The sequence below is a fragment of the Syzygium oleosum genome, unplaced genomic scaffold, assembly GCF_021117445.2.
Source record: "Syzygium oleosum isolate NSW1041296 unplaced genomic scaffold, Sole_v2.1 Sole_v2.53, whole genome shotgun sequence".
Taxonomy (NCBI): Eukaryota; Viridiplantae; Streptophyta; class Magnoliopsida; order Myrtales; family Myrtaceae; genus Syzygium; species Syzygium oleosum.
Genome location: NW_026607537.1, coordinates 1,410,752 through 1,482,840, shown reverse-complemented (window position 1 = coordinate 1,482,840; position 72,089 = coordinate 1,410,752). Strand labels below are relative to the sequence as shown.

At 40.4% G+C, this 72,089-nt stretch overlaps 3 pseudogenes; 2 read left to right on the top strand and 1 right to left on the bottom strand.

The window, feature by feature from the left end:
• Positions 1 to 6,554: 6,554 nt before the first annotated feature.
• Positions 6,555 to 23,816, bottom strand: LOC115694536 (transcription factor TCP20-like; annotated as a pseudogene).
• Positions 23,817 to 39,787: 15,971 nt separating this feature from the next.
• Positions 39,788 to 49,686, top strand: LOC115694537 (uncharacterized; annotated as a pseudogene).
• A 1,020-nt stretch (positions 49,687 to 50,706) lies between these two features.
• LOC115694535 (disease resistance protein At4g27190-like) lies at positions 50,707 to 54,157 on the top strand (annotated as a pseudogene).
• The last annotated feature ends 17,932 nt before the right edge of the window (positions 54,158 to 72,089 follow it).

The following is a 72,089-nucleotide window of genomic DNA, read 5'->3' as shown; positions in this document are numbered from 1 at the left end:
AAAAATGAGTCACTATTGTACCTGCCTAGGAACATCCGCAGCCCAATAATATAGTAAACATTCTGAACGAAGTCCATCTCTTCCAGCCCGCCACTTTCCTGAAGTAAAGGGTGTTCGTTAGAGACAGAGAGGGAATTTTATCGAAACGGTTCAATCAAACATCGCGCGAGAATTTCTGCTCAATCGATGCTCCAATTGTATGTGAAAAGCACCGATTGTGCTTGCTGCTATTATGACACGGACCAAATATTACCTCTTGCAAGTCAACAAGCAAGTCTCTGCTAATTGGGTTACCAAAAGAAGATAAAAGAAAAGAGAGAAGAAACAGAATACTGCTAATTTCATGCACCAGCAGCCACAATCCCTATTCTAATGACTGCTCCAAACTTGGTTTGTGCAATAATCGACGGGCCCGTTTGGTTCGGCTTTTCAAATGCAACTTGGGAGAATGTAAATACCTTTAGGTGAAAGCCACTTGGAGAAATATAAGTGGTGTTTGGTAAAAAAAAATTTGTGAAGCTACTTTGGCCTAAATAGTGTTTGGTAAATTTTTTTTTGCAAAGAGCTTTGGTAATTTTTAGTTTTAATATTCCAATTTTGCCCCTATTACTGTTCATCTTCTTCACCGGCGAGGGCAGATCTGGCCAGCTAGGGTGGCCGGCGAGGTCGCGCGATGCAGGCGACGGCCGCCTGGGGTCGCGCGACCCAGGCGGCCGCCGCCCGGGGTCACGCGACCTCAAACGGCTGACGCCTGGGTCGCGCGACCCAGTGACGACGGCGCTGGGCTGCCGCTCCCCGACCCCACGCGGTCGTCGCCTGGGTCGGGCGACCTCGCCGGCCCTTCGCCGGCCAGATCCGCCCTCGTCGGCCATTCGCTGGCCACCCTCACCAGCCACCCTCGCGGTAAAAAAGATGAACAGTAACATGGGCAAAACCGGAATAAAGAAATTTGAGTAAGGGCAATTTGGGAAGGGAAAAATAGGCTTCAGTATTTGTGGAATGCTGAAAGCCCAAAGCTGGTTCGGACCAGCTTTGGGCTTTCAGCATCCCAAATGCTAATTTTCGGCTTTCCGTTCCCCAAATGCTGAACCAAACGGGGCCGACGTAGATTCTTGCCTGGCCAAAGAGTGATTTACTTGTCTTGTCATCAAATCTGCCTCTACAAGGCCATTGCAAAACACATCTTTTCTCTCATTGGATCATGTAAGTGGAGATATATTAAATTACCAATTTTATGGAATGCTTTTCACATCTCATTGAAATATTGAACTCATAACAAAAGTTTCCTTTTTTTTGTATATTAAACATATTTAATAAAAAAAATGATCTTTTGGAATATTGATTGCATGTGAATTAGTCGCCTAATTTAGAACTCACCTAAAAAAAAAAGAATTCATCGCTCTTCAACATAAAACAAAAACAAGTTTTCACGAAAAAAGAAAAAAAAGTGAAAAGAAGTGGAGGAATGGAGCACGTGTCAATCACGTGATCATTCCAATGTCCGAACCAATTCTAGGTTTGTTGAACCCTATCGTTGTGTGTACTTGTGGCATCAAGAGACGGGCAAAACAAATTTTAGGAATGGGTTATGACAATAGGATGAATAAAAAAGAATGCAACTATAGGGTCTGCGATTGAATAATGGTAGACACGGTCATTAGATGCTCTTGTTTCGAGATCTGGGTTAGTTCGAAATCACCATAAGATATTGTGTTTACCTGTTGGGAATATGGTGTGGGTTGAGGTGCAACTATACGTTGAGTCAGTAGGTCAGGTAGCGTGAAATTGGATATGTTAAATGGCATGAAGTTTCAATTTGCTAAATTACATGGTAAAAATGATGACGATTGCATATTGATCCAACAACTATGCATTCTCCAAAGCATGCTTCTAATGTGTATATGCATCATGTAATTAATTTTAATAGAAATCAATTGATGACACTGATGAGGTATCTACCCATTAACCCATTAATCTAGAGTAGAAGTAATTTCATAGTTTGCGGGTGAAGTCTATCAAACGTTCGCTTGAAATGACATATCCGTCGAGTTATTATGACTATTATTGTTGGTTGTCTACATTTTTCTGTAATACTTTGTCTCATGATGATAGAGATCTCATGAGAAAACCATCGTTAGGGTACTAAATTTCCTCATCGGTTTACTAAATCATAGAAAAGAAATAAACAAAGTGCATTAAGCTTTCATGAGATGATGAACTAAATCCAAGTTCTGCATTTGCATCTTGTTTCTTTCTATTTTATTGGAATACGCATGCTGCTTGATTGCAACTTCATAGAGGAATCACTTGACCTCATTTGAAGAGGTCGAAACTTAATTGATTGTTCTCAAATCGCTGATATCACTGTCCGCATGGTTTTTACCTTTCGATTTGACCTCCAACTTTGGGCTTTGTAACTGCTCTTTCGTGATATTTTTGCCCGGTTTTCTCGCTTGCTTGGACTTGAGTGCATCACTTTGTGGGTCTTTTGTGGTAAAATAAATTCCTCTGGGTCCTACTCACTTTTCTGAATTTCTCATAATGCTGTTCCAGAAGTAAATCCTTGAGATTTTAAGTTTGAGATAGAGGTTTTTGGCTATGTTTAGAATATGAGAAAAGGAGAGAGAAATGGTCTGTCCAGTTTGAAGAAAATACAAAAAGGTCAACTCTTTGGTTAGTAATTTAAAAAGTTAGTGTTGTTTTTGGTTTGCTGGGGGTTAAGTTTGGGTTTGGCTTTAATTTGTGAAATTTTTTAGCAAGTTCAGTGACCAGTCTTAATTTCTGGGTCAAAAGCTGGAAAGGCTTAATTAATGTTGCTCAGTGTGGAAAACGAAACCTTTACGTTGTAGGTGATCACGAACTATGCTCACGAATCAGAATGTCTCGGTGTAACTTTTGCTTCGTGTTGGTTGTGTGGTTAAGATACAAGAGTCCAAATCTACGATTTTTTCTAGATTGAAGGCATTTGCATTTGTCTATTTTTGTTTTGCTCCTGTTTTGCAATAGCATGCAAAAGCAGGGACTAGATTCTTTAACTAATTTATCTTTGAGTTAATGTTACGAGTGATAAATTTACCTCAAACTAATTTTTTGACCACCGAAAACCCCAAACTGGTACATATGTGATAATTTTACTCCCAAACTAATTTTTTTATCATAAAAAAACCCCAAATTGATACATTTGTGATAAATTTACCCTTCATTAAATTAAATTAATACCACAAAAAATCACAAATTGGTACACATATGACAAACGGAGGATAAAAGCTCAAATTGGTGCACTCATCCATTGCTATGTGTCATTTAATTTAGAAATATGACGGTAAAATTTAACGGAAATTAGCATATGATAAAATTATCACAAAAGTATCAATTTAAGATTTTTTGTGATCAAAAAATTAATTTAAAATAAATTTATCATAAATATATCGATTTGAAATTTTTCGTGATATGAACTCTCTATCTTTTTGCAGTCACGTCTATTAGGCAAGTCATTTCTGGCCAATACCACATGCCGATGTTCATATATGACAGGCTTTGAAAACTTACCGTCTCGTACGGCAAGTGGACTGTCAGAGAATTGTCCTCTGAAGTTCTTCATCGTCTTAATTTTCTGTATAGGGTGCTAGTTTACGTTTTACTGAAAAAATGTAAAGGTGAACCATCTTTCAGGAAGCGTCATGAAACAGAATAAACGTTAATTGAGAAAATAAGTGCAGATTGAGACCTGCTTATCCATGTATACCTGGACCTCGAAACACGGAAATAAGTAGATAAACCATATTTTGTGAATTTCAAGCTAGTGATTGATGCTCTCATTGTCTTTTCTTTTGTGATATTTTGATTACTCATATACCGGAGGAAATTTATTCACTAGTTTTCAGATGCAAAAAAGGAAGTTCGATGAGTTGGTTGAAGACTAGGGCGTTAAGATTTTGGCTGAACCGAAGGCTCAGATGCATATTATTGGAACCAAGATGGACTTTGTAGATGACAAGCTCAGGTAAATGCTGTGCATTTCATCTTTTCCCCTATCATGTACAGGAATTATTTCTTCTCCATAGTCCATATATGAATTGAGCATCCAAAATTTAATAGACTCACCGTAATTTACAACTTATATTCCAGTCTAGATTCAACGTTATCTGGCGAAATGGAAATTAGTTTAGCAGCAAACTTAATTTGCACATTATGTCTGTCGTAGTTGTTTCTAGGTTCTAGTCCTGACACAAATATATACGTTTGATGGAAGAAACATTGAACAAGTCTTAGTCGATATGTGTCCAGATACTTGTGCAAAAATCAAACTGAATGTGTAGTCGGTTAAGTCAGAGAAGGCTTGCAAAATGCAGGGCTTTAGTCCCTAGGTTGACTGATGATATGATAGTTTAGTTCTTAAGAGAAAGTTTTGGTTACAGTTCTGTCTGTAATGATTATTTTGGATTATATGCTCCTGTACTTCGCCTCCCAGCGTTGACTAGCTTCTCTGGAGGTCCGAATTCATCTTCATCAATCCAAATACTACAGGGCAATGCTGTTGTGGAGTCCTTCATGACGACGATTAGCTTAGACCGAATCATATAGTAGGACATGGAGAAAACCTATTGTCCTTGTCAACGGAAAATGTTCAGCTGATCACTGTTTGTTAGATCATGGCACAAATAAATAGCATTGCTTCCTCTATGTGACAAAGCTGATTAGAGAATATGCAGTAAATAGACAAGAGAGAAGATGGAAAAGAGGAGAAAGAGAGGAGAAGAAAAGTAGAAGAAATAGATCGTAAAAGCCAACAAGGGGCTCATGGCTTGTGTTATTGAAGCCCTACTCCTATCGCAATATATTTATATTGAATATAACTTGTATATGACCAAAATGCCCTTATGTAGGTAAAAAGAAATAAAACCCAGAAAAAAAAAACTGAAGCCACTCGAGTAACATAACACATCCCCTCAAGCTGGAGCATACCACTCGAGTAACGTAACACTCCCCCTCAAGCTGGAGCATATAGGCTACCCATGCACAGCTTGGAACAACCAGCAACAAAGGCAAGACAAAACAACACTTTAGTGAACATATCAACAAACTAATCTCTAAAGGCAACGTAAGGAATAGCAACCAACTTCCGCTTCACAGCATCACGAACAAAGTGAGAGTCAACTTCTATATGCTTAGTTCACTCATGAAAAATAGGATTCCTAGCTATATAAATAGCTGCCTGACTATCATACATCATATCAATAGGTTGATTAATAGAAAATCCAAGCTCCTGGAGAAGGGATTTCAACCACAACAATTCAGCCACATTATGTGTCATAGCACGATATTCAGCCTCTGCACTATACCTGACAATGGTAGTTTGTTTCTTGCTTCTCCAAGTAACCAAATTACCACTAAGAAAAGTGTAATACCTAGTAGTAGGCCGATCACACGCTGACCCAGCCCAATCAGCATCAAAATAGCCAACCATAGTGGAAGAGCAATTTGGTTTATAAATTAGTCCCTTACCAGGAGAGCCTTTACAGTACCAAAGAATGCGACAAATGGCATCTCAATGAGCCTTCTTGGGTGACTCCATGAACTAACTCACCACACCAACAACAAAGGAAATACCGGGACGTGTAACAGTAAGATAAATTAGTTTCCCAACTAGACTTCGATATCAATGCTTATCTTCAATATCATCTCCATCAACTCCAAACTTTTGATTTGGATCCATAGGAGTATCAAGTGGCTTGTAAGCTAATGTATCAATCTCAGATAAAAGATCAAAAACATACTTTTGCCGAGACAATTAATACCTTTCCTACTTCGTAAAACTTCAATACCCAGAAAATACCTAAGAGCTCTCAAGTCTTTAATCTGAAACTGCTACTGAAGAAAAGACTTGACCTCAGAAATGCTAGTCACATCATTGCTAGAGACAATTATATCATCCACATATACAACAAGAATGATCACCCCCGACTCCTTCTTTCAAACAAAAACAGAATGATTAGAATAACACTAGTGGAAACCACACTTGGAAATCACTTAATTGAATTTCTCAAACCATGCTCTTGGAGACTATTTCAACCCATAAATGGCCTTATAAAGCCAGCATACTTTACTACGATTCTCCCCTTGAGCAGCATACCTAAGAGGTTGCTCCATATATACTTCCTCAGATAAATCACCATAAAGAAAAGCATTCTTCACATCCAGTTGATATATTGGCCAATCAAAATTCACAGCAAGAGAAATAATTACACGAACAGAATTGAGACGTGCCACAAGGGGAAAATGTCTCAAAATAGTCCACCCCATAAGTTTGAGTAAAACTTTTAGCAACAAACCGAGCCTTAAGACGTTTAACTGAGCCATCTGGGTTGTACTTGATGGTGTACACGCACCGACACTTCACCACATCTTTCCTGAGAGGAAGATCAACCAAAGACCATGTCTGGCGGGACACCAGAGCTTCCATTTCCATAGCCATAGCTCTCTTCTACTCAAGACGAGACAAGGCCTCAGTGATAGAGGTATGAATTGTGTGAGTATGTATTGATAGAGCAAAGTCATGTAATGGGGAAGGAAGCTGTGAAAGAGACACATAGCACTCAATAGGGTAAGCAAAAGAGGATTTTTGTGTACAAGAACGAGTACCTTTGCTAAGGGCAATCGGAAGATTGTTCGGACCAGGAGACAAGGAGGGAGACTGGACGGAGGGCGTGGAAGAGCTAGAGATTAGTGGTGCCGCAGACTGCTTTCGCCGCTGATACACCTACAAGGGAGGAGACACAGGAGAAGGATTAATAGAGTCTAAGAAGAAAATTTGCGGAATAGGAGGATCGGCAACATTGTCAGTTGAAAACTCTTTACCCTCAGTGGAATAGTATGGTATGCCTTCGAAAAAAGTAGCAAAGCACATATTGGGTACAAGTCATAGGATCAGAACATCGATATCCTTTTTGAGTTCATGAATACCTGAGAAAAACACATTTGAAGGCACGAGGGGATAGTTTATCAACATAGGGACGTAAGTTATGGACAAAACAAACACACCCAATGATGCGAGGGGTAAGAGGGAATGCCGGCTTGTCAGGAAACACAACACTAATCAGTGACTGATTATTGAGGACAAGTAGTAAGGACAGCATCACTCCAAAATGATTTTGGGACATGCATACAAAACAAGAGTGAACGAACAACTTCTAGAAGATGACGATTCTTTTTCTCGGCCACACCATTCTGCTGAGGGTATAAGTACAACTTGTTTGATGTATAATGCCAAGATTAGAACAAAACAAAGAAACTAATTTCTTTGAGTATTCTAGAGCATTATCAGTTCACAAAATTTTAGGGGATGTATTAAACCGATTAGTAACTGCACGATGAAAGAATTGAAAAACAGATAAAAATTCAGAACAGTCATGAAGCATATAAAGCCATGTTAGATGAGAATAATCATCCACCAAAGTAACAAAGTACTTAAAACCATTTATACTATCAATATGCAAAGGTCCCTAAATGTCCAAATGAACAAGTTCAAGTAAAGTAGATGCACGAGAATCACTAGGACTAGGAAAAGAACTACGATGATGTTTCCCAAGTTCACACGCCTCACACTCAAGAGTAGAAATTGATTTACACTCGGGAATTATTTGTTGTAACTTAAATAAGGATAAATGTCCTAAACGGGAATGTCATAATAGGGGGTAGTAGAACTAACAGCTAGACCATTGGCATCAACAATAGAGACACCATCCAGATAGTAGAGTCCATCACGTTCATGCCTTCCACCAATCGTCTTCTTTGTCTAAAGGTCCTGGAAGATGCAAGAAAAGGGGTAAAATGTAACAGAACAACCAAGAACTTTAGTTAACTGACTAATAGACAACAAATTCAAAGGAAGTTGGGGAACATGTAAGATAGAGGACAAAGAAAGGAGTGTGTGAGTGAAACACCCCTTGATCCAACCCCCTGAGTAGAGGAACCATTAGCTAAAATAACTTCAGATGAAGAACTATGGTGGGAAGAGAATAGTTCTTGCTTACCCGTTGTGACATTCCGAATTTCGGCCCATTTTTGGGATTTATAAAACATGTATTTCGTCAGTGCGCTTATAATAAAATCTCGCCCGGAACTAATCACTCTTGGGTTATTATTTTTAAATTAGAGATTTCACTAGAATCGCACTCGATCGAATTTGGCCGTTATTTAGAGCCCAAACTTTGGTATAGAATTTCTCGGAGTTCCGGGACGAATTTAATTGGACGGTGTCGATATTATTGTGGCCAGCCTCGATATTGCCCGGGATATGTGAAAAGTGGATTTTTGATCGGGTGCGAATTTGGACTAGTAGACCTCCCTCGTAGTGTGTTTTGGGTTATTTTCTTTTGGCCCTTTTTCCTAAATTATAATTAGGATTATTGTGGACCATTAGATCAATTTCGGATTCAAACGTGAGCCGTTGGAACGAGATCATTGCGTTGACTCTCTCTCTCTCTCTCTCTCCCCTCTGCCGCACCGTCCCCTCCCCCATTGCGCCCGTCCACTCTCTCTCTCTCTCTCTGCCCCATGTAATGTCCACTCTCCCTCTCTCTCCTCATTTTCTTCTTTCCTTCTTTCTTCTTCTCTTCCTTCTCTCCTTGGCCGTGGCTTCTGCTTCTTCTTCTTCAACTTTTGCATCTAATTCATTTCGCTCGCTCGACCGCCGACCACCTCGTCGTCCGCCTTGCGCCGCTGCGAGCCCCGCCGTTGCCGTCGTTGTAGCCGCCCAGCAGCAGCTCGCCGCCACGAGTCTCGCCCAGCCGCTCGTCGCTGCGAGCTCAGCTCGCTGCTCGCTTGGTAGCTCACCAGACCGAGCTCGTCCGTTCCGTGCCGCTCGTCACGCCCGATCGCCGCCGCGCCGTCAGCCCTGCTCACTGCTCGACCGTCGCCCCAGCTCAGCCACCGCCACCCTGCTCCACCCAGCCGAGCCGTATCGTCGCCCGTCGCCCCTGTCCACCAGCTCACGACCGCGCCTGTATCTCGCCGGTGCTGCTCAACCGCTCGCCGGCCGGCCCTGCATCGCCAGTCGCCGCCTCGTGCCACCCCGTCTCCGCCGACTCAACCCCCCTCAGCCCCCATCTCCCTCTCTCTCTATCTCTCTCATCATCACCACCCCCGGCTGACTTCCCCCTCCCCTCCGCGCCATCGCCGCCACGTCACCATCGCTGTCGCCGTCGCCACCGCGTCACCATCGCTGTCGCCGTCGCCGCCGCAACTCGCCGTCCAGCCAGCTCGCCAACCAGCCAGCCCAGCCCGCAGCCAAGTCGCCCCGGGCCGTGGCCAAGCCATTGCCCGCTCAGCCCAGGCCACTGCATGTCGCCTAGCCCGTCGCCCAGGCCGCTGCCCAGCAGCGCCCAACCGCGCCTAGCCGTGTGCCCAGTTGTGGCCAAGTCGCCGGACCGTGCCCCGAGCCGTGGCCGTGCCCCGCGCCCTCGCCAGTGCCGAGCCCATGACTGTTCACCCTAGCCATTTTAGGCCCGTGCCAATTTTTCCCGGGCCAAAACCTAGTAAGTGACTTCCTAAACCCTACTTAGTATAATGGGTATTTTTAGACTTGTTTAGGGTGTGATTAGTACCGGATTAGTGGGTAAATTTGGGTTAGGGCCAATTTATAAATGTGATTAATTGGTGGATTGAATTGTGGTGATTATGTGGCATGTTTAGTGGCTAATTTATGTGGGTGCGATAGTCGAATTGTCGTGGCATTTGTAGATGAAATTGATGTTTAAATGTGGTCAACTTGAGTGTCGGATTTGTGGGCTAGTGTGGTGAGCTCGTGATTAAATTGTGTGACTTGTATGCCTGTGAGAACGGATTTGAGACGTGTTGACGGTGGTCCGTGAAAGGAAAGTTTGACCTGAGATGTGTTGACGGCGGTCATTGGAATTGATTGAATTGTGTGGCTTGGGTGCCTGTGAGAACGGACTTGAAACGTGTTGACGATGGTCCGTGAGAGGAAAATTTGACCTGAGGCATGTTTACGCGGGCTGTGAGAAAGGACCTGAGGCGCGTTGTCGCGGGTCGTGAGAAAGTTGGTTGGATACGTGTGCGTATTGTGACCAGTTGGATTGGCTGAATGCACGCGTGGGTGTTTGGTTGGATTGGTCGAATGCAAGTGGGTTTGGTGCCCGAGTGATTGTGATATGGTCGTGAACTATTATTGCATTATTATGTTTGGACTAATATGCAGGATTGGCATGTAGTTCGAGAAGAGGTAAGTTTGTTGTGTGGGATTGATTGTGTTGGCTGGTGGATTGCATGTTAGACTCGTCTAGGTACGCATTGGCCTAGGTGGGGTATAGGTCGTCTGCTTATTGAGATTTATTCTCATTGCTGTAGTGCAAATATTTTCAGATCCCCGACCTTGAATATGTCGCCACCTAGGCGTTTTGGGATTCCTATGCATACGGTGCATGAGGAGACCGAATACCCGGGACTGAGCCCGGATGAGATGTACATTAGGCATCGTACCACTATTTGGGTAGATGTGGGATTAGAGGAACTGCAACACAATACCTATTTGGCTTGGTCCCACCGTGTCGGGTTGGTGACTACTGGGCCAATCCGGGGTTTTGAGGGGTTGCAGCATGCTAATGAGGGTGCGGTGAATTGGGAGCCCTGGGACAAGTTTACTCCCGATGGTGAGGTGATGGATCCTGACAATCCACCGGAGAACCCTGTTCCAGAGCCTGAACCCGAGCCCGTTCCAAAGCCTGAATCCGAGCTCGAGCTCGAGCCCAAAGAGGAGCCTATGGTGTCCGAGCATGAAGAGGAGCCGATCGAGATCGACACGGAGTCAAAGCCTTCGAGGTCCAATTCGGATTGGGCGCCGTAAGGATGTATAGGTGTTAGGCCTGGAAGCCATTTTGGTAGAGTCCCTTTTTGTGCAGTCAGTAGTCTACCTGGCCACATGTTCCTTTTTTACGACGAAGGTGGATATTAACCCTAGAGGCCTAATGTATGAATTTTTGGGATTTCCAGCTAATGTTATATGTTTATTGATTTGCGTTTGTTCTACCTCGTTGTCATTATTTATTGTCTGGAATGTTTAAATTTCGCTTCCGCCTGCGTACGACTTTGGGTGATTCGTTTGGGGTCGGCGACGCGTCCTGGGACGTCGCGATCAATACGACCTTCGGAGGGGTGTCGCGAGCCCGTCGGTGTTCGGGCCATGACACCCGTCATATGACTAGAATCTCCCCAAGTGAATGACTCAGGTGCTAGAAGACAAAGTAGAGAAAAAGGCCACGTTACCTGTGCGTGCAAGAGTTGCAGTGGATGAGAAAATGGAAGCCTTTAGTTGCTGGACACGCTTGATAAGTTGTGTAATCATATCATCCCAAGCCGTAGACTCAGAAGAATTACCCCCAATTGGGATAGATGGATATGTGTCACAAGAAGACACATTTCCAGCACTCCCTTCAGACACAACAACATTTGCAATAATTAATCATTGAGCCCACTCAGGCTTGCCATGCTTGGCCCAACAAGTATCAACATTATGACCAGATTTGCCATAATATGTACACTGATGGCTGTCTCGATCAGAACTATATTTACTACATGCACTACCACGGTCACGGCCTCCCCTGAACCACAACCTCTATTAGAAAATCCATCACGACCACAACCACCACTACTAGCCAAAAGTGTTGAACTCTCTTTAGATGATGTAGAAGATGAAGGAACAATGCGCTCAATTCGACAAAATACTTCATTCATAGAGACAACTTTATCTCCAACAAGAAGCTAGCTCTTCACAGGTTGTGAGTCGGTATTCAATCCAAATAAAAACTTAGCCACTTGAAATTTAGCCCATTGTGTCTTTAGTCTCTCAAGATCAGTAGTGATGGGCTGATAAAGATTGAGTTCTTCCCACATGCCTTTCAAAACACGTTGACTAAAGCCTAGACAGCTGAGGAAGCGTAGAATAGAAGAGATGTGAAGCATAAGGGGAGCAGGCAGTCGGCAACCAATAATAGAGGGCCATTCTCGAGAGATCTAGAGAGAGATTGAGCGAGCCGAGGGGGGACGTCGAAGAAGACAAGGTCTCCAGCGACCACCGCATTGGAACCGCGACCGGCAAGCCGCCACCGCGCCCCTTTCACGACGTCAAAGCCACGCGTGCTAGGTGTTTGTGAAATGCCCAAGTGAGAACAGAGGGGGTTCAGTTTGGTAAGAGAGCAATAACCATTAACTCGTGCCCCATTGGAGGAAAACTTAGTCCAAAACATGATAAATACGTAAGAGGAAGAAAGAAAGGTATGGTTACCTCAAGAAGTAGCTGCATCTAAACCTCAACAAGTTGTTGTTCATCCGACTTTCTGCGGTGAAAAGGTTCCTGCAACTATTGTAATCTACGAAATTCCTGGAGCAAAGAACATCACCAACCTTGTTAACCCCGAAATAATTGCAGTAAGTCGAAAAAAAAAACAAAGAAAAATGAATCATTCTGAGACCTATTGCTTAATCATATACGTACCTTCGGGAAATACTTTAACTCGAGTGATGGTGGCTGAATAATTTCGACCACCAAGGAGGATAACAGAAATCACCGGAACAAAAGAGAAACCAATTACTTGCCACGGATTGAGGGAGTAGAATGTGATTAGTTTCTTGAGAGAGAGAAAAGATTATGCAAGAATAGTAAATACATAGATGGTATAATAAATTTGGACAATATTTTTCTCCAATCATATCTTTTATAGGTAGAGTTTTTTTTTTTACCACATTTTGATTGGTGGGTTACAAGGTGTGATGAATATCACCCACTTTTAATATATGTAACCACCAATAAGAGGCGTAATTGGAGGACATCTTTTCTTAGAGATGGAAAGACACATGACCTATTTCTTCCAATCTAATTATGAGGTGAAAAACTAAACTCGTTTACTTTGTTTGTAGTAACTAAAAATCCAATTAAAGGACCTTTTTTTTTTATAAGTAATGAAATAGGGACAAAGGCCCAGAATTCAATTGGAGGACTTAGATCTTGCTGACTACCATATAGGTTAACTACATTTATGCATTATAGAACATAATTTAATGATTTGATTTCTTCTTTTTGATAGACTATTGTCATTAGCAGATCTAATTGAGTCATACTTTTGTCCATCCCCAATTGGAGCTAAGTTTTGAATTGATGGATTACAAATGTGGATATCGGTGATATCCATGTTCATCATTCACCAATTAAAGACCTGAATAGAGGAATTCTTTTCAACATGGTCCTAACCAATAAATTTTTTTAAAAATTTCAAGGGCACGAATGCAAAGGCTTAGCTACTTGGAGGCCCATAAAACATCATGTAAGCCCCATGATGGATTAATTTTAGGCCTTTGGCCTATGTAGGTGGTCCTGCCGAAAACAGCTCACATGTAGTCAGTGAAATTTAAACAAATGATATCTGATTTTTGAACTGGAAATCCCCTAATGCCCAAACCCAACTTTGTCAATCATGGGTTAATTTATTTTTTCTAAAATAATTATATTTAATTTTGGTGACTTTGTAAAAGGTCATTGACAACAGTAAAAGTCATGGTGCGTAGTTGTGTGATACATAGATAGTTCATCAATGAAGCGACTAGACAAATGTCGCGATGCAGGGTTCGGTGGTGTGGGACAGGTACAAGATGTTTTCTTGGGATGCACAATTCAAAAACAAAAAAACAAAAAAATAAAAATAAAAGAATTGTAAGATTTTGTGTTTTTCTTTTCAAATTGTTGCCATCTATAAAAGTTAATTTTTCAGTCAATTAAAGAAACATTTCCAATAATCGAATAGCACGCATGTCTTTAAACCAGCTTTGAGGAATTATAAATTATAATGTGATAAACATATCAACAGATTATTATATATATCATAGATGATAAAGAAAACAATAATTTTTGTTATCAATTAATATGCTACGCTATCAATTTTGTGACTCAAGTCATGGTATTGAAAATAATATACCCGACTCAGCAATTTCAAGTGATTTGGAAGGAAAGTAAGCTGCAAGAATCCAGCTCCACAAGGGTTGACGTGGCCTTCATTTTCATCGCCATAGCCGAGACCTTTTTCCCTTTTTCCCACCGAGACCGCCTCGCCCCCTCCGCTCTGCCCCATCTGCTGGCAAATCTAGCTCAAGGATGACTGAGAATTCAAGACCCCACCATGGCCATCCTGTGATAGCCCCACCTCCAATCCCGGAATCCTCTGGTTGAACCCAGTCAAGAGATTAGGGAAGCTCATCAGCCCCACATTTAGGGGTGAGCGGTTCCCGGTCCGGTCCGGTTCGGTCCAACCCAAGATTCGGAAACCAGATCGGGAGGACCAGTTCCCAGTTTCTAGGATCGGAGACCAGACCGGCTAGTCTTGGGACCGTGGACTGGACCGGAACAATGGTCCGGTCCAGTTCCAATGGGACTAGTGATCCAGTCTGGTTCCAATGGGACCAGTGGTCCGGTCCAGTTCCAATGGAACTAATCACTTATTGATAAAGGCAAGAGAGAATTGAGGAAATTAGATTAGACTTTCTATTTTTTTCAAAAATTTTAAAAGTAAATAAATATATATAAAAATTAGAAAAATATATATTTATCGGTCCGGTCTAGTCCGGTTCCTACCCTAGAATCAGGAACCGGACTGCCCAGAAACCGGTTCCACTTTTAGGAACCGGGAACTGGACCGATACTCCCGAGAACCGGACCAAATCGGTCGGCGCGGTCTAGTCCGGTCCAGTCCCGATTTGGGCGGTCCATCTTGCTCACCCCTGTCCACATTCATGTGTGGAAACTAGACCCCTTGAAACCCAAAATTTGACACATAATCCGAGCTCTCGCCCCGATGCTTGCCGCCACAGCCGCAGACTGATCAGGGCAATGAACGAACCCCGGACTGACACATCTCTCTGAGGGCCACACCCCGCGGTCTGCAACCTGTGATTTACTGAGATATACATTCGAAATCGCCAAATTATCCCCGCCTCTGAACCCAATAAGCGGCCCTACATCCCCCAACCCTTCCATCTTGGCCGCAACAGAGCTGCCCTGTTCTGAAACAGAGGAACCTGCCAGGGTGAGGGCTGAGGTCGGGACCGTCCCGGTCCCAGTGGAGGCAATGATCGACGGCAACAGCCACTGAATCGTCTCTCCATCGGTCTTGTGACCCAATTCTCTGGTCAATTGGAAAATACTAGCCGCACACAGAGATGGCATCCTGATTCTCCTTCCTCTGCCATCGACCTTCTGGAGCCTGACCTTGTTGGAGCTTCTCTTGGGCGCCAATTGCTTCCTTGAGTCGTCCTTGCTCGCAATCACAATCTGGAAGTCTTTGATCTCAGAAGGGTTCTTTTCTTTTGGGTGTTGCTGCTGATTGGAGACATTGCACTCCACGAGAGTGATGAAGCAGAGAGAGCGAGAGAGAGAGAGAGAGAGAGAGGTGAATGAATGGTGCCAAACAAAGACGATCTTCTTCCAAATAGAAAACCCTGGATATTTCCTATGACTTTTCAGTGCAATTTGTGACTTTGAGTCTTTTTTTTTCAAGTTTAATGTCGCCCCACCACTCCACTATCTTTCTTTTTTCTTTTTACCGCCACACAAAATTCCAAACCATTGACTTAACACTGCTCAACAGGAAATTTTGTCAAGTTTCACTGTTTTGCTCTGATGGAGAGAAAACAGAAGCCTTTTATCTGGTCCATAATCCATCCATACGATGGATGAGTGTGGCAATGAGAATGGAACGATCAGAATACAGAAAATAGGAGGAGTTGGAAGATGCTGCCTTCAAGAATTCTTGCAGACAACATAATTGATGACAATCATGAACTAGTTACAGACTTTTCCGCACCAAGCGATATCAGAAGAAGTTATTTCTTCTCTCTTTTGGCATTTTCACACTCGCAAATATCAGAAATTGCTGGTCTTAAGGGCAAAGAAGGGGTCTTGGTTTTTCACTGTGTTCCTTTTTTTACTCATTATGATAATCGGAGGGCTGGACGTTGAAAATTCAAGCATTCATGCGTCAAACTGTGACTGGGGAATCAAACAAAAGTTGGTTTGTCAGGGCATTGATGTCCCCGTCTCCAACGTGATTGGACCAGTCGGTTCTTTGTTTCTCTTCCTATGTGTCGGAGTAAATGGGGGATGCTCCGTGCGGAAAACAGGGTCTTGCCCCAGAGCATCCTCTCTCCTTTCGACAGGATAACGAAGGGTGAGAACTAAGAAGCATTGACTTGTGTCGATAATCTCTCTCTATATATATTAAATGAATGACTAATTTGAGCCACAATTACTCTCTTTTGATGACTTAATTCCCTTGAAAAACAGTGACTTTAGCTTGAATCTTAATTCTCAATTCTTGTCCAAATTTTCTTTTTATCTTGTAAAAAGGTGCCACTTTTAGATCGTGTCTCAATTTTGATCTCAATTTTTTTATCTCATAAAAAAAAAGCATCAACTTCAACATATGTCCCAATTGTAGCCTAAACTTTTTTTGTCTTGTAAAAAAATACAAACTTTTAGCTGGTACTTTAATCTAGTCCTTTTCAAGTATCTGTTGAGTTCACATGGAATAACACGTCGGTTTTTTAACAACGGAAACTTGACGAAGCCTAGATTTGGGTACCCACTGAAAGTTGACGCTTTTTTCATGAGATAAAAAAAAATTCGACCAAAATTGGAACCCAACCCAAAGTTGGTGATTTTTTACAAGACAAAAAATAAGTTTAGGCCGGAATTGAGACACAAGTTAAAGTTTGTGTATTTTTTTTTAGACCAAAAAAAGCTTGGACCATATTGGGTCTCGAGCTAAAATTGATACTTTTTAAGGGAAATGGACTCTCGTTTGATTTGGAGCCCTTATAATAATAAGCTCGAATTCTTTTGTTGCTTCTCAATTTCTAAAGATCATAACTCAGCTGCAATGATGCTAAGGGCCCGCTTGGCAACTTGCCAAATAGTAAAAATTTCTGTTTTTTTGTTTCTAGAATCAGGTTGGGAATAGAAATCTATTTGTTAAATTTTTTGTGCCCAAGCACAATTTTGCAAAAAATTATTTCCAGAATCAGTTTTGGAATAGAATCAAGAAGCAAAAAAAAGTAGCTTCTTAATTTTGGAACAATTTTTTCATTTCTGAGTCTTCTTGATTTTCTTCTTTTTTTTGGTTTGTTGTTATTCTTTGGCATTTTGCCCGCCATCCGCCGGCCATCGGCCACAGGCCGCCGGCGATCGGCCACAGGCTAGGGCCGGCGAGGGCGTCGCGGCCCTCACCGGTAGCTGGCGAGGGTCCCCCTCGCCGCCTGGGCGAGGGCGGCTCGCGAGTGCGACAGCGAGGCCTCGTCTAGCCAAGGCGAGGTCGAGCCTCGCCCAGCCAAGGCAAGGCCGACCTCACTGTCGCCACCGGCGAGGGCCGCGACGCCCTCGCTGGCCCTGGCCTGTGGCCGGTCGCCGGGCCAAGGAAGGGAAGGAAAAGAAAGAAAAAAAAGAATTAAATATTATAAAATTCAAAATATTATTAAAATATTATTAATAAAATGAAATTTTATGTAGTTACTAAATGCATTTTTGTTCTTTTTCTATTCTAAGAATAGAAATTTTGGACAGTTACCAAATGCCTTCAAATGCTTAGAAATTATTTCCGAGCACGGAATCAAAAAGAATCATGAGCAAAATATATTTCTGGGCATAGAATGATTGCTATGCGCAGCCTAAATATCTTTTGTGGCTCAAGTTAGACATTCATTAACAGGTTGAATTATGATTTTTAGAAATCGAGGAGCAGAAGAAATCGTGCTTATTATCAGATGGGCTCCGAGAGTAATCTCTACCCCGATGGACCGACCACCGCACTTATAAACGTTTTCTCTTTCTTCCCATGCTACAAAGTATGTAGTTACGTTATTACCACTACAAAAAAACATGTAATTTGCGATGGAAATTTGCGACGGATTATATTTTCCGTCGCAAATTTGCGACGGAATTTTTATATGTCGCAAATTTGCGACGGAAATAAAAAACCGTCGCTAATTCCGTCGCAAATTTGCGACGGAAAAAAGTTCGTCGCAAATTTGCGATTGAAAAAAAAACCGTCGCAAATTTGCGACGGAAATAAGTTCGTCGCAAATTTGCAACGGAAAATAAATCCGTCGCAAAATTTTCATCGCAAATTTCCGACGGAAAAAAAAACCGTCGCCAAATCCGTTGCAAATTTGCGACGAAAACGCACGTCCGTCGCAAATTTGTAGTTTATTAGCCCGTGATATTCCAGCCCTATCTCTCTCTCTCTCTCGCTCTCTCTCGCTCTCTCTCGCTTTTCTCCCTCTTTCATATGTCTGAAATCAGTAAAATTCGCGCACCCACATATTAATCTCGGTGAAGCTTTTGTACCGGTAAGTATCATTAGCTAGCTTCGTGACTATTCATCGTTGCATTGTAATTTCTTTTATTTTATATATGTTTATGTTTGTTTTTTTTTCGTATATGCATCACCGGTTGAACGACCGGCGACACCTCGCCGGCCTTTGGATGAGGCACAACGACCATTTCCGTCGCAAATTTGAGACGAATAAGTGAAAATTCCGTCGCAAATTTGCGACGGAATCAAGGATCCGTCGCAAATTTGCGACGGAATAAAGGATCCGTCGCAAATTTGCGACGGATCCTTGATTCCGTCGCAAATTTGCGACGGATGAATTCCATTTCCATCGCACATTAAAAATTATTAAAAAATGATTATTCTTTTTGGGTATGTGTCTAATTGAAGGTCTCACAATCCAAGTGGACGTTGCAATTCTCATCAAATTGACCACTTTCTCCTACCAATATTTCAGTCAAATATTTGGGTAAATCTTCTTTACATGGTAATTTTTTTTTTCTATTTTTGCAATTTTATATTAATTGTTGCGTGAATAACAAAAATTATAATTTTCAAAATTTTATGGTTTTAATTAAGAACAATAGATATGATATTTTAAATATTTTACCAGAATTTTTTATTTTAATACAGACACAATGCAAAGAGAAAGGGCTCGGATGTATAATAAGAACTTACCTGGACGTCAAGGATTGACAGATGAGTTTCGTACTGGGTTGGAACTATTTTTAGACTTTGCTAGTAGTAAATATGAGTTCATGGATGGAAATAAGTTAAGGTGTCAGTGTAAAAAGTGCGGTAATGGGAAATTTCTTGTGTGTGATCAAGTTAGAGAACACCTTACTAGATTTGGGTTTAGTCCGAACTATTATAATTGGACTTCCCATGGTGAATCATTTATATCTGATGAAGGATATGGAAGAAGTGACCAATTTTCAGTTAGGGAAGAATGTGGCTATTATGAGCAATTGAACCCATACGAGAGGATGGTGATTGATGCAGCTAGTTATAATTTTGTCACAGAATCAAATCATGCAAGTACTAGTTTTACTTCTATACGTGAACAAGTGGGTACTAGTCATGCTTCACAATTGGAAGATATAGGAGTAACGGGTTTTGATGAGAATGTCTATAATGAAACTTTTCAATCTAATCAGTTTCGGGATGTGTTGAAAGCAGCAGATGAACCTTTATGGACAGGTTGTGAGGACCACACTAAGTTATCGGTGACAGCCCGACTATTAAATATTAAGGCAGAGCATAATGTGTCTGCGGATTGCTTCAACTCTTTTGTTGAAGTAATGCGGGAATTATTGCCTCGTGATAACATCATGCCAAGTGATTTTTATGATATGAAAAAGCTAGTGGATAACTTAGGTCTTCCGGTGGTAAGGATTGATGTATGTAGTAGGGGTTGTATGATATATTGGAGAGATGATGAAAATGCAGAATCTTGCAAATTCTATAGCCAACCTAGGTACAAGATTAACAGGAGGCCGGGTCGTAATCAGAAGCGTAGACCATGCAAGCAAATGTTTTATCTGCCCTTAATCCACAGATTACAAAGGCTTTATGCGTCTAAAGCCACTGCTGAACACATGACTTGGCATGCAAATCATGAAACAGAAGAGGGTCTAATGTGTCATCCTTTAGATGCGGAGGCATGGCAACATTTTGATAGAACATACCCTGAGTTTGCGATGGAGCCTCGGAACATCAGGTTAGGTCTCTGTGCCGATGGATTTGCTCCATTTAGGAAAACAGGAAAAAGTTATTCATGTTGGCCAGTTATCTTAACGCCGTACAATCTTCCACCTGGTATGTGCATGAAGACACCTTATATGTTTTTGACATTGATCGTGACAGGGCCACAAAATCCGAAAAAGTTGATAGATGTTTATATGCAACCATTGATTGAGGAGTTACAACGGCTATGGGTTGAAGGTGTCCCTACGTATGACGTTTCTACCGATCAAACATTTGTAATGAAGGCTGCCCTTCTTTGGACGATAAATGACTTTCCAGCTTACGGAATGTTATCTGGATGGAGTACAGCTGGGATCTTAGGATGTCCGATATGTTTGGAGAGGTCAAAGTCATTTAGATTAAAACATGGAAAAAAGCCCAGTTATTTTTGACTGTCACAGACAATTTTTACCACCAAGTCATCCTTTCAGAAGGAATAAGAAAGAGTTCACCAAGAATAGGACTGAAAGAACGCGTCCACCAGTGAGGTTGACCGGCGATCAAATTTGGGAGCGTGTGTAGGACTTTCCAACTATTGTTGAGAACCCGCATGGCACGACTTTTGCGTACGGAAGTACACATAAGTGGATAAAACGCAGTATATTTTAGGATCTACCATATTGGAAGGCTCATCTTATTCATCATAATCTTGACGTTATGCACATAGAAAAGAATGTTTTCGACAATGTCATAAATACTGTGATGGATGTCGCCGGAAAAACAAAAGACAACTTGAACGCAAGAAAAGATATGAGAGATATTTGCGATCGGCCAATACTAGCTGTGGATGCAAGCGACGGGGGACCAAAATCGAAAGCGGTTTATACATTGGATAAGGAGCGGAGGCGAGTTGTTTGTCAATGGTTGAAATCTGTGCGGTTTCCTGATGGATATGCTTCGAACCTCGGGAGATGTGTTGATTTGAACGAATGCAAGTTCACAGGTTTGAAGAGTCATGATTGTCACATCCTGATAGAAAGACTAATTCCAATAGCTTTGAAGGAAGTTCTACCGAACTTTGTATGGGGCGCCATTACAGAGTTAAGCAATTTCCTCCATGATATTTGCTCGGCAGTGTTAAAAGCATCGCACATGGAAAAACTAGAGAGAGATATTCCAATTATTCTTTGCAACTTAGAAAGGATATTTCCTCCAGCGTTTTTTGATTCGATGGAGCATCTCTTAGTTCACTTGCCTTATGAAGCCAAAGTTGCAGGTCCCGTCCAATTTCGATGGATGTATCCATTTGAGAGGTAATTTTTTTAAAAAAATACAGTTCAAATTATTTTATCATATAATATGTTCCGATAAGCTTCTTTCTATTTCAACTAGATTCTTATATCATTTGAAAAAAAAAGTGAAGAATAAGGCACGTGTTGAAGCTTCAATTTGTAATGCATATATTGTGGAAGAAATGACAACATTTGCATCATACTATTTTGAGCCGCACGTTCAGTGCAAGAGGCGGAGAGCAGGCAGAAATGATGAGGGCCCCATTGATCCCAATTGCACAGCGTTCTCTATTTTCAATTATCTGGATCGACCAAGTGGCGCATGTCAGTTTCGTTACTTATCAGGCGAAGAATTCCATGCAGCCCGTACTTATATTTTACTGAACTACCCAGAAGTCGAGCCATACTTCAAGTAAGTGTAAATTTGCAAATATATGTTTTGTGTGTCAAATATTTGCTAATATTTATATGGTTTTTAATATTAGGATTTTCCAAACTGAAATGTTTGGACTACAACCAACTGAGTTTGACCGTTTGTGCGATGAACAATTTGCAGCATGGTTCAAGACATATGTAAGTTGCCTATGGACCAAAACAAGTTATTAAAATTATATACATCATTTAGTATAATATATATTATTGACTTTGCATGTGTAACCTTAGGTTCACAGTAATTATGATGAAATTGGAGGGCAAGGATTGCTATATCATCTGTCATGGGGTCCACAGTTAAGAGTTCGAAGTTGGCCAGCATATTTCATAAATGGATATAATTTTCATACTCAAGAATATGGAATGGGAAAATCCACAATGAATAGTGGTGTGTCTGTTCGGTCATCCAATGGTAGCAGTTCAGAAGATGATTTTTATGGCTTGTTGGATGAAATCATAGAGATAGAGTACCCTGGACCATTAATGATGCGGGTTGTGTTATTTAAATGCACGTGGTTCGACCCGGTCAAAGGAATGAAGGTGCATACGAAGTTCAATTTGGTTGAAATAAATCACAAGAAAAGGTATATGAAGTATGAACCATTTGTCTTGGCACAACAAGCAATTCAAGTATGTTATGCATCATATCCTAGTTTGAAACGTGACAAAGCTGATTGGTGGGCTGTATGTAAAATCAAAGCACGGAGGAAAATCGAGGAACACTGGAAGGATAGAGCCTACAAACAAGAGGAAGTGTGTAACACGGTTGAAATTGAGGAATATAACATACTAACTTTACAAGATCCGTGTGGAGTAATGATAGATGTGGATCCACCTGAAATTTGCGAATTAAATGTACAAGAATATTCAAAATTTGATTTTCAGACAGATGACGAAGACGAAGACGAAGATTAAAATTTTTGTCACAAAACACTATAGATGTGTAATTATTAACGCTACAAGTACTATTTTGGTTGTTATCATTATTGTTCTTGTTATATTGTTATTGTGCTTTTTTATTATTGTTATTGTCGATTATTCTTTTTATTTTAATTGATCATCCAAAATTTTGTCCCTAAATGCCGACAAGTTAAATATTATTAACGTGCCCTAACATTTTCGATATTCTAATTTCCATTGCAAAATTTGAGATGCCAAAATTTTGGACTGACAAAAAGACGTGGCAAATTTAGGACCCAAATAAATGAGATGCTAAATTTTTGACCGAAAAAAAGACGTCACAAATTTACAACGACATGTAGTTTGTCCATATTTGCGACAGACCAGTATATTCCGTCGCAAATTTGCGACGGACTCAAGCTGTCCGTCAAGCTGTCCGTCGCAAATTTGAGACGGAAAGTGGAGTTCCGTCGCAAATTTGCGACAGACAAATTGAGTTCGTCGCAAATTTGCGACGGAATATACTGGTCCGTCGGAAATTTTCACAAATTTTGGGAGGGAAATTTTACAGTTCGAAATTTGCGACGGATTTTTATTTCCATCGCAAATTTACCACGGATTTTTTTTTACGTCGTAAATTTTTTGTCGTTTGAAAATTTGCGACGGACATAATTTAATCCGTCGCAAATTAGCGACGGAAAGTGGAGTTCCGTCGCAAATTTGCGACGGATCAGTATAGTCCGTCGCAAATTTGCAACGGATTAAATTATGTCCGTCGCAAATTTTGCGACGGAACTCAACCTGTCCATCGCAAATTTTGCGACGGACTATATTGATCCGTTGCAAATTTGCGACGGACTATTCTGGTCCGTCGCAAATTTTGCGAGGGAATTTGCGCGGTTCGAAATTTACGAACGGATTTTTTTTACGTTGCTTGCGACGGATTTTTTTTTCCGTCGGAAATTTTTTGTCGATGGAAAATTTGCGATGGACATTGAAAGTCCATCACAAATTTGCGACGGAAGGAGGAGTTCCGTCGCAAATTTGCGATATTATTACCCCCTTCCCCGACTCCGCCCAAGCCCGATCTGCGCTGCTCCCCCGCCGCCGTTGCCATCGCAGCCGTCGCCGTCGATGCCCAGCCTCGCAGCCGCCCCGTAGCTCCCACGCCCGTCGCCGGTCGGCCCCGCTTACTGCCGTCGCCCGGTCGCCCCGCAGGCCCCGCCCGTCGGCGTTCGCCGCCCAGTTTCTTGCCGCCGGTCGCCGTTTATCCCCGCAAGCTCCGCAGCCCTCGCCCGTCCCGCCGTCGCGGGCCGGCCGCCCGCGAATAAACATCGAGCCAAAAAAAAACAAAAAAAAACGGGGTAGAACAACGAGAACAATCCGGCAACCACATATTCATACAACACCAAATATACAAACATCATATTACGAGACATAAATACGGACTAACATCCTCGGTCACCGTTTAAACAAAAGTTCGGGGTTTGGTTATCTTAACTTCACTATCGGATAACCCAAGTTATACAACCCTAAAACACCCTAGGGAAAAACCTAGGGTCGCCCTCCTCGATGCAGCCTTCAATCTCGGCTTGAATCTCGGAACTCACTGTAGCTCCACTGGGCACCAACAGTAGCTCCGGACTTCCAAAAGAAAAGGCGCACTTCACGGGTTTAGAGGCGTAGGAGTGCGAAAGTGGCGGTTATACAACCGTGAGACGAATCTCAATAAGTGTACAACCCCAAACCCCACGTAGGCACTCACGTACGCGCCGGGGCACAACACACATAACACACGCGATCGGCCAAACTAACAATCACATGCGACCCTACACCTGGAATCCATCACGCACGTTCTACGCACGTTAGAACAATAACCTGACCAACACATCACAAGAAGGAATCACGACGGCGCGTGTGCCTCAATTATAAGACGAAACCACTTGGGCACGTCCCATGCCGTGCCTAGCGGTTTCTACCCCATAATTAAGCATCACATTGCGCGATACAAACACACTCGCACGCTACTCACACCATGCGTCACTTTCCACAATCCTCTCGCTTGTCTTGCCAAATCCCACTCATTCTCAACCTTTCCACCACTACTGCGCCGCGTAAACGCATCGGCCAACGGTCTTCCGACCTCGTCGGGCATCGTCACCCCGTCGGGCCGGGCATCGTCACCTCGTCGGGGGGGCGGCATCATCCCGCGTAAACATACACGCCTCGGGACGGAATCCTACACACACTTTCCTTCTACCGCGCCGCGTAAAAGCGCATCGAGGCCAACGGTCTTCGACCACGTCGGCATCGACACCCGTCGGGCCCGGGCATCGTCACCTCGTCGGGGCGGCATCGTCCCGCGTAAACGTACACGCCTGGGGCGGACCTCTCCAACCAATCTCACATTTCCGTACCCTCGTTCCCTCAAACCACACTTGCCACGCCACCACACAAATACACGCCAAACATACACACTTCACACACATTTCACATTTAAACAACCTCGTCACACAAACACCGCACGAACACCCAATCACACATTGTTGGCACGCGAATGCACTACCACACCACCACACTTCACGGCCACACACACGCGACACATGGCCGGTCCACAATCGGCCCAAGCACAATCCCAAATCGCCACAACCACACAGTCATATCACAACACACACGATCAACACACAACCGGCATTTCTCCACTCCCAAACGTTATCAAATCGATTCGAGGCCCTTCACGACAATTTCACAAAATCTCGGGCCGGACCTATGATACCAACCACACGACAAACGACCCCACGGCACCTAAAACCACACATCACGCCCATCAATCGGTCTTTTTCGCCCTCAAAATCACCATATCTCACTCCCGGCTCTTCCACGGCACTTTCATAAAATTACGAGCCGGTCCTAATGGTACTAAATGCGTATCGAACAGCCACTCACAGCACATCACATGGTTGACCAGACCGAGTTAAGCCTAACTCACCTTGGTTAATCCCAAAATTAATCCAAATTTCGGAATTAATTAAAATGGCCTAGGGTATTTTCTAATTTTCCGATCCCGAACCGAAATTCAATTTTCGCACATACGTGTTCCATATGTGCGTGGCCAACATAATGTGGTGTCGGAATCGCGAAATTCATCGCGCAAGCCCTCGAAAATCCACATCAAAGTCTCGGGAATAAAATAATATTATTTTTCCAATTTTGCCGAAATTCCAATTTTGGCCAAACGACTCTGGTATGCGTGGCCACCCCAAAATGACCTTGGCCGCGAAAAATAACCTCAAACGGCCTCAAAATCCAACATCGGTGTCCACAGGGGCAAAATCGTAATTTTCCCAGGTCCGGACCGAAATCCATTTTTTGCGAAATGGGTGGCCCCAAGGTTGGCCAAGCCAAAAACGTCATCGGCCGATCCAAAATTGTCACTTTCAAAATTCTCGATTCCGGGCCCGAATTCCAAGAAATGACTAAAATCGAACAATCGCACTTTAGCTTATCTCGCTAACGGGTGGCTCATTGGGATTACGCGCCTCGACCCATGACCGACACTAAGTCAAATCACGTTTAAGTTTGCTCGAACCAAGACGACCTCGATTGTCATATAATTACGAAGTGCAATCCATTTAGTCTAGTGCCTTCGGACACGATCAATCAAAGTGAGGCCGGTCTCGGTTGGCTCAAAACATTCCTCGTCAATCCATATGGTCGAAGATCGAACCCGGGTCGAGTTCTTTGGTCGTGCGAACTCAATCCATGTAACCCTACCCCTAAGGTTAGCATCCCGAGAATGCGCATTTCGGGTGAGATCTCACTATAAGTGCATTGATCAAATTCATTTCCTAAATCCGAAAAGGATCGAAAATTCAGATTACAATTCTTCCCCCTAATAAAATTTCGTCCTCGAAATTTACAACTTCTCATACTGTATCCAAACAAATGGGGGTGATGACGTCTCATTATTCCTTTCTCCCAAGTGGTACCTTCTCGTCCCGTAATAATCTCAAACATCTTTGATCAATGGGAACGTCTTATTCCTTAAAACTTATTCCTTCCCATTTTGCCCCCAAAATCCAATATACATGCCCCCAACATATCCTCTACACCCAGTATAGTCTTTCCAAACTGGTCATCCAATAAAATCTCTTACTTAAATCCTGTCAACAGCGCAACTATCGAGGTTCCTTCTCGACTCCTTACAACCTCAAATCTAATGTGTCCAGTAGGACTAAAGCTGAATCAACACGATCTTTGCATTCCATTACTGACGATGCATTTGACTAACCAATTCAAGCCCACGATCAAACCGAAATCACACATAACTAACTAAGCCAAATCTATCCCGCTTTCTACACCACCAAACACCATTTCACGGCTGAACATCCCAACGGCATGCACATCTTATTCATCAATGGCATAATCACACACGTTAATACTTACGAAAACCATTCAATCTAGCCCGATAACAAATCAAACAAACGCAACCAAGTGCAACGCCCCGAATCTATAAAACAAATGCCACCTAATTATACCAAGAACCATACAGGGTTACGCACGGCGCATCCTCAACTCCTCTCGCGTCAAGGCGCACAGCGTCCTTGTGCCCCGTGATGCTGCTTTCGAATTAGCCGGGAGGGAAGCACACTGTAGTCGGATTCCCAATCCGAGGGTGCACTCTGCAGGCCGTGGGGTGGTCGAACTTGAAAGATCGGGCAATTCCTTATGTGGTGTCCCATTCCACCGCACCCAAAACATGCCCCGATCACACTTGGCGCAGGACCATTCCCATGGTATCTCCCACACCGTCTACAAAGGCGGAACTAGACGCATATGCCGACTTTCCAATATTTCTTCTTGCGAGGGACAAAAGCGTCGGTTTTCCATCATCGGCCTTTTCCCCAGTGACGATCGTCCCATTTGAGATATGTGGTGATCCCAGGCGTGGTTCTTTCCATCATATCTGCTTTCAATAATTTGAGCCCTGCCTATACATTTCTCCATAATCCTTAATGTCATGCGATAATATCGACTCAGAAGATCGGCTTGATCCATCCCGAATCTTCGCGCTCTATCTCTCGGGTTCTCCACCATGGTCGGTGCAAACTTAGCCAATCTCGCGAACTCGGCTTCATGCGATCCACGATCATTTGTCCTGGCGCGCGCATAAATTCCATCAACTTCTTCTCTTGCGCATTTTAAAAATATTTTCATAAAAATTCTCCAAACACGGCAAGTCGGGGCCGTTCTGCAGGAAACACTCTACATTCCACGGACATTCCACCAATCATTTGCACCCTCTTGTAATTGATAAACCGCTAATGTCACTTTCTCCTCCTCGATGCACCCCAAAACCTTAAAAGTTTTCTCCGAGTTCTTCTACCCACCTTGGCGCGGCCTCGGGTCACCACGACCATGAAATTTAGGCGGCTTCAATTTCATAAATTGCTCTACTAACTGGGGCATTTGCCTAACCCAGACTAGATTGAACACTGCCCTTCTTTGGGCTTGATTCCTCAATACCGGCATTTTCATTAAGCTGCCGGCAGTGCGGCCTCGGCCCGGCAGGCGGTCGCATTATCTCGCTCTTGGGCTTGCTTAGATCAACATATTCCCACTCCTTCTAATACCACGAGAACTCCTTCCATTCGGGGATCTTCCGCCGGAGCACAGCATCGGCTCAGGGGTCCCTTGCGGCTCTAACACCCACTCCCGGGAGTTCCTACTACCCTAGCATCCATACCCGGATCCTCTACGGCTCTAGCTCTACAGCACGACCGACCCCGTACTCCTCTTCCTGCACCCCCTTCCTTGGCTGCTCATTATATCGACTTCTACTACTCTCTTACCCGCTATAAGTCCGCACGGTATCGAGGTCTAGGCCAACTACACTAGTCTAAACCTAGGCGCAACACTCGACAACTAGCATTCGACAACCAACAACCCACCATCAAACCAATCACCCAACATCAAATCAACACTACCAAGCACTCAGGGGTTCTAAGTACTCACCTCAAGTCCGCCGCACCTTCGTCTCAACCATCAATATAACTACAACAAACACTTCAAACCAATCACGAGTGCGCAAGTACTCCAAAACACGCACAATTAACATAAACACGCATCTACAAGGGCTCCTAGCTAACCGGCTACCACAAGTCGTCGCTCCTTATCACTCCCGGTCTCGACCTTACTAATATCGAGCTAACCTTGCTCGATACCAATTCTAACGGGGATGTCACGCCCCGAACCCCAACGAGCTCGCGACATCCCCCTCACCTCCGGTCGAAATATTGCGACGTCCCGAGAAGCGTCGCCGCGCGCACGTTCACGCACGTTAGACAATAACACGACCAACACATCACGTGCAGGAATCACCAGAGGCGCGCGTGTGCCTCAATTATAAGACAGAAACCACTTGGGCACGTCCCATGCAGTGCCTAGTTTCTACCCCATAATTAAGCATCACATTGCGCGATACAAACACACTGTGCACGCTACTGCACACCATGCGTCACTTTCCTGATCCTCTCGCTTGTCTTGCCAAATCCCACTCATTCTCAACCTTTCCCACCACTACAGCGCCCGTCGCGCATCAGGCCAACGGTCTTCGACCTCGTCGGGCATCGTCACCCCGTCGGGCGGGCATCGTCACCTCGTCGGGGGCAGCATCATCCGCGTAAGCGTACACGCCTCGGACGGAATCCTACACACACTTTCCTTCTACCGCGCGCCGCGTAAACGCATCGGGCCAACGGTGCTTCGACCACGTCCGAGGCATCGACACCCGTCGGGCGGGCATCGTCACCTCGTCGGGGACGGCATCGTCCGCGTAAGCGTACACGCCTCGGGACGGACCTCTCCAACCAATCTCACATTTCCGTACCCCCTCGTTCCACTCAAACCACACTTGCCACGCCACCACACAAATACACTGCCAAACATACACACTTCACACACATTTCACATTTAAACAACCTCGTCACACAAACACCGCACGAACACCCAATCACACATTGTTGGCACGCGAATGCACTACCACACCACCACACTTCACGGCCACACACACGCGACACATGGCCAGTCCACAATCAGCCCAAGCACAATCCCAAATCGGCCACAACCACACAGTCATATCACAACACACGATCAACACAATAACCTGGCATTTCTCCACTCCCAAACGTTATCAAATCGATTCGGGCCCTTCACGACAATTTCACAAAATCTCGGGCCGGACCTAACGGTACCAACCACACGACAAACAGCACCCCACAGCACCTAAAACCACACATCACAGCCATCAATCAGTCTTTTTCGCCCTCAAAATCACCATATCTCACTCCCGGCTCTTCACGGCACTTTTATAAAATTACGAGCCGGTCCTAATGGTACTAAATGCGTATCGAACAGCCACTCACAGCACATCACACGGCATATCACAGCCAGCAAACAGTCCCTAAAATCACTTAAACCGAACTTCAAACGAGTCTAGAAATACCCGAGGTCCTAAATGACATTTGGGGAAAACACTTTGGGGCGGTGGAACAGTATCGTACGGACCAGATGTACGGATCGCTACTTTGGATGACTAGGCGACGTACGGGCGAGGTCGGGCAGGCCTGGAGTGTCACGGAAACGGCGATCGGAGCTCGGCGAAGCTCTACAGATGCTTGTTTACTTGAGGCCAAGGAAAGAGAAAAAGAGAAACAAAGGCATTTTGGACAAGAACCGGGCGTGGTGGCTGAACAGTGAGAGGAGAGGTCCAAGGGTCTTTGGGCGACGGCAGTGGGCGACGGCCCGCCTCCGGGTACTATTCCCACGTGAACGATGCGGAAATGGCGTAAACGTAAAACTGCGAATAGAAAACAGAGAAAGGAGAGAAAACTTGCATGGGAGAAATGGCCGAATAGTACTGGCTGGAGAGAGAGAATAACCTGGTCAAATATGGGTCAACAAGTGTGGGTGGATTCCAAGTGTCAAGATCTAGTAGCCTTAGTGACAATTTTGCCCCTAATCCAAGGGCCCAAATTTGATCCAATCCAATAATTTAGGGGTAGAATGGTCATTTGCTCTTAACCATGGTTGACCAGACCTGAGTTAAGCCTAACTCACCTTGGTTAATCCCAAAATTAATCCAAATTTCGGAATTAATTAAAAATGGCCTAGGGTATTTTCGTAATTTTCCGATCCCGAACCGAAATTCTAATTTTCGCACATACGTGTTCCATATGTGCGTGGCCAACATAATGTGATGTCGGAATCGCGAAATTCATCGCGCAAGCCCTCGAAAATCCACATCAAAGTCTCGGGAATAAAATAATATTATTTTTCCAATTTTTGCCGAAATTCCAATTTTTGGCCAAAACGACTCCTGGTATGCGTGGCCACCCCAAAATGACCTTGGCCGCGAAAAATAACCTCAAACGGCCTCAAAATCCAACATCGGTGTCCACAGGGGCAAAATCGTAATTTTCCCTTGGTCCGGACCAAATCCATTTTTTGCGAAATGGGTGGCCCCAAGGTTGGCCAAAGCTAAAACGTCATCGGCCGTCCAAAATTGTCACTTTCAAAATTCTCGATTCGCCCGAATTCCAAGAAATGACTAAAATCGAACAATCGCGACTTTAGCTTATCTCTCGCTAACGGGTGGCTCATTGGGATTACGCGCCCGCCCATGACCGACACTAAGTCAAATCACGTTTAAGTTTGCTCGAACCAAGACGACCTCGATTGTCATATAATTGCGAGTGTCATCACTAGTGCCCTTCGGACACGATCAATCAAGTAGACCGGTCTCGGTTGGCTCAAAACATTCCAAATCCATATGGTCGAAGATCGAACCCAGTCGAGTTCTTTGGTCGTGCGAACTCAATCCCGTAACGCCCTACCCCAAGGTTAGCATCCCGAGAATGCGCATTTCCGGTGAGATCTCACTATAAGTGCATTGATCAAATTCATTTCCTAAATCCCGGGAAAAGGATCGAAAATGACCGCCATGTGCCCGCCCACCATCGCCCGTTCGAGGCCTCCCCGAGCCCCCGCCGTTCCGCCCTCGCCGGAGCACGCACTGCAGCACGGCCCGATATCGCCACTGTTGTACGTCCTCGGCCACGCTGCCCACTGCGCCGCTGATGCTACGTCGCCACCGACACCGTCGCCGCCAAGTTCCGCCGTGTTTGCCCGGTCGTGGCCGAGCACCCGGCCGACTAGTCACCATTTGGGCCCACGCCGCGCCGGATCGCCACTGTTCGATCGGCCGGTTTTTGTTGTCCTTGAACCAAGAAAGCAACTCCCTAAACCCTAGTTAGTATAATTAGGTAATTAGTCGGACTTGTTTATGGATTATTTATGATCACTTTTTGTTGGCTAAGTTACGGGTCGATTTCAGGATTGCATGTGGCTTTGATCGATGGTCGACTGGTTAATTTGTCTATTATGTGGATGATTAAGCGTTAAATGACGATAGGGTGATTGATTAAGCGTTTTCACAGAAAATGCTTGAAAATTGAACAATTCTATAAAAAATCATGTAAAATTACGGAAAATTAAAAAAACGGTATATGTTGACAACAAATATGAAATTTGACTGTAAAATTTTTTTAAAATTTTTAAAAAACTAAAATTTCATAATATCACAAAATGGAAAAAATTAATAGTGACTACCCATTTTGAGTGAAATTTAGAGTTTCTAACGTTCCAGGAAAAAAATATTAAAATATTAAAAATTTTCATAACCGTATAAAATGGCTTAAAAAAAATGTGGTCACCCATTGTGAGGGAAATTTTTATTTTTTTTGGGTGAAAAAAAATTTTAAAAATATAAAATTTCAAAACTGCATAGAATTGCCTAGAAAACATGTGGTCATCAACTTGTAGTGAAATTTAAATTTTTTTAGGTGGCCAAAAAAAATTAGAATTTAAAAATTTTCAAAACTTCACGGAATGGCTTATAATACCTGTGGCCACCCACTTTTAGTTATATTTAATTTTTTTAACGTGCCTTAAAAATTATTAAACTAAAGAAGGACAAAAATTTTGGAAACTTACCATCGCTCGCAATGCGCCGGGCTTGCGCTCTCATCCCCCACGAAGGGATCGAGTTCGAACCCCGCGTAGTCGTTAGGGATTCTTAAGTGTGGCGTCGTGGTGGTGGGTCTGCTAGCCACCCCAGTTTACCCCTCCAATCAAAAAAAAATAAAAAAAATTTGGAAACTTTACCTAATAGCTTATACTACCTCGTGGCACCAATTTTAGTATGAAATTTTTTTTTATTTCACGGGAAAAATTTATATTAAAAAATAATAATTTAAAAATTCTACAAATTTTTAAATTTCAAAACTTTACAGAATGTCTTAGAATATTGGTGGCCACCAACTTTTAGTGAAATTTAATTTTTTTAGGTCCCAAAAAAAATTTAACAATAATAACAATTTTTCTCTTACAAAACTTTACAGAATGATTTAGAATACCTGTGGCCACCCACTTTCAGTGAAATTTAAATTTTTGTACGTGGTCAAAAAAAATTTAATCAAAATGAATGCGATTCATATAGTGATGTTTGATACCTGTGGCCACCCATATCGTGCTCATATATTGATGTTTCATATCAAAATGAATGAGATTCATAGTATATTTGTTCGTAGGAAATTGCACGTCATAAGCACTCGACATTGGCTCATTTCAAGGAAACATTTTCTCAGTCTTTCCATCAAAATGGTAAGCTTCGTCATGTACATAATTATGTGTCCGTAATACGTGTCAATAGTTATTTACATATTCGCATAACCTTCCTACTTGTCAGTATAAACGTGGAGGTCATTCGTATAGAAGACAAGCATCTTCCTCGTCCTCATCCCCGGCCCTTTCCTCTGTCCCTGTCCCGTCATCTAACCCTCAACCACAATATGGTCCATCACAATATGGACACGTTGGCCCTTCCTCCAACACTCAACAACATGTTACGGGACTTGGCCACATGCGAACTGAATCTCCTCCAGTTCAATCTCCTTTAGCTCCCTCTCCTTCCGTTCCACCCCATTATTCGGCGGAACAATCGAATATTGACTGAAACACAGGTCAAGAAGATAATCGATTCTTCATATGCCCATTTGGAGATTCGTAAGTACTTCATTTTTATTTTAGTATATGTAATATTTAGGGCTTTAGATATTGATGTCAACTGAATTGTTGATATTGCACAATATCCGTATGATTGCAGATTCACGGATGCTCCGTCTGTTGTGAGGGAATTAAACAAAATAGTAAGAAACTTTTGGATGGGAGAGTATATTACTTACAGAAGTGTTCCACAAGAAGTGAAAGAAATGTGGTGGAATGAGTTCAAGGTAAGTTTTACATATTATATTTTCTCACCAATTAAGTTTGGTGTAGTATATTGATGGTCAAGAATGATGTAAAGGGACCGGAACAACTCTGTAGTTTTCAATACCTAAAGGACCAGATATTTTCCCCGACATGAACTTTACAAAATCTGTCTATATTTGTCTGGTGCATGGTTATGGATATGTGATCATCATAATAACTTTCAATTTGTGTTTTTATTCATTGTAGTGGAAGTTCAAGTGGGAGGAAGCGGAAGACAATGAAGTGAGAAGAATTTTCGATAAGAAAAACAATGATTTTATGCGAAATGTCATGAATAGAGCGAATATCAAGCAAGTGAAGCCGTCTTTCTTTACAGCTGACAATTGGACGGCAATTAATAGATTTTGAGCATCTGAACAGAGTCGGCAACTCTGTGAGCAGAATAAGAAGAATCGATCTTCTAGCTCTAGTGATGGGTCAGCCACATATGCTGGGGGTTCTATCAACATTGCGGAGCATCGCAAACGACTGGTAAGTCTGTTAAATGAGTTATAAGTTAATTTAATTCAATTACTCATGTTTACATTTTGTAGGCACAAGAATTGGGGACGGAACCCACATTTGCAGCTACATTTGAACGCACATTTCAAAAGAAAGATAAGACATGGACTGGCGATCGAGCAAAAGCTGTTAAGGTATGTAAGGTTATACTTTGGCTTATATGTAAACTATAATGAAAACCGTGAATGCTTTCAATATTTATGGTAGATATATGTATATATATATATAGTGATTTTATTTTCATCTACATTGTTAATGTAGGAAAAATATGATAAACTTTTAATGAGCAGTGCTAGTGGTAGTGATGATTGTCCTGAGTCTGGGCCACCAGTTGATAATATGGCATTATGGATGGAGGCAACGGGTGGGGTGAAAAAAGGGAAAATATTTGGGATGGGATCGTTGTCAAGGATGTACATGCCGAATAATCCTGGAAGTTCATCATCCACTGCGACTGGTCGAAGGAGGCCACGACAAGACGAGCAATTGACCCAAGAAGTGCATCGTCTGAATAATTTACTTGTTCAGAAGGACGAACAAATAAATAACTTAGAACAACAAATGAGACTCGTTATGCAACACCTTGACCTCAATCGCTATGACGATCCTCCTGTACCTCCAGCCAATCCAGTAGGTGATGGACACAATGATGACCAAAACATTGATGCCGAAAATGCTGATGATGATGATTTTCTCCAGTCTTTCTAGTTAAAATTCTCAAAATCAGGGGTAAGCTTGCTTCATAATCTTGGTTTTTCATAATTTCACTCATATTCATAAGTAAGAACATTTATGTTCGTCCTCAAACGTATTTTTGTTAACCCTCTTGTTATTTTACACCTAGTTCCACATCCATGCATAAACGCTTCTTTTATATTCTGGACTGATTTATGTATCAATATTTCCTCAGGTCTCGACAAAAGTGACTACTTTTGGTGTCCTGCCATCGTACCAAAGCTGCGTCTTCTTGTGTATGGTTTTTCTGCGTCTTCTATGGTTGTCCTGTCTCTTAGTTCATGTTTTGAATGTATTGTAAGATTGAATATCAAATAGCATCATGTCAGACTCTGTAACTTTCCTTCAGTTATTTGTTTCAATTATATGTCATTGTAGCTTGTTTGTCAGAATTTATGGTTTGTTCATTTTTCTGTTTCAATTATATGTCATTGTCTCCTTTGTTTGATATGGACAAGAATTTATGGCCGAAATGATGTAAACATAGCGACGAATATTTTAAGCCGAATTTTGCGATCATTACAGTTCGTCGCTAATTTGCGACGAATACATTTTTCAACGAATTTTTGCGACAAACCTTGCGACGAATTTTGCGACGAAATTTGCGATGTAATTTGCGACGAATTTTGCGACGGTCGTCGCAAATTTGCGACGAACTATTTGCGACGAATTTTGCGACGGATTGTATTCGTCGCTAATTTTGCGACGAAATTTGCGACGGAATTTGCGACGAATTTTGCGACGAATTTTGCGACGAAATTTACGACGAATTTTGCGACGACTTTTGCGATGAATTTTGCGATGATTTTGCGACGAGATTTTGCGACGAATTTCCGATGAAATTTGCGACGAATTTTGCGACGGATAGAGTTCGTCGCAAATTTGCGACGAAATATTTGCGACGAAATTTGCGACAGATTGTATTCGTGGCTAATTTGCGACTAATTTTGCGACTTTAAATTTTCTGTCGCAAAATTTGCTAGTAGCGACGGAATTTTTTCCGTCGCAAATTCGATTTGCGACGGATTTTCCAAAAGTTTCGTCGCAAATTTTGTCGCTAATCCGGTGTTTTTTTGTAGTGTACATTTATAGACATGACATTTACTTTGACTTGATGGAGTTATTTCTTCGTGCTAAGCTTTTTCCTTTTACAAGAAAGTTTATCTTAGGTCAACAAAGTTCAAGTCCGTTAATAACTCCCATTTATTTTGGAGGTAAATAAGATAGATATGCTATAATTAAGTTGAATTTCACGTGTCAATAAAAGATACTTATATATCACTTTTGCTTACAAAATGTGTTGTAAAATTAACGAACCGTATCTTGCAATTAAGTCAATGCGAAATCACCAAAGAAATAAACAAGGAACGACAAAAGACACCAAAGTTTTACGTGGTTCAATTTGAATGTCAGTACCTACATTTACGGGAAGAGTCGGTAATAAATAATCTACTAATAATCGGATAATCAAAGTTTACAATTGCTTACACGCTCGAGTATTTTTCACACCTAGATTATACCCAAATCCAAAATATTTACAAATAAAATGTCACTTGAATAGAAAGCACAAGCACAAATCATGTATTTGGCTGTCTTCACGCGTCCTCCAAGAGTCTTCTGTTCGGCCTCTTTTCTTTTCCCTACGAGCTGCTACAGTAGGCTTGTCTTGTTTTGTGTCTGCGGCTTGTCTCTAAAAAACACTCCTCTTACATGAGACGTCCACTCAAGTGTTTTATGAAGAAGTCCAACTGTGCTACTGAGAAACAGTGGATAGAAGCTCACCCTTTTGAACTCTTGTTGACTACCACAAGGAAAGCAACGCCCACATGAAATAGTCTAAGGGGGTGTTTGGTTAGGCTTTGCCAAGGAGCTTTGAGCCTCCAAAGCCCTTTGGGGGAAACATATCTTGAAACCTAAAACCTACCATATCACGGATTTCAAGATCAGTTCCAGGATCTACCCAAGTTCCACCCGTATTATTAATTGAACAATTGCAGTGGATCATCATCTTTAATAATCACCACTTACTTATACGATCTATTGACCACAACTTATATTTAGATACACGAAAAATATGAAACATTAACAAGTCATAAAATAGAAGTTCAGACTAGTGATTCCAGATTATACATTCATCATCTAATGCTATGGAACATTGCAAGATCACGCAAAGATATAGACCAAGAAAAACACTAAAAACTTGTTTAAAGTGTAAGGTTTCAGGTTCCAGGTTCTAGGTTTCAGGTTCCACCTACCTAGAACCTGGAACCTATCCGTTAAAACAGGTTCCCCAATTTTTAAAACCTAGAACCTACTTTGCATACCTTGAAACCTAGAACCTACAAGTTCCCATCGGTCAGGTTCTCAGTTTTTAGGTTCTTCCCTAGAACCATACTCACCCCTAGATTTGACTATGACATTAGAGAGAGAGATGGTGCATAATATTAGCATGTCCACTCTGATCAAAGAATTTGATTTCTATAAGCAAGCGTTTTATCCCAAATTTCCAAAGGAAAGTCGAAAAAGGTAATGAGGATACCTCGTGAATATAAACAACGATAAACTCAACCCTCAAATTGGCGCAATTGATTGGTGAGTTGGGGGATTTTTCAACTCAAAAATCGCAGGTCGCATATTTAAATTCCACCAAATTCATACATCTTGTCATGGGACATTGTCATTTGCACAGACAAAGTATGGACTAAAGCAGTTTATGGGACTTGCGGCATGTTTCATAAGCCTTCCAAAGGTCGGGTTTTCACGTCCATATCTCGGTAATTACAAAAAAAAAATCTCTATTTTCGATGGAAACTTCTTCGACACACTGGTACACCTGTGACAATTTTACCCCGAACTAATTTTTTACCATAAAAAATTTCAAGCTAGTACACCCGTGACAAATTTACCTTTCGTTAGTTTCCATTAAATTTTACTATCGAATTGCTAAGTTTGATAACACGTAGTAGTTGACGGGTGTACCAGTTTGGGGTTTTACTCCTCTGTTTATCAATTTGTGATTTTTCGTGATATTAATCCAATTTAACGGATACTAACGGAATGTAAATTTGTCACAAATGTATCAGTTTGGGGTTTTTAGTGGTAAAAAAATTAGTTCGGGGTAAAATTGTCACAAATATACCAGTGTGAGGTCTTTGGTTGTCAAAAAAATAGTTCGAAGTAAATTTGTTACAGGTGTACCATTTTGGGATTTTTGGTGGTCAAAAAATTAGTTTGGGATAAAATTGTCACAGGTGTACCAGTTTGAGATTTTTCGTGGTATTAACTATTTATATAAATGAATCAAAATAGAACTTAAAAAAAAGTGAAAAAACCACACTTAATAGCGTAACATATTGAATACATTTACTTTCCTAAAACACACTATCAATAGAATTTCGAAAGTCTATATAAATTATAGTTCACTATGGAGAGAAATAATTAAGAGGTGACACGAGTTACCTAATTGATTCTCCTTAAAAGTACTCGATGGAAAACATCTCTAATTGTTTAGGTGGCGTCCGGGCGGCACCGGTTTTGTTAAAAATTCGGCAAAACCAATGAGTAGAAGGCATTTCTAACTATCTACATATTCTTGACCAAAAAAATCTATAATTTCAAGTGTCGAGTTTCTATGTTATCTTTTGAAAGAGTTTTTGATAGGATTAATATTACCAAAAACCTCAAACTGGTACAACTGTGACATATTTACCCCAAATTAATTTTTTTGACCATAAAAAATTTCAAACTGGTACACATGTGACAAATTTACTCTTTGTTACATTTTTACTGTCAAATTGCCGAGTTGGATGGCACGTGACAGTTGACGGGGTACTAGTTTGGAGTTTTACCTACCGTTTACCAATTTGTGATTTTTTGTGATATTAATCTAATTTAACGGAAACTAACGGAGGGCAAATTTATCTCAAATGTATCAATTTGGGGTTTTCAGTGATCAAAAAATTAGTTTGAGATATATCTGTAATTTAGGATTTTTCATGATATTAATCTTTTTTAATAATATATTAATACAAATGCTAAAAGATAAAATGCGAAATGATAGATTAATTTTCATCATAAGTAGAATGTCCGTATTCATATTTTTTTTATTTACTAATTATTTTAATATATTCAAAAATAACTTCACTCATGAAATAATACATTTCGGACAGAAGAAAGGCCTAGTACGTGTAGAAAGCTTAGGTTGCAAGAAATGAAAGTGTGGAAAGCGAAGAAAAGCGGGAAGCTTTTACATGCATTTGTGCAGTAAAGAAAGTCATCAGAGAGCGTACGGAAGATGAGAGGACGACCCCCGTCTTTTCGCCTTCCATGGACCTCGAATGGGTTGACGAAGACCTCGGGTGCTTCTTTTGAGCTTTCCATTGACGACCTTTTACCTTCACCATGCCACTCTTCTTCGTCGTTAACAATGCTCACTTCAGAGTTCAAAATGGGACCGATGATGAGCGTACAAGCTTGCCCAGTTTTTGCGTCGGAAGTTTCTTGAAACCTCAAGAGTGATTTTTCCCTGGTGCTTTGATCGGCAAGAAAAAGGGGAGAAAGAAACGAGCGGAAGGTTTTGGTTCGTGGGTTCGGATGGATTTGAGAGGGAGCACAAGCAGAGTGTTGGGTGTGGAGATAGCAGAGGGGGGTTTGAGCAGGAGGAGGAGAGACACTACCAATGACCTGACTGATATTGTCTTCTCTTGGTCTCTTGACGACATCTTCAACGAAAACCTCTACCATAACCAGGCTTCTTTTTATTCTTTTCTCATCTTTGCTTTTTTATTTATGTCATGCCCTTCTGGTTTTATTCTCGTGTAAGTTCGACGACAATATGGTGTTTACTCGAGAATTTTGCAAATGATGTTAGTTCGTTGCCTTTTTTTGTGTGTGCTTTTAGTAAGCTTAGCCTTATAAGAACCTTGCATTCGACTTAGTGAGATAGAACCCTTTATGCTTTTACTTTGTTTGGCTAACTCATTAGGTATTTTAGGAGTATATGCTATGATTTACAGAATTTGATCAAAGTATTTTTTGAATGTCGAGGTTGGTTGGTCATATCTGACATTTGGCCGAGCTGTTTTTGTAGGTGGAGACTATACCGGAAACATTTAAGTCGGTCCGGCAGTATCTCGGATCGTATGTCTACCCTTTACTGGAAGAAACACGGGCGAGTCTATGCTCGAGTTTGGAAAATATTTCTTTGCTGCCTTTCACCGAGGTTACTGACTTTGTGGAATGCAAGAGAAGTGGGAACTCATATGCTGTCGAGGCTGGTCAGTGGAGCATTGAATCCAACACTCGTGGCAAGGAAACTTACAAAACTTTGCCTGGAGATATCTTGATTCTAACTGATGCTAAGCCGTCAACTATTCCCGACTTGGAGAGGTCCGGAAGAAGATGGGCATTTGCATCAGTAAAGATGATTGGAGGAGACGATGAAGAGGATGAGGCAACGTCATCCACAAACTTTAAAGTGGAGGCATTATTAGACTGTGAAGTAGATAATTCCTGGAAGCCAAAGTTTGCAATTTTCCTGATAAATATAGCCACCAACAGAAGGATATGGAACGTGTTGCATATGTCTCTGAACTTGGATATTGTGAAGGAAGTTCTCTGCACAGATTTGGTGGTATGACTTTCCTTTTTGTACCTTTGGTTCATGTAGACTTAACATTGCCTTTTTAATTTCTAAGCTTCAAAACTTCATTTTACTTCTTTAGATTTGTAAGTTTCACCAGAAAATAAGATAAATGATGCTTTACGCCAGTCTGTTGCACTAATAGATTAGGATGATTGTTTCTTTTAGTTGGTCCATTTCATGTTATGGAGATGAATGAAGATATGGGAAATTAGTGAAGTCACGGCTTAAATAGGACAAATTAGTTCCTTGGAGGTGACTTCCTCATTAGTACTAGACCTTAAAATTTTCTATACTATACTTTTCACAGGATTTAAGTTTGTGCTGCGCAATGCTCTTTATATCATATGAACACCAATTCAGTTTCAGGTCTCTAACCTTCCACCATATTTACATGATCTGGATTATCACAAGAAATGTGTTTGGGTTGCAGGCTGATAAAGTTTCCAATCTCTGTATTACAAAAGGTAATGGTTCTGGGAGTGAGAGCCTTGACGAGAGATTGTGCCATGATCTGAATGAATCCCAAAAAAAGGCAGTTAAGGCCTGTCTCAATAAACTCCAATGTGAGAACAAGCCATCTGTCGAACTGATATGGGGTCCTCCTGGAACTGGGAAAACTAAAACCGTCGCTACACTGCTATATACTCTCTTAAAAAGGAAACATAGAACCATTGTTTGTGCTCCTACAAATGTTGCCATCAAGGAAGTGGCATCTCGTGTTTTAAAGCTGCTAAAGCAATCAGATAGTGATATAAGCACTGGAAAGGAAAGTTTGCTCTGTTACTTTGGAGACGTTCTTATTTTTGGGAACAAGGAGTGGCTGAAAGTTGATTCCGACATTGAAGACATATACTTGGAACACCGTGTAGATTGTGTTGCTGCGTGCTTTTCTAGAGTCACTGGTTGGCATCAGCGTCTAACTTCCATGATAGATACTCTTGCCGACTGTGTCCATCAATATCACATATTTTTGGAAAACGAACAAACAAAAAGAAGGAAACCAGGAAGGGATGATGATGGGAGCGAATGCGGAAGCAGTGAAGAAGATTGTAACTGTGAGCTTAAATCATTTCTTGAGTTTTTCAGGGACCGATTCAAGGCAACTGTCCAGCCCCTGCGGAGATGCCTCTTTATTTTCTGTACTCATATATCCAGAACTAATTTCCAGAATATTACATCCCTCCTTTCCTTACTTGATTCTTTTGAAACTTTATTATGTGGAGAGAAGTTGGATTCAGAGATGATGGAGATAACTCTTTCACGTGATGAACGTAACCTGTTTTCCTTTGAGTTGTCCATGGGTCCACTCTATAATTTATATATGAAGAGACAGGAATGCATTTCCATGTTGCTAACTGTTCGTAATTCTCTGGAGGATCTAAAACTTCCAAACTATACGAGTAAGGCCATGGTAGCTGACTTCTGTTATCAACACGCTTCCCTGATTTTTTGCACTGCTTCTAGTTCATATAAGCTGTACCATGTGGAAGTGGAGCCTCTCAATTTACTGGTAATCGATGAGGCAGCCCAGTTGAAAGAATGCGAGTCAGTAATTCCTCTGCAACTCCCTGGTGTCAAGCATCTGATTTTAGTTGGAGATGAGTGTCAGTTGCCGGCTATGGTCGAAAGCAAGGTAATGTTAAAATGTCTGAAAAGTAACTTTCTATTTGGTCTTGAAAGATGTGTAATATCCTTTTCTTCATTTGAACTTAGATGGGCTAAATGTTCTATACCTAACGGGCCCTGAATTTTTTTTATCATGTTTTATTTCTACAGGTTTCTAGCAGGGCTGGTTTTGGAAGGAGTTTGTTTGAACGACTGAGTTCACTGGGTTATTCAAGGCAACTTCTCAATATACAGTACCGGATGCATCCATCAATAAGTCTGTTTCCGACTTCAAACTTTTATCAAAGCCAAATTTTGGATGGGCCAAATGTGAAGCACAAAAGTTACAGAAAAAGTCATTTGTCATGGCCGATGTTTGGCCCTTACACGTTCATAAATATTCCTGATGGACGAGAACAAATCGGAGATGACGGCTGTAGCCTTAGAAATCCTGTTGAGGTCAAAGTTATCTCGAGGATAGTGAGGAATCTGTACAGAGGTATGTCAAGAGAATTTCATACATAATGCTTCGAGCACATGGATTTTACATGTATTACTTAATCATGTAGGTGTAGATTACGATGGCCATTAATAGTTCTTTTCCTAGGATATTCTTTTCGAAGTTTTGCACCCCGCATAAAATGATATCATTGTTGTGATGGTTTTATGTCCTTTTGTTTGCAGCTTGGGATGGGTCAGAAGAAGATCTGACAATAGGTGTCATATCTCCCTACGCAGCTCAGATTGCTGCAGTTCAAGCTAAACTTGGAAAAAAGTATGAAAATATCAAGGGCTTTATGGTCAAGGTGAAGTCAGTGGATGGATTCCAAGGGGGTGAAGAAGACATTGTTATAATATCCACCGTAAGATCAAATTCGCGTGGGACTATTGGGTTCTTGTCCAATACTAAGAGAACCAATGTTGCTCTTACCAGGGCCAGGTACTGTATCCTCTTAACTGTGTTAAATTACATATTTGGAGTGCTATAGCCTGTAAATCCCAGAGTTATTTCCAATCTGTAGGTATTGTCTGTGGATTCTGGGAAATGGGAAAACACTGACAAAAAGCAAATCTGTGTGGGAAGCTTTGGTCGACAATGCTAAGAGTCGTGGATGTTTCTTCAATGTTGATGATGACAAGGACTTGGCTAAAGCCATCTTAGATGTGATGAAAGAGAATAATCAGCTTGATGATTGGCTTGACAGAAGCAGTGTACTTTTCAGAAATGCTAGGTGGAAGGTAAAAAACTTTGCTCAACAGTATTCTACGGGTACATTTATTTTTCAAAATAAGCATTAAGTTTCAAAGAATTTGTGACAACATATCTTACTGTCATGCTTTGGTCTTTTCAGGTTCTTTTCAGTGACAACTTCCTGAAGTCTTTCAGAAAGCTGACATCACTCAGGACAAAGATGTCCATCATAAACCTTCTGTCAAAACTATCCAGTGGGTGGAGACCAAAGAAGGGGAATGTGGATATAATTTGTGAACACTCATCTTATATCGTGAGACAATTTAAGGCTGAAGGTCTCTATGTAATATGCACGATTGATGTTGTAAAGGAACAGAGATACATCCAAATCCTGAAGATATGGGATGTATTGCCTTTAGAGGATGTGACAAAATTGGTCAAACGTTTGGACAGCATATTTGAGACCTATAATGATGATTTTATTAGTCGTTGCAATGAGAAATGCATTGTGGGGTAAGTCTGATCATTTCTTTTTTACTTAAGATTGGTAGCACATCACTTACTAAATTAGAAAGCATCTCTTTTCCAGATAGATGACTAAAATATCTTGAATTGATCTTATCCCCCTATTTTCTTTCATTTCATACGCCTCTTCCTGTTATAGGGATCAGGAAGTTCCGAAGACCTGGGTCTGTCCTTTTGACTTTGTCCGCTATCGAAGTCCTTGTGAAGATCAATTTGGGAGTAGTTCTGATGCTGATGCTTCAGATCGTAGGTTGTATGGAGAGAATGCAAAAGTGAGTGAGAGTTTGCTTCTGATGAAATTTTACTCCTTATCATCAGATGTTATTAGCCATTTGCTCGATGACAGTGATGGTAGCAAAGTGAGTCTTCCATTTGAAGTAACAGAGCAAGAACAAGAGATAATTCTTTTCCCCAGCAGCACTTTTATACTTGGGCGATCTGGAACCGGAAAAACTACGGTCCTGACGATGAAGTTGTTTAGAAATGAGAAACTGCATGATGAAGCAACCGAGGGATTTCGGGAAATCCAAAGTGGTATCAGCCACTGCAAAGACGCCTCCCTGGAAACCATTGTTGGGGAAATCGGTAAAGGAGCAGAGGATTGTGTATTGCGCCAGCTTTTTGTGACTGTCAGTGCACAATTGTGTTTTGCGGTCAAACAACATGTATCCCAACTTAGAAGGTACATAAAATGTCGTGCGAAGATGTTTGAACAATTGAAATAATATTTTGCAATTTTTACAATGAGCAAACATATGCAAGGTTAATGGATTGTCAAATCTTTTTATGAATTAGTCCGGACAAGAAGATAACCCCTTTGGCATGCTACTATTTCCTCCTAGCAGAGAAGCACTACCAAGATACTTCATATATAGACTTCGATAGGAAATATAACATGTAGCAAGAGTGCATGGGTCAAATCAGTGCTTTGCCATGCTTTGCCATGCTCTGGTGCTACTAATTGGTTTTAGCTGCTAGAAGATAGATTTAATCATTGCATATTGGAGATCGACATCATCTGCTTGCTGATTTCAAACTAAAGATTAATTTGTGTGGCAATAGTCCTTATTTTGGTCTTTGTGCCACTTCTTTAGTTTGCATTTCTATTTTATTCAAAATTTTGTATTAAGTTTTCTGATTGTAGCATTGTACATATATAAGGAAAATTTTAATTTTAAATGAAAATATGCAATTATAAGCAGAATCGAGAAAGGACCGTCTGTTCTACAAATCTTTCATTTGCCAGCTGATGTAAATGCTATCCGTGTCTCATAGTATATCATTATAATCTTGGTGCATCAGCATGTTCTAATTTCCTTTTTGCTGTTAGTTACCTAAAAGTAGAAATTATGAGATTGCATGTGTAGTGTAGGTATTCCCGTAAGTTTGTTGAGTATTTTTCATTTCTAATTGCTAGCTTAATTAATCCTGCAGCACCAGCATTGGTGCAAAACATGGAGTAAAAAGCTCTCCAGTTGATGAGATTGTTGATGATGCAGCATTATTCAAGGATATCCCGCATTCATTTGTAGATGTCTCCCAACTCTTATCCCCTTATTATAACTTTTCGTGAGCTTCTGATGATGCTAGATGGAACATTTGGGGTTTCATTCTTTGAAAGGTTTCCCGATCTAAGGGAGTGTTGTCATGGCCAATCCTACATTTCTAGACCAGTTGCCTTACAAAGTCTTCTAAGAGCAAAGGAGGTTACTTACGAAAAGTTTTGTGCTGTTTATTGGCCTCACTTCAATGACAAGATAAGGAGGAGGCTTGATCCTTCCAGAGTCTTCACTGAAATAATGTCCCACATAAAGGGTGGTCTTCAACCAGCTGATTGTTGTGATGGCAAACTTGACAGACTAGCTTATGTTTCACTTTCAGAGGGTCATGTCTCCACTCTGAGTATTCAGAGAAGAGAAGAAATTTATGATGCTTTTGAGGATTATGAAAAGATGAAAATGAAAAATGGTGAATTTGATTTGGCTGATCATGTCAATGATCTTCATCGCCGTCTTTTTCGTGAGCAGTTTGCTGGTAACGTGGTGGATTTTGTATATATTGATGAAGTGCAGGATCTCACCATGAGGCAAATTTCACTGTTCAAGTATATCTGTAGAAACGTTGATGAGGGCTTTGTGTTTTCTGGGGACACTGCACAAACTATTGCAAGGGGAATAGACTTCAGGTTTGAAGACATAAGGGCCCTTTTCTACAAGGAGTTCCGGATAGATTCAATGGATGGACCTGATATCACAATTGAAAAGGGATGTCTTTCCAAAACTTTCCATTTGAGCCAGAACTTCCGCACTCATGCTGGTATACTCAAACTGGCACAGAGCGTTGTTGATCTTCTTTACCTTTTTTTCCCTTTATCCGTTGATGCTTTGAGCCCCGAAACTAGCTTTATATGTGGGGAAGCCCCAATTTTACTTGAATCAGAGAATGACGAAAGCGCCATACTATCAATTTTTGGCAACAGTGATGTTAGTGGTAATTTCGTTGGCTTCGGAGCAGAGCAGGTTATTTTGGTTCGAGATGATCATTCCCGAAATGAAGTTTCAAACCTTGTGAGAGGGCAAGCCCTAGTTCTGACGATAGTGGAGTGCGACAGGTTGGAATTTCAGGTAGGTGTGAGTCAGGCTGGATTGTTTGCCATGTGATTATAATGGTAGTAGCAATAGAGATTTCATGACCATTCTCTTATGGGCAATTTTTAACCAATTTGCTGCTAGCTGTTACTCTGTAAAATGCTTGGATTTGCATTTTCATTCTACTATATCCTTTTTTGTATGTAGACAATGTCATCTAGATACACATAATGTAGAATTTGTTTGGGCTTATGTCATCATCATCCTCTAGGTTAATGGACAATATCAAAGAGTTTGCAACTTTACTGATCTTGATTGGCAGGTGTGTCAAAATGAGTCCAAATATTCTCTTCCTAAATCTTTCAGATCTGCTCATGTATTCATAAAACTCAAAATCTGTCATTTTGATCTTAAATCTGATGTTTTTACAAGACACTTTTTTGCCTTAACATTGTGTAGGACGTCTTATTGTACAACTTTTTTGGCACGTCACCTCTGAAAAGTCAATGGAGGGTCATTTATGGATATATGAGGGAGCAAGCATTGCTTGATAAGAGCTCTCAATGGTCTTCCCCAACTTTCGATGACGCGAAGCACAATATATTATGCTCTGAATTGAAACAATTGTACGTTGCGATTACTCGGACAAGGCAAAGATTGTGGATTTGTGAGAATGCCCTGGAGTTCTCCAAACCAATGTTTGACTACTGGAAGAAGAAGTGCCTCATTCAAGTTAGGTTGGTAGATCATAGCCTTGCAGAAGCAATGCAGGTCAGGAGCACGCCAGAGGAGTGGAAGTCACAGGGTTTTAAGGTTTGCTGTTTTTCTGTTTTTTCTTTATTAATTGTTTCCTCTTCACAGAATTATTATTTTCGCCTCATTTGGAGTCAACATGATCCGTGAATGCTAGTGATTTTGGAATGACAATAGTGACTGTAAAAGTACGTCTGATCCTGAAAAAAGTGTGTAGGATGTGGACATTCTATGGTACAAATAACGGTGATTAAATTGCCAACTTTAATGGTTTTTTAATACTTTGGCCGAATACTTCATTTAGACACAATGGATAAGCCATATGATATGAATGTTCTTTGAATATTTTTCCTCTTTTGAGGTTATCAGGTCATTGGCAGTGCCTTTTTTTGGTTTAAGGCTACACCACTGATTTTTCCAATAAAGGAGGACTACGTTTTCTATTCTTCTTCTTTTCTCCTTCTCTGAAGAAGCTATTGATCTCTCTCTCTCTCTCTTTTAACTTTGCAAGCTCTTACGTGAGGGTAACTACCCAATGGCAACAATGTGCTTTGAGCGAAGTAGGTACGAATTCGGGATGAAATTTTGCTAAGGCCTCTGCTTTCAAAGCCGATGCAGATCTCAAGCACATTTTAAGTCCACAAGAGGCTTCTGACCTTCGAAGGCAGGCTGCTGAGATTTATGAAGCAAGTGGAGTGGCCTACTCTGCGGCAGAGTGTTTCTACATGTTGAAGGAATATGAGAAAGCAGGTATCAAGTTTTCTTTATTACAATTTCTTTCAAAATGATAAGATGCCTCTTTATTTTTCTTATTGTTGTAGCTATGTCAAAGCTGCCTAAGAAAGAGGAAGTTTGACTTTGATCCCAGTTATTCTCTTGTATATAGTTTTTTACATGCGTGGTACCCACTTGTTTACCCATTTAATAAAGTTTTCTCTTTCAATATTTGAAAAAAACAAGTTTGATCTCACTTGTTAATTTCCAAACGCTTTGAATTTTGAGCAAGCTGCGACTAATGTCAACTTCATAATTAATGCCTTTGTGTTGAGAAGTTGATTGTTTTCGACATGACAACCTGTCTCTGCTCTCTTAGCAGTTTGGAAAAATTTGAGCTGCAAAGTTAGTAACACTGATCACACTTATAAGTTTAAAAAAAGCTGTGGCTATCAGTTGACTACTCCATGTTGACTATGGCTTGTCAACAACTTCTTGGTATTGTTGCCACCTATGGATGCTGATCTTGTTTCATATCTAGACATTGGAGGCTATAGTTGAGCTGTGCAAGAGCATCTCTGGCAGCTTCCAAATGTCCCTTTGCAAATTTATTTCTAAATATCGTAAAGTTATGTAATCTTACGTAAACATCAGGACACTGTGAATGAAACTTACATTAAATTTTTTTTATGCTTGGACAGGTAGAATATACATGGAAAAATGCGGAGAATCTGCTTTGGAGAAAGCTGGAGATTGCTTTTCTCTCGCTGGGCGCTGTAGTCTTGCAGCGGAGGCATATGCAAGGGGAAATATTTTCTCGAAGTGCTTGTCCATTTGTGGGGAAGGAAAACTCTTTGAAATGGGTCTGCAATACATTGAGGATTGGAAAAGGCTGGAAAATGAGAACAGCGCAATAGTAAAGAAAAGTAAAGAAATAGAGAAATTGGAACAAGACTTTTTAGAGAGTTGTGCCCTTCATTACTATGACCTCAGAGATTACGAGGCCATGATGAAGTGTGCGAAGGCTTTTCATTGCATCGATTCAATGCGAAACTTGCTCATGAGGCTGGGCTGCCTCGATGAACTTATCAATTTGGAGGAAGACTACGGTAACTTTTCGGAGGTGGCGAAGATTGTGAGGACGAAAGGTGATCTACTTGGGAAGAGCAGACAAAACAAAGAAGCGTCAACGAAGGAATATGAGAAAGCAGGTATCATTTTTTCTTTTTTCAAGTTCTTTCATTTATTTCAAAATTATAAGATGGAGAACTTATATGCTTTATGCTGCTTCTTTATATTTCTTCTTGTTGTAGTGATGTCAAAGCTGCCTAAGAGCTGAAAGTTTGACTTTGATCTTAATTATTCTCTTATTAATAGATTTTTACATGCGTAATACCGTCTTGTTTACCCATTTAATTAATTGTTCTCTTTTGATATTCCAAAAAAGGAAATTTGATGTCACTTGTTTATTTCCAAATGGTTTTGGTGAATTTTGAGCAGCTGCAAATGATTTGACTTCATGATTAATGCCTTTCTGTGGAGAAGTTGATTAATTCTCTACATGACAACCCACCTCTGCACTCTTAGCAGTTTGGAAAATTTTGAGCTGCAAAATTCTTATCACTAACCACACCTATAAGTTTGAAAAAAGCTGCGGCTATCAGTTGCAATACTCCATGTTGACTATGTTTTTCAAAACCTTGTTTGTATTGTAGCCATGTACAGACGTTGATCCTGTTTCATATCTTGACAATGGGTTATATAGTTGAGCTGTGCAAGACAATTCTGGGAGCTTCTAAAGTTTTCTAGTACTCTTCGTTTAGACAATAGCATATTGCTAAGCTGAAGGTGACTAAAAGGTGCCATTCTTTTTCTTTTTGGGAAACCTACCCTTGAACTATACAATTTACCATTCATATTTGAGAATCACACTTTAACTCCTAGTGTTGTATAGAGAAAAAGAGATGAGAGTTTTTACTGTGCTTGCGAGGTCACTATCTTAATGGTTCGATCAGTAAAGTTGCATTTATGTATGCATCAAATTACTACTGTAGATAGTGTAAAGTCTAGAATTGCTGCTATTTCCAAAGAAGCACTTCTTGTGTATTGGGATTTATTTTGGGCTAAAACGGGCTCTCTCTCTTTCTCTCTGAACTGAACCAAAGTCAGATAAATGGAGTGACCAAGTAATTTCGTTTATGGTGAACAAAGGAACTGACTTTGGCTTTCTGTTTTCAAGTTGTCCACACAGATAAGTGTAGCTGCATTATCATGAAATGCGTTGGCTAAATTGCAGAAAGAAAAGTTTTTTATATCCCGGGGTAGATTATGAATAATGATTGTGCCTTTGCCTCATGAATTTGTTTCTATACAGAAGTCAAGCCGTTCTTTGGGATCGGTTTGCTTCACTCAAAGGCAGGCCATGTCACGAACGAAGGATCACTGCTGAGTGATCTGACAGAAGAAGAAAATGTGATGGTGTCAAGTGAAGCGGAAAAAGTAGAAGCCATGTAGAAGCAAAGAGCAGAAAGTGATTTTGTGCCAATGCAAAACACTGGAGATACAGAGACTGAACTATTTCCCTGGCTACTGCAAAAGGACGCTGATCCTTATGCTGCTTTGGAAAAAGTTCATTTGTATTCATCACACTCAGATTTGGAAGTTGGTTCACATTGCTCAGAATCAGAATCTGAAGACACAGATAAGAAGATGAAGATCGAAGCAAGTCAAGAATATCATAAGAGAGAAGCATCGGAAAGTGCATTTTTGCAATTGCAGAACACTGTAGAGCCAGAGGTTGAACCCTTTTCCTTGGAAGTAAACCAAGACACTGCTTCTGAGGAAGTTCATTCATATTCCTTGGAACAAGAATCTGAAGTTGATTCATATTGCTCGGAACTGGAATATGAAGTTGGGGATAAAAAGGCGAGGATCGAAGCAAGTCCAGAATATAACGATATTATGCACATACCTAAAATGCAAAAGGAAAGTTCTCCACACGCTACTTTGGATAATACCGATGCCTCAATGGATATGTTAGGCAACGGTGGAAAACAAAAAGGGAGACCATCAGAAGGATGGGGTGCCATTAACTATGATTCTATAGTCGACCATCTCATCAAGTCCATAAAAAAATCTGACATTGAAAAAATTGGAATATATGGCGGAAACGAGGTTGGAAAAGCTATTGTCATTGAAGCTTTGAAGGAATCTGCAATTTTGAGGAATCTATTTGATAGAGTCATCTGTATTACTGTTCCACAGAACTGCGACATGGACAAGGTGCAAGAGGAGATTGCTGGACAAATATCTTCTGATTTAACTGAAGCCAATGCCATTGATATGCCACATTTGGAGGCGAATGCATTGGAAGGCCTCAAGTTTTTGCTCATTCTTGTTGGCATTAATCAACACATGAAGCTGGAGACATTGAGAATTCCTGATTCAACACCACCAGTTGGTAGCAAGATAGTCTTTGTGGCTGGATCAGGACAACTTTGTGATGAAATCGAAGTGGATAAGAAAATATGTTTGGACGATCTGTTTCTGTGCGAATTGTTTCGTCAGAATGTGGGTGATGTTGTTTATTATCCTAAAAAAGTCCTAGCTAGGGAAATAGTTAGGATGTGCAGGCGATATTCGCATGCTGTTATTCTAGTGGCAAGGGCACTGCAAAATGTTGATGACATTTTAATCTGGAAACGTGCGCTTGAAAGACTGACTGTTCGACCAGCAAGTCGTGAAGCAGGTATAGAAGCTCTCATGGTTAATGTATTAAGATTCAGCATTGACCAACTAGAAGATGATAAAACTAGAAGATGCTTGAAAAATCTTGCTCTATGTAACAATTACCATGAGATTGCATCTGACTATGCCATAGGCCTGTGGGTCAGGGATGGTATTGTAGACACCCATGATGATGGCCAAAGAGTCCTAAAAGATCTTGTCAATGCTAACCTGCTTGAAGTTGATGAGAATGGGCAATTTGTGAAGTTTCAAGATCAGGATCAGGATATATTAGTGAACTTAATATTTCAACCCGAGGAAAATCGCGTGTTTCTGTTGCAGGGTGACTTGGATTTGACAAAGCCACCAAAGGTTGAGGAATGGGAGAGTGCAAAAGAGATATGTTTGATGCATACAGGAATTTCTGAGCTACCGAAGGAACCAAGGTGCCCTTCACTTTCGTCGTTATTTCTGCAAAGAAATTACAAACTGAGAAAGCTTTCTTCTTCATTTTTCAATCAGATGCCTGCTCTAGAAGTTTTGAATCTGTCTAGAACCCGCATTCGGTGCTTGCCAGAGTCCATATCTCAACTTGTCAGCCTCAAAAGACTCTTCTTGAATGATTGTGTCCTTTTGAGATCGATATCGCCAGCAATTGGAAGGCTCAAGCAGCTGGAGGTATTTGATCTTGAGGGGACAAAGATTAAGAATCTTCCCAAGGAAATTGAATGTTTAATTAATCTAACATGTTTGGGGATCTCAATTTGTGGAACTGAACCTTCAAATGACTCTAAAACAGTGATTCCTCCTGAGGTAATATCTTCTCTATTACACTTGGAAGAACTGAATCTCGATGTGGATGTCGATGCTGAATGGTGGGATACATGTGCTGAAGGTGTTGTATCTGAAGTTTACAACTTGAAAAGGTTAAGCACTATCAAGTTCTTCTTTCCTACATTGGAACTTTTGAGGCAGTTTAATCAGCTTAGGAAATCAATGTCGCATCCATATTTAGCTCAATTTAGACTTCTCATTGGCAACCGGGCTAACCGCATTATGAATCGACTACCATCAGATATTGAATTCGAGCTGGAGCGGTGCGACCGATACTTGAGGTACACAAATGGGGACAGTGTCTTCACAGATATTAAGGACATCCTGCAACAATCAGATGCTTTTTTCTTAGAAAGGCATGTTAATCTCAAGAAGCTGTCTGAACTAGGGATAGATAGCATGGAGCAACTCAAATGGTGTGTTCTGGGGGAGTGTAATGAGCTTGAAGTGCTCGTGGATGCATCTGATACCATGCATCTAGAGGCTTTGACTGAATCTCATTGCAAAAGCGTCTGTCTTGAATTGCTCGAGTTTCTGTATGTGTATTACATGAGAAACTTGAGGAACATTTGGAAAGGCTCAGTGCAGAAGGGATGTTTATCTTTTCTCAAGTTGTTGACATTGTGTAAATGCCCCGAGTTGATAGTTATTTTCTCACATGAGATGCTTGATAATCTCAACAATTTGGAAGAGGTCACAATTGAGGACTGCGCAGCCATGAAAAGCCTAATTAGGTGCCAGGCAAAGTCCGTGAGACGTCTAATTTCCTCCCTATTTTGAAGAAGTTGTCCCTCCATTACTTACCAAAACTTTCCAGTATATCCTGTGGGCTACAGATCGCACCGAGTTTAGAAAGGTTGAGTTTTTACAACTGCCTGAGTCTCAAGTCTCTTTCGACCGATGAAGTTTCCGGTGAGCATTTGAAGAAAATCCGGGGGGAGAGGAGTTGGTGGAACGACTTGGAATGGCGCGGCCATAAGCCGGATCACTTGGATGGTATTTTCATCCCAATTGACACATGTGATGTCCCTTGACTTTGTGTGTGTGTGTGATTCTGACTGTTGGAACTGCCTAACAAGTCAGTGGGAACTTCAGTTGCTTAATGACTATTGTATTGAATGAATATCGCTAGTTTAACTTTGATAACTCCTGCCTACCTAACGGCAGGCCTTACTAGCCGACTTTTCTGTGGTAGTTTCTTCCCACTGTTTCTTTCCTGTCTTTCAAAGAGAGGACCCTGAGATAATGAATGACTGGGCAGGGCTTGAATGGCCATCATCAGGTCGGTTGAAGTATCGATAAATAGTGGAATAGGAGATCTGCTCTTGAAGGAATTTTTTCCCTGTTTGTTGGATTTTGCTATTAGCAATCAACCTGGACATTAGTGCCAAACCTTGGTACAGCGCAGCACGGAATGCAGAATAGCTTTTGATTCTGCTTGTCCAGCCGAATTGGTTAGAAGCCCGCATTCATTTCATTCACAAAGCAGTCCCTCACTTCCTGTTATTAGAACTAAGTTGAGTCTCTTATTCAGAGAAATTATTCACTCTGCTAAGTCATTGTCTCTGTCTGCTGCTCCTTTTTAAGTATAACCATCACTGATCTTGTTAGGCGACTGCCATGCAGGAATTTTTCTCGTCGGCAATTCATAACCTTATTGGCTATTAGACATGTGATTAGTGACTTCCTCTAAGAAAATAAGCGACACTAGTACGTGACCAGTGCCTCTTTCATATGTAAAAGCATAAGTATCACTGTAAAACTGGTAATTTCTACATGTGGTCAGTTATTAGCATTCCACGAGACACAATTACTTTCAACTTATCTTTAATGATTAATTATATCTGTACAAGTAGATGATTTTCTTCATCAATAAATCAAGCAATATGATGAGAGCTCTTTCTCAGTGACTGGAATCTTTCTATATCAGAACAGCAAGTTTCAACTATCAGTACTATATATCCATGTATTTAGCATGTTCTGATGGAAAAAGAACTTCCAAACTGTTAGTAATTTCAATATGTGATCTATAGGAGTGGCCACTGGGCACGGTCTGGCAAGGGCCCGGTTCTTTTTTAAGTAATTTAATTTTTTTAATGAAAAAATTCATAAAAGTCGGACTGATGTTATTTTTCAAAATAATAAAATAATAAAAATATTAATTGAGGAAAACTTTCCACGATCCTGTCATTTTGTTGCATCAACGGCGGCAAATGGCACTTCAGTTATGAGTGGTGAAGTAGAATGTCAGCACGTCTTCTTACTACCAGAGAGTTTTTCAGCTTACCTTCCCTACGCCATGCACAGGACCTCAAGATCATGATGCTTGAGTGGGGGGATCTAATGTATTGATATATTGGCCACGGACTTGTAAAACTACGGAGATCGTCTTGCATGCACAAATTAATATAGTGGCATACGCATTGCATAGGCATGAAAATCCATAGCAAATTGGATTTAGCTATTAGACAAGACTCCAGATTAGGAAGGTGTTCACATTGGCATTATCTAGCGTGATGCTAAAGATTTTATTGAATATGTCGAACTAATTGACGTCTATAGCAGTTACACTTCAAGAATCATGCCAGAATATTTACTTTTTAAATGTAAGAGTTCCGTGACAAAATTCCCATTCATCATTGACCCAATGATCGATAATGACACAATATGCATAATTCATATGGCTAGTCCATAAATCAGAAGCTAAAGAGACTTGAAATTTATCCATCGACAGCAAATGCACTAACAACATCATTTTCTTAAGGCTGGGTCGGTCCATTAAGGTCCATGGGCCTGACTTGGCCCATCAATGGAATGTCCGAAGGGCTCATCAACTGTGAGTTTGATTTGTCAAGAAGAGTTCCGTGACATAAAGTTAACAAACTTTGTTTACATAAAAGAATAATTTGTCAAGCCTGGGTCGGTCCATCAAGGCCCATGGCCTTGACTTGGCCCAGACACATAATGAGGCCCGCGCCACCACCCAACAGGCCTGTGCCTTCCTATGCTTTTTTTTTTTGTCGAATGTGCCTTCCTATGTGATTAGTAACTTTCTTGATGAAAAAGCCAATACAGCAACAATTTACAATTTGTAAGATAGGTCATTAGCTAGAAATCTTCAATGGAATTCGGCTTTCCCTATATTTATAAATCGCCATCAAAACAAATATTAATTCAAAGAGCCAATTGGCAACTTGTTAGTGCATTGACACCAAGCCCAAATCTGGGCCTAAATATAAGAAGCTAAGGGTGCATTTGGTAACCATTCTGTTCCCGGAAACAATTTCTGTTCAGAAATGATTTTTTTTATTCCATTCCCGGAAACATAAATGCGTTTGGTAACTGCCCAAAATTGCTATTCCTAGAATAAAAAAATAACATAAATGCGTTGCACAAAATTTCTTTTTATTAATAATATTTTGAATTTTTTAATATTTCTTTATCTTTTTTATCTTTTCTTTTTTTCTTCTTCCCTTTCCTTGGCCCATGGCCAGGTCGCCGGCGCCGATGACCGGCTACAAGCCAGGGTTGACGATGGCGTCGCGATCCTCGCCAGCTCCAGTGAGGGCTGGACCCTCGCCACCTGGGCAAGGGCCGCCCTTGCCAGCCTTGGCCTGTGGCCGGCGGCCGGCGACCGTCGACCGGCCACAGGCCAGGAAAAATGAACAAGCCAACCAAGAAGAAGAAAAAAAAAATTCTTTTTCATTTATGATTCTTGTTCCCAGAATCAAGAAGCAACATTTTTTTTATTCTTGATTCCGCTCCAAAACTGATTCTGGAAGCAAATTTGTGCAAATTTGTGCCCGGGAACAAAAAATTTACCGAATGGATTTTTGTTTTTTGTTTTGTTTCACAGGACAAAAGAATAGAATCAGTCACTATTTGGCAAGTTACCAAACGCACCCTAAATGCCCAAACCAGACCATAACAATATAGTTAACCCATAATGCCTACTAGTACTCGGTAAAATGCCTAAATAAGCTCGTCGACCCTAAAATTCAAAACAACACATATGACCCGTCGACCCTAAAATTCAAAACAACACATATGACCCACAATACCCATCGATGGAACATATGAAGAGCTCATCAATCGTGAGTTTCCAATGAACAAAGTTTAAGCGGAGTTCATGACACTTTTCGACGATCAATTAACTCGAAACATGGAAAGAATCTGAAGTATAAGTCGAGAAGGATTAATCAACCGTGGAAGAATTGTATTTAAAGGATTTGGAGCGGTTATAACTCATCCATGAAGTAGTGCACAATGTCAAAAGACAGTTAGAGATTCTTACGAAGGAAGATTATGATGCATAATGAAATGACTCATTAAAGATATAGGAAGAATCAAGGATTATATCTCTCAAGACATTCAACACAGACAATACACTTCGAACAAGAATTGTACAACATCAATCAAGAAGGCCATCAGATTTTTGAAGATCATTCGGATTGGATTTTGCTTTAGTTTTGAATTTCAATTCAAAGCAGATTAAATTTCCTAGGTCCAGTTACTTGTCTTTGATTATAAAATCTTCCGGTCGAGTCCCGTAAGCTTTTTACGTTCTCTATGCAATTCACGATTTCCATTGAGAAGTTTATTGTTCAAATCCAATCATCAAGCAAGCATGCACCCAAAAATTTAAGCCATCTGTTCTAATTCAATAGAAGTCCCTTGCAAATTCCTTATTTGTTTTCAATTATTTGTCCACTCTTTTTTTTTTTTTAGAAATTCAAATCTTACAAAGTCCTTGAAACTTCAAGGCTTATTAGAATCCATTAACTTCTAATTTGAAGTTGGATTTGACACTTTAATTTGTCGTCGATCAATTGCAATTGGACTCCTTTAGTCGTTAAAACTATTGAATTTCTAGAGACCACAACTTTAACAAAACGCACGAACGCATCTTTTTGCGACCACAGCGGGAGAATACGATGTCTCGCCAAAGTACTAGGAGTGTGTCTGGGATGCAGGATTCTGAAGCTATTGACTCCAAGAAGTCCCAACCCATCAAGAGCCTCTGAGGCTAAGGATGGTCCTCAGTATGGAAGACCATCACCCAATCCATTGCTGAAAATTTACAAGATCACTTTGTTCAATTGAGTCGGATTATCTTAGACAATTCAGGAAAAAACCTTGAAGTGCTAAACAATTCGAACACACTGCTCAGAAGAATCTACACTCAGGCAATGTGGTAAAAGAAACAAAAAAGATCAAATTATTCACCATGTCGATGAACAAACTGAGAAGGTAATAACGAGGGTTCACAAAGGTGACCTCGTTTTCGCTTATGTCCATAATCAAGGAGACTAAAGTGTCCATGTCGTTCGACGGAACATCTTTCTATCTCTGTACTCTCTGTGCTCACTTGTCGTGCGCTTGATATGCTCGTAATTTGTGGTTTTAGTTTGATTTCTTCTTCTTTTTTTCATTAAAAAGGCAAGAAGAATGAGAAAACAACATACGGCAATCGGAACAATATCGTCATACGCGGGATTAGGTCTGCTGCATATTGATTACATAAATATTCTGGGAGGGGGAGAATGAAATCTGTACTACACATTGATCTGGCAAGAGTAATCAGGATAAAGAACAGTTTACTAATCCAACCGTGATGGTTGGGCTCTTGGTCCATCCGAGGGGCTCAATCTGTCGACGACATTCACACATCCGAATGTCTCACTTCATTATAAGCCCCAAGTGAGTTCGGCGTCTAGAAGATCCTTTTCAATCTCAATCTTTTGTTTACCCTTCCCTAAGATTATATAAGTGTGGAAAGCAAGTTGGACACAGATCGGGATCCCACGAATGTGATGTGGATTGAGAAACAATAAGAGGATAATCTAATCAATGGGAGAATCTACAGACCAGTAGGACTTACAGACTGAGAAGGTAACAGCAGCAGAGAGCTTATCTACATCCCACAAGGGCACAAGGAAAGTGACTCATGCACTGCTTCGCATGAGACGGGGACATCAATTAAGACAAGTCATTTGGTGCTGACAAACAAAACGAGAGACCATCACAGGGCCGTGATGTTCATAATATCATGCAATAATACTTGTTATGGAGCACGTTAGATGTTCAGATATTGGAAAAATTGGAATTCGTGGCAAAGACGGGATAGAGAAGCCCACTGTGATCAAACAATTGAACGATTGTTCGATTTTGACGACTTGGACTACTCTTCCTGAGAACACAACATGAAAGAGGCGCCTGAGGAGACTGCGGAGCTAATATCATCTGATTTAGTTAAAGCCTTTGAAAACTGACATCTCAGACCTGGTGAAAAGAGTGCTGGAGCACGATGAATTCTTACTTGTTCTCGATGACATTCGTCAAATGCTAAATCTGGAGTCAATAGGGTTTCCTGAGCCAACGCCACGGAACGGTAACAACGTAATCTTGGTGACTAAATCATAACAACTTTGCGGCGAAATGGCAGTGGATAGGATGCTACGTTTGGATGATCATCTTTCTTGGGAGCTATCTTGCCACTGTGCAGGTGGAATAGTTCACTCTTCAGAAATTCAAGCTATAGCCAGAGAAACAGCTAGAAAGTGCACTCATGAATCCAGAATGATTGTTCTAATGGTACTAGCACTGAAGGATGTGCATGATTATTGTATATGGAAACACGCCCTTGAAACACTGAGCCTGCAAGGTGCAATTTATGGAGAAGATATTGAAGCCCTAATGGTTACAGTGTTGAGGTTCAGCACTGAAGGTCCAGATGACAAGAAAAGTAAAAAATGTTTTAAAAGATCTCTAACTTCATAGCAAATACCAAGAAATAGAAACTGAGTGTTTGATAGGCAGATGCATAAAGGATGGAATGATAGACACCCAAAATGACAGCCAGAAAGTCCAAAAATTTAGTCAATGATAACTTGCTCAAAATTGATGAGAATGGAAGATTTGTCAAGTTTCAAACTCTGGATCAGCTTGCGTTGGCAAACTTACTAATTCAACTAGAGGAAAGCCACTTGTTTCTGATCCGAGGTTGTTTGGACTTGACGGAGCCACAAAGGTTGAGGAATGGGAAGGTGCTGAAGAGATATCCTTAATGCATAACGAGATCATTGAACTACCAGAGGAACCAAGGTGCCATTCACTCACAGCATTGTTTCTTCAAAGGAATTACAGGTTGAGATTGATACCTCCTTCATCTTCAATCGCATGCCTGCCCTAGAAGTTCTAAACTTATCAAGGACTCGCATCGGGTCTTTGCCAGAGTCAATATCTCAATTAGTCAGCTCAAAAGAGTCTTCTTAAATCATTGTGTTCTATCAAGGACAATAACTGCGGCAATTGGTGGACTCATTCGCCTTGAGCTGCTTGATCTCGAGGGAACAAAAATCATGTATCTACCAAAAGCAGTAGAAAGATAAACTAATCTCACTTGCCAGTAAGCGTAAATATCAGGAAGTGCGTCTCAGAAAGCAAATGCTCAAGTTTTGAACCCAACGATTGCTTGCGGAGTTATATCGACTCCATCAGAGTTAGAACTAAATTTCAATGTGGACTCTGACGCTGAAAGGTGGAACAAGCGTGCCGAGGGTATTCTTTCCAAAGTCTGCAGCTTACAAAAATTAAATACCCTGAAATTCCACTTTCCAAACTTGGAATTCTTTAGGAAGTTCAATCAGCTCCAACAATCAATAAAACAATGATTGGAGACTTGCTTAATTTGAGATGCTCGCGTATTTCCTTATCCAATTCGTGCAGGAGACGGGCGATTGAGGGACAGTCAAGAGTCATGGAAAGCACCAATTCTTTTTTTTCTTTTTTTTTTTTGGTAAAGGTAAGTGTATATATAACTTTTCAAACACCAAATACAAGTTAAAGCTCAAACCAAGTCCTGACCCTATTAGGACATAACCTGTCCAGATAGGGTCAAGAGAGGTCCAGAAAGGACTAAACAAGACACAAGAGACAACCCAGGCCCCGAATGAAAGAGAGGGGGAGGGGGTCACTCAACAAGGCTAACCAAAAGACCTACAAACAACTAAGCAAGGAACAAGACGGAGAACTACACAACCAAACTAAGAAAAGATGGTAGGAGAGAGTTCCCAGTTCCTTTGAAGTCTTCTATTTGCAGGTGTATCAGCAATTTTCCCAGAAGATAAAACTTTATCCTTCACCAGCTTGAGAATGTGTTTGCGTATTCCCGGAATGAAGATAGTCTTGTTCCTGAAGAGAGAGTTGTTCCGCTCAATCCATATGATATGGCAAAGGGCACCGAAGGAATACCTTGCAAGTCGGTGGGGAAAGCACCAATTCTTAATCTCCACTACGACCTACAAAAAGATATCATAACAAAAAAGTTCAAGCCACTGTTGCCAATAAATAAATAAACTTAGCAGAATGAGACCTTATTTCATCAGAAGGCATAAATTCACATCCCAAGAAATCAACCAAAGAGAATGGCCAAAGCCTGCATAATCACCTTCAAGGAAAGCACCACCAACAAGAAAACCATGAATATTTTGCGAACTTATTTGGTAAAGACAAAAAAATAAAACAACGCCCACAACTATGAGCCAATACATAACTGCTGTCAGTCCCTTACGTTTCTAATCTTAGCTGAAGTTGGAGGCCACCTCAATCCAATGTAGCTGAAGTATGAGGCTATCAAACCCTATCATTAAAAAGTAATTCTTTTGTAAAGAAATCAAACAATTGTATCGGCAAAATTAAAAGTAATAACCCAAGTTTCATAGCAAAAATAGACAAAGGACGCATAAAAAATAATAAAAGTGTTTGCACTTAACACATTTATTTACCAAGTCTTAATCTCCACCTTGACCTACAAAAAGATATCATAACAAAAAAGTTCAAGCCACTGTTGTCAATAAATAAATAAACTTAGCAGAATGAGACCTTATTTCACCAGAAGGCATAACTTCACATCCTAACAAATCAACCAAAGAGAATGGCCAAAGCCTGCACAATCACTTTCAAGGAAAGCACCACCAACAAGAAAATCATGAACATTTTGCGAACTCACTTGGCAAAAACAAAAAAAATAAAACAATGCTCACAACTATGAGCCAATATATAGCTGCTGTCAGTCCCTTACGTTTCCAATCCGAGCTGAAGTAGGAGGCCACTTCAATCCAATGCAGCTGAAGTATGAGGCTATCAAACCCTATCAATTAAAAGTAATTCCTCCATAAGAAATCAAATAATTGTATCAGCAGAATTATAAGTAATAACCCAAGCTTCATAGAAAAAATAGACAAAGGACGCGTAAAAAATCATAAAAGTGTTTGCACTTAACACATTTATTTACCAAGTCTTAATCTCCATCTTGACCTACAAAAAGATATCATAAAAAAAAAACTTCAAGCCACTGTTGCCAATAAATAAATAAACTTAGCAAAATGAGACATTATTTCACCAGAAGGCATAACTTCACATCCCAACAAATCAACCAAAGAGAATGGCCAAAGCCTGCACAATCACCTTCAAGGAAAGCACCACCAACAAGAAAACCATGAATATTTTGCGAACTCACTTGGCAAAAACACAAAAATAAAACAATGCCCACAACTATGAGCCAATATATAGCTGCTGTCAGTCCCTTACGTTTCCAATCCTAGCTGAAGTTGGAGGCCACTTCAATCCAATGCAGCTGAAGTATGAGGCTATCAAACCCTATCATTTAAAAGTAATTCTTCGGTCACGAAATCAAACAATTGTATCAGTAGAATTATAAGTAATAACCCAAGTTTCATAGCAGAAATAGACAAAGGACGCATAAAAAATGATACAAGAGTTTGCGCTTAACACATTTATTTACCAAGTCTTAATCTCCACCTTGACCTACAAAAAAATATCATAACAAAAAAGTTCATGCCACTTTTGCCAATAAATAAATAAACTTAGTAGAATGAGACCTTATTTCACTAGAAGACATAACTTCACATCCTAAGAAATCAACTAAAGAGAATCGCCAAAGCTTGCACAATCACCTTCAAGGAAAGCACCACCAACAAGAAAATCATGAATATTTTGCGAACTCACTTGGCAAAGACAAAAAAATAAAACAAAGCCCACAACTATGAGCCAATATATAGCTGCAGTCAGTCCCTTACGTTTCCAATCCTAGCTGAAGTTAGAGGCCACTTCAATCCATTGCAGCTGAAGTATGAGGCTGTCAAGCCCTATCAAGTAAAAGTAATTCCTCCGTAAGGAATCAAACAATTGTATCAGCAGAATTATAAGTAATAACCCAAGTTTCATAGTAGAAATTGACAAAGGACGCATAAAAAAGGATAAAAGTGTTCGCGCTTAGCACATTTATTTACCAAGTCTTAATCTCCACCTTGACCTACAAAAAGATATCATAACAAAAATGTTCAAGTTGCTAATAAATAAATAAACTTAGCAGAATGAAACCTTATTTCACCATAAGGCATAACTTCACATCCCAACAAATCAACCAAAGAGAATGGCCAAAGCCTGCACAATCACCTTCAAGGAAAGCACCACCAACAAGAAAATCAAGAATATTTTGCGAAATCACATGGTAAAGAAAAAAAAAATAAAACAATGTCCACAACTATGAGCCAATATATAGCTGTAGTCAGTTCCTTACGTTTCCAATCCTAGCTGAAGTAGGAGGCCACTTCAATCCAATGCAGCTGAAGTATGAGACTATCAAACCCGATCAATTAAAAGTAATTCCTCCGTAAGGAATCAAATAATTGTATGAGTAGAATTATAAGTATTAACCCAAGCTTCATTGCAGAAATAGATGAAGGACGCGTAAAAAATGATAAAAGTGTTTGCACTAAATACATTTATTTACCAAGTCTTAATCTTCACCTTAGCGTACAAAAAGATATCATAACAAAAAAGCTCAAGCCACTGTTGCCAATAAATAAATAAACTTAGCGGAATGCGACTTATTTCACCAGAAGGAATAACTTCACATCTCGAGAAATCAACTAAAGGGAATGGCCAAGGCCTGCACAATCACCTTCATGGAAAGTATCACCAACAAGAAAACCACGAATATTTTGCGAACTCACTTGGCAAAGACAAAAAAATAAAACAATGCCCACAACTATGAGCCAATATATAGCTGCAGTCAATCCCTTACGTTTTCAATCCTATCTGAAGTTGGAGGCCACTTCAATCCAATGCAGCTGAAGTATGAGGCTGTTAAACCCTATCAATTAAAAGTAATTCCTCCGTAAGGAATCAAACAATTGTATCAGTAGAATTATAAGTAATAACCCAAGCTTCATAGCAGAAACAGACAAAGGATGCGTAAAAAATGATAAAAGTGTTTGCACTAAACACATTTATTTACCAAATCTTAATCTTCACCTTGGCCTACAAAAAGATATCATAACAAAAAAGTTCGAGCCACTGTTGCCAATAAATAAATAAACTTTGCAGAATGAGACTTATTTCATCAGAAGACATAACTTCACATCCCAAGAAATCAACCAAAGAGAATGGCCAAAGCCTGCACAATCACCTTCAAGGAAAGCACCATCGACAATAAAACCATGAATATTTTCTGAACTCACTTGGCAAAGACAAAAAAATAAAACAATGCCCACAACTATGAGCCAATATATAGCTGCTGTCACTCCCTTACGTTTCCAATCCTAGCTGAAGTTGGAGGCCACTTCAATCTAATGCAGCTGAACTATGAGGCTATCAAACCCTACCATTTCAAAGTAATTCCTTTGTAAAGAAATCAAACAATTGTATCGGCAGAATTATAAGTAATAACCCAAGTTTCATAGCAGAAATAGACAAAGGACACATAAAAAATCATAAAAGTGTTTACAGTTAACACATTTATTTGCCAAGTCTTAATCTCCATCTTGATCTACAAAAAGATATCATAACAAAAAAGTTCAAGCTACTGTTGTCAATAAATAAATAAACTTTGCAGAATGAGACTTATTTCACCAGAAGGCATAACTTCACATCCCAAGAAATCAACCAAAGCGAATGGCCAAAGCCTGCACAATCACCTTCAAGGAAAGCACCACCAACAAGAAAACTATAAATATTTTGTGAACTCACTTGGCAAAGATAAAAAAATAAAACAATACCCTCAACTATGAGCCAATATATAGCTACTGTCAATCCCTTACGTTTCCAATCCTAGCTGAAGTTGGAGGCCACTTCAATCTAATGCAGCTGAAATATGAGGCTATCAAATCCTACCATTTGAAAGTAATTTCTCTGTAAAGAAATCAAACAATTGTATCGGCAGAAATATAAGTAATAACCCAAGTTTCATAGCAGAAATAGACAAAGGACACATAGAAAATCATAAAAGTGTTTACACTTAACACATTTATTTACCAAGTCTTAATCTCCATCTTGACCTACAAAAAGATATCATGACAAAAAAGTTCAAGTTGCCAATAAATAAACAAACTTAGCAGAATGAGACCTTATTTCACTAGAAAGCATAACTTCACATCCCAACAAATCAACCAAAGAGAATGGCCAAAGCCTGCACAATCACCTTCAAGGAAAGCACCACCAAAAAGAAAATCATGAATATTTTGTGAACTCACTTGGCAAAGACAAAAAAATAAAACAAAGCCCACAGCTATGAGCCAATATATAGTTGCTGTCAGTCCCTTACGTTTCCAATCCTACCTCAAGTTGGAGGCTACTTCAATCCAATGCAGCTAAACTATGAGGCCATCAAACCCTATCATTTACAAGTAATTCCTCTGTAAGGAAATCAAACAATTGTATCAGCAGAATTATAAGTAATAACCCAAGTTTCATAGCAGAAATAGACAAATGACGTATAAAAAATGATAAAATTATTTGCGCTTAACACATTTATTTACCAAGTCTTAATCTCCACCTTGACCTACAAAAATATATCATAACAAAAAAGTGTAAGCCACTGTTGCCAATAAATAAATAAACTTAGCAGAATGAGACCTTATTTCACTAGAAGGCATAACTTCATATCCCAACAAATCAACCAAAGAGAATGGCCAAAGCCTGTACAATCACCTTCAAGAAAAGCACCACCGACAAGAAAACCATGAATATTTTGCGAACTCACTTGGCAAAGATAAAAAAAATAAAACAATGGCCACGTTTATGAGCCAATATATAGCTGCAGTCAATCACTTACGTTTCCAATCCTAGCTGAAGTATGAGGCTATCAAACTCTACCATTTAAAAGTAATTCCTCTGTAAAGAAATCAAACAATTGTATCAACAGAATTATAAGTAATAACCCAAGTTTCATAGCAGAAATAAACAAAGGACGCATAAAAAAATGATAAAAGTGTTTGCGCTTAACACATTTATTTACCAAGTCTTAATCTCTACCTTGACCTACAAAAAGATATCATAACAAAAAAGTTCAAGTTGCCAATAAATAAATAAACTTAGCAGAATGAGACCTTATTTCACCAGAAGGCATAACTTCACATCCCAACAAATCAACCAAAGAGAATGGTCAAAACCTGCACAATCACCTTCAAGGAAAGCACCACCAACAAGAAAACCATGAATATTTTGCGAGCTCACTTGACAAAGACAAAAAAATAAAACAATGCCCTCAACTGTGAGCCAAAATATAGCTGCTGTCAATCCCTTACGTTTCCAATCCTAGCTGAAGTTGGAGGCCACTTCAATCAATGCAGGTGAAGTATGAGGCTATCAAACCCTATCGTTTAAAAGTAATTCCTCTGTAAAGAAATTAAACAATTGTATCAGCAGAATTATAAGTAATAACCCAAGTTTCATAGCAGAAATAGACAAAGGACACATAGAAAATCATAAAAGTGTTTACACTTAACACATTTATTTACCAAGTCTTAATCTCCATCTTGACCTACAAAAAGATATCATGACAAAAAAGTTCAAGTTGCCAATAAATAAACAAACTTAGCAGAATGAGACCTTATTTCACTAGAAAGCATAACTTCACATCCCAACAAATCAACCAAAGAGAATGGCCAAAGCCTGCACAATCACCTTCAAGGAAAGCACCACCAAAAAGAAAATCATGAATATTTTGTGAACTCACTTGGCAAAGACAAAAAAATAAAACAAAGCCCACAACTATGAGCCAATATATAGCTGTAGTCAGTCCCCTTACGTTTCCAATCCTACCTCAAGTTGGAGGCTACTTCAATCCAATGCAGCTAAACTATGAGGCCATCAAACCCTATCATTTACAAGTAATTCCTCTGTAAGGAAATCAAACAATTGTATCAGCAGAATTATAAGTAATAACCCAAGTTTCATAGCAGAAATAGACAAATGACGTATAAAAAATGATAAAATTATTTGCGCTTAACACATTTATTTACCAAGTCTTAATCTCCACCTTGACCTACAAAAATATATCATAACAAAAAAGTGTAAGCCACTGTTGCCAATAAATAAATAAACTTAGCAGAATGAGACCTTATTTCACTAGAAGGCATAACTTCATATCCCAACAAATCAACCAAAGAGAATGGCCAAAGCCTGTACAATCACCTTCAAGAAAAGCACCACCGACAAGAAAACCATGAATATTTTGCGAACTCACTTGGCAAAGATAAAAAAAATAAAACAATGGCCACGTTTATGAGCCAATATATAGCTGCAGTCAATCACTTACGTTTCCAATCCTAGCTGAAGTAGGACGCCACTTCAATCCAATGTAGCTGAAGTATGAGGCTATCAAACTCTACCATTTAAAAGTAATTCCTCTGTAAAGAAATCAAACAATTGTATCAACAGAATTATAAGTAATAACCCAAGTTTCATAGCAGAAATAAACAAAGGACGCATAAAAAAATGATAAAAGTGTTTGCGCTTAACACATTTATTTACCAAGTCTTAATCTCTACCTTGACCTACAAAAAGATATCATAACAAAAAAGTTCAAGTTGCCAATAAATAAATAAACTTAGCAGAATGAGACCTTATTTCACCAGAAGGCATAACTTCACATCCCAACAAATCAACCAAAGAGAATGGTCAAAACCTGCACAATCACCTTCAAGGAAAGCACCACCAACAAGAAAACCATGAATATTTTGCGAGCTCACTTGACAAAGACAAAAAAATAAAACAATGCCCTCAACTGTGAGCCAAAATATAGCTGCTGTCAATCCCTTACGTTTCCAATCCTAGCTGAAGTTGGAGGCCACTTCAATCAATGCAGGTGAAGTATGAGGCTATCAAACCCTATCGTTTAAAAGTAATTCCTCTGTAAAGAAATTAAACAATTGTATCAGCAGAATTATAAGTAATAACCCAAGTTTCATAGCAGAAATCTTCAAAGGATGCATAAAAAATGATAAAAGTGTTTGCGCTTAACACATTTATTTACCAAGTCTTAATCTCCATCTTGACCTACAAAAAGATATCATAACAAAAAAGTTCAAGTTGCCAATAAATAAATAAACTTAGTAGAATGAGACCTTATTTCACCAGAAGGCGTAACTTCACATCCCAAGAAATCAGCCAAAGAGAATGGCCAAAGCCTGCACAATCACCTTCAAGTAAAGCACCACCAACAAGAAAACCATGAATATTTTGCGAACTTACTTGGCAAAGACAAAAATAAAACAATGCCTACAACTGTGAGCCAATGTATAGTTGCTGTTAGTCCCTTACATTTCCGATCCTAACTGAAGTTTGAGGCCACTTTAATCCAATGCAGCTGAAGTATGAGGCTATCAAACCCTATCATTTAAAAGTAATTCCTTTGCAAGGAAATTAAAGAATTGTATCAGCAGAATTATAAGTAATAACCCAAGTTTCATAGCAAAAATAGACAAATGAAGAATAAAAAAATGATAAAAGTGTTTGCGCTTAACACATTTATTTACCAAGTCTTAATCTCCACCTTGACCTACAAAGAGATATCATAACAAAAAAGTTCAAGCCACTGTTGCCAATAAATAAATAAACTTAGCAGAATGAGACCTTAATTCACCAGAAGACATAACTTCACATCCCAACAAATCATCCAAAGAGAATGGCTTGCACAATCACCTTTAAGGAAAGCACGACCAACAAGAAAACCATGAATATTTTGCGAACTCACTTGGCAAAGACAAAAAAAATAAAACAATGCCCACATTTAAGAGCCAATATATAGCTGCAGTCAATCCCTTACGTTTCCAATCCTAGCTGAAGTTGGAGGCCACTTCATTCCAATGCAGCTGAAGTATGAGTTTATCAAACCCTACCATTTAAAAGTAATTTCTCCGCAAAGAAATCAAACAATTGTATCGGCAGAATTATAAGTAATAACCCAAGTTTCATAGCAGAAATAGACAAAGGACGCATAAAAAATCATAAAAGTGTTTGCACTTAACACATTTATTTACCAAGTCGTAATCTCCATCTTGACCTACAAAAAGATATCATAACAAAAAAGTTCAAGCCACTGTTGCCAATAAATAAATTAACTAGCAAAATGAGACCTTATTTCACCAGAAGGCATAACTTCACATCCCAACAAATCAACCAAAAAGAATGGCCAAAGCCTACACAATCACCTTCAAGGAAAGCACCACCAACAAGAAAACCATGAATATTTTGCGAACTCACTTTGCAAAGACAAAAAAATAAAACAATGCCAACATTTGTGAGCCAATTTACAGCTGCAATCAATCCCTTACGTTTCCAATCCTAGCTAAAGTTGGAGGCCACTTTAATCCAATGCAGCTGAAGTATGAGGTTATCAAACCCTACCATTTAAATGTAATTCCTCTGTAAAGAAATTAAACAATTGTTTCAGCAGAATTATAAGCAATAACCCATGTTTCAATCTGAGCGTGATTGGGTTGATAGTATTCAATCAAATGAATTGTTTCACCTGCGCTTGACATGCTCGTAATTTGTGGTTTTAGTTTGACTTCCTCTTCTTCTTTTCATTAAAAAGGCAACGAGAATGAGAAACAACAAATGGCAATTGGAACAATATCGTCATACACGGGATTAGGTCTGCTGCATATTGATTACATAAATATTCTGTGAGGGGGAGAATGAAAATCTGTACTGCACATTGATCTGGCAAGTAATCAGGATGAAGAACAGTTTACTAATCAACTGTGATGGTCGGGCTCTTGGTCCATCCGAGGGGCTCAATCTGTCGACAACATTCAATTGTCCGAATGTCTCACTTGATTATAAGCCCCAATTGAGCTCGACATCAAGAGGATTCTCTTCAATCTCAATCTTTTGTTTACCCTTCCCTATGAATATATAAGTGAATGGCTCCTTCACTGATTTTTCATACGAAAAGCAAGTTTTTAGCAAAAAGGTGTCGAAAGCAAGTTGGACACAGATCGGGATCCCACGAATGTGATACGGATTGAGAAACAATAAGAGGATAATCGAAACAATGGGAGAACCTACAGACCAGTAGGACTTACAGACTGAGAAGGTAATAGCAGCAAAGAGCTTATCTCCATCCCACAAGGGCACGAGGAAAGTGACTCATGCACTGCTTCGCATGAGACGGGGACGTCACTTAAGACAAGTCATTTGGTGCTGACAAACAAAATGAGAGACCATCACAGGACCGTGATGTTCATAATATCATGACATAATACTTGTTATGGAGCATTTTAGATGTTCAGATATTGGAAAAATTGGAACTTGTGGTTAAGACCGGATAGGGAAGCCTTCTATGATGAAACAATTGAACAATTGTACGATTTTGACTACTTGGATTACTCTTCCTGAAAACACAACATGAAAGAGGTACCTGAGGAGATTGCTGAGCAAATGTGATCTGATTTAGTTAAAGCCTTTGAAACCTGACATCTCAGACTTGGTGAAAAGAGTGCTGGAGCACGATAAATTCTTACTTGTTCTCGATGACATTCGTCAACTCCTGAATCTGGAGTCAATGGGGATTCCTGAGCCAACGCCATGGGTAGCAACGTAATCTTGGTGACTAAATCAGAACAAGTTTGCAGCGAAATGGCAGTGGATAGGATGCTAAGTTTGGATGATCATCTTTCTTGGGAGCTATCTTGCCACTGTGCAGGGGGAATAGTTCACTCTTCAGAAATTCAAGCTATAGCCAGAGAAACAGCTAGAAAGTGCACTCATGAATCCAGAGCGATTGTTCTAATGGTACGAGCACTGAATGATGTGCATGATTGTTCCACATGGAAACATGCCCTTAAAACACTGAGCCTGCAACGTGCAATTTATGGAGAAGATATTGAAGCCCTAATGGTTACTGTGGTGAGGTTCAGCACTGAAGGTCCAGATGACAAGAAAAGTAAAAGACATTTTAAAAGATTACTTCATAGCAGATACCAAGAGATTGAAACCGAGTGTTTGATAGGCAGATGGATAAGAGATGGTATGGTAGACACCCGAAATGACGGGCGGAAAGTCCAAAAATTTAGTCAATGCTAACTTGGCTCAAAATTGATGAGAATGGAAGATTTATCAAGTTTCAAACTCTGGATCAGCATGTGTTGGCAAACTTACTATTTCAACTAGAGGAAAGTCACTTGTTTCTGATCCGAGGTTATTTGGACTTGACGGAGCCACCAGGGGTTGAGGAATGGGAGAATGCTGAAGAGATACCCTTAATGCATAACGAGATTGTTGAACTACCAGAGGAACCAAGTTGCCCTTCACTCACAGCATTGTTTCCTCAAAGGGAGTACAAGCTGAGATTAATACCTCCTTCATCTTCAATTGCATGCCTGCCCTAGAAGTTCTGAACTTATCAAGGACTCGCATCGGGTCTTTGTCAGAGTCAATATCTCAATTAGTCAGCCTCAAAAGATTCTTCTTAAACCATTGTGTTCTATTGAGGACAATAACTGCGGCAATTGGTGGGCCTCAAGGTGCCTGATCTTGATCTCGAGGGAACAAAAATCATGTATCTACCATAAGCAGTAGAAAGATAAACTAATCTCACTTGCCTGTAAGTGTCAATATCAGGAAGTGCATCTCAGAAAGAAAATGCTCAAGTTTTGAACCCAACGATTCCTTGTGGAGTTATATCGGCTCCATCAGAGTTAGAAGAACTAAATTTCAATGTGGATTCTGATGCTGAATGGTGGAACAAGTGTGCCGAGGGTATTCTTTCCAAAGTCTGCAACTTACAAAAATTAAATACCCTGAAATTCTACTTTCCAAACTTGGAATTACTTAGGAAGTTCAATCAGCTACGACAATCAATTAGCGCAT